Consider the following 72,089-nt stretch of genomic DNA (forward strand, 5'->3'; position numbering starts at 1 on the left):
AAAAAGTAGTTACATTTTCTTTAGCAGAAAAAAGTTGTCCATCCTTCTTTGGACACCAGCAAAAAAAACTGAGGCATGCTGGGAGTAGGATAGGTTATATCAGGCTGGTCACAGTTGTTTTGTGTACCAGTGTCCAAATCCCCATGTATGACCCAATTATCTTTGAACCCTGTGTCCCTCAATGAACAAGAAAGAAACAATATTATACTATAACTGCAGTTTCAATTTGAACTGATCTGCTTGTCCTTGCAGCCTCTGGGAAATACAAATATATAAGGTATCTTTCCTAAAGATTAGCTTCCTTTCCATCTTCAAGACCATGGCATTGTGTTCTGGTGTACTCTGAAAAAGTTGCTTATAAATAGGGGCTCGTATTCATGGCCAGGAGGTCTCTGGTGTCCAAATTGTACCCCCTCGTGGTTACCAGTGGCAGCATGGTCACAGCAAATGACAGATTAATGCCTTCTCACGGGAAAAAAAGATAACCCAACATATTTGCAGGGGAAGACTATTTGGCAAGTAAAATATATAAACCATAGCAAATTTGCATTTACACTTTATTTTTGTTAATGAATGGTCTAAATCAGCGGTCCCCAACTTTTTTTTGCACCAGGGTCCAGTTTAGTTAATTTTTCCAGGGGACTGGGGGAGGTACGGGAGTGGGTGGACAGGATGTTCTCAGAGTTGGTCCTCAGCTCCCCTTCAAACCACAACCCCTCTTTATGGCTCAGTGCCCCTTTACAGCACAGTTCCCGCTTTAAAGCAGTCCCAATCATGGCCCCCTTTTACATAGTGCACCTTTACAGTCAGTCCCCTTTACATCCCAGTGCCCCTTTACATTCATTTAACTGGTGCTGCGATGTGAAGGGGCAGGCACTGTAAAGGGGCACTGTTATATAAAGGAGGCTGCACTGTAAATGGGCACTGCAATGATGCCCCACTCCTTTCTCCAATCACAGTGCTCCCTTTCACTCTCAGCCTCCCTTGCACAATCCTATCTTTGACAGGGCAGAGGCAGGATTCAGCCTGTGTGTGCTCTATCACCCCGCCAAAGATGTCATCCTATTAGCAGGGCAGGGGCGGGAGGAGCTGCTGATCTGGCCGGAGGGTGGGAGCTGCCCAAATTATAATATTAACAAGGGGGTGATTACCCACTTGTTAATATGAGAAGACTACCGCTCTATGTACAGATCTCCAGCTCCTTCCCCCACCTGCCCTAATAGGATGACATTGTCGGTGGGGTGGGAGACCTGGGTAAAGAGACACAGGCATGGCCACACAGTGGGCAGTGAGCGATGACCTTGGTCTGTGATAGTCCTGTCTGGACTGTGTTCAACACTCACCTCCTGCTTTGCAGCCGGTCATCAACAAGCTATGGACCGTTGCCGGTCCGCAGACCGGGGGGTTGGGGACCCCTAGCCTAAATAATGTTTTAATGCCTGACTGGAGTATAGCTTTTTAGGTTAAATGTTTGCTATTTATATAATAAGACTAAAAAAAACTGAATTGACACATTCAAAAGAAAGTACCTAAGAGGCTGTACAAATCAAAAGAAAATGTTTTATTTACATTATTTTCCATTTATATAACAGTAAAGTTGATTGTAGGAAAATTGTATTTAATAACATCGTGCAAAACTGACACAGTACTAGATCACCCATGCAGGCAGTCAAACGTCTACTTTTACATTGCTGACCACTGTAGACCACAGACCCGTGGCTTATCGCTAGGTTATAGTACAAAGCCGCACTTGCTATAATTTTTAGAGTTGCTTATCTTCACCCATGTATGTCAACTGTCTCCTTCAAAAGGACACTATTGTCGTGTTTTAATATTAGTAGTATTATTAATGTTTTGTTTGCGTGTATTTTTTTGCTCGTTCAACGTTACCAATGTATCTTGTGCTATAACTCCCCACAGAAAAAGTGAGGACTTTGTACTGTGCTTTAAGTGGGGTTTTCTCTCCCTCTACCTTGATGAGGAGACCTGTTGGCCTTACACTGGAATCTCACCTCCTTGAATGACTGTGGAAGTATCAATAATATAAAGACGGCCACAGAAAGGCCGATCTCAGCTAGGCACAACCTTCACAAGTATCCTGTTTCATATTATATCCTTTATCACACTTTTGTTCTTTTAGCAGACCCAGAAGGAAACCAGTAGCAGTGCCACCTCAAATTTTCCAGTATGGTGATGTATATGGTCAAAGCCACAGATCTTTTGTCTTACTGATACACTTGTTCTATAAATTGATTGGCGTTCCTGTTACATTTAGCAATGCCTTGACTGTACATATATTCTTTAGTCAAAGTTTAACATTAAACCTTTAGGTGCATAAAGGAAGCATAATCTACCTGCTGAGTAGGTCACTTTTAATTTTTTTGTTGGAGTGAACCAGTTCTCCCCACTTACTTTTGGATGTAATGGTTTCACATCAGCCCAAAAGTGACATTTAGAGACACCGGAAATAACAACCTGGGAGGAAGGATTTTCAGCTATCACATGTTAATATAATGAATATATACTAGTTTTGTATTAAAATAGCCATGAAATATAAGAAAGCAGATAAATGCTACCAAAATAGGAAATGCTGTCATCTTCCTTATGTTGGTGGTAGGCAAGTTCTGTGATGTATGATGAGAGATTACACGATTCTGGTGAATTATTTGTGCTACATTTCTTCCTATTCACTTTTTTTTATATATGTTCTATAGAAATGGCTCATGGAACAAGATGTATTTTCATATACTTTTCATTACACAAGAATAATGTTTACTCTTTAGTGTTCAAAAAAAGATGCAGCAGTGATTTAACATTATTATGCAAACCTTCAAAGTCCCAAGGAGTAATGCAGGGAGTTAAACAACTGTATATTCCACTATGCATAGAGAGAGTTTAGCAATGTACAAGAATAAATTATTTAAAAGGTACAGAAAGGAAACAGGAAAGAGCTTTGATTATACAGACTGATAGCCTGTACGGCTTTTTCTTCTTCCAATAAGGTAAGAGATAAAGACCAGGATTATGAGAAAGACAAGCACAGTCCCAACCGCAATTGGAATGAGAAAGCTCAAATCAGAGTCAGCAAAGCATTCTTCAGCTGTTGAGAAAAAGAGGAGTACAGAGTGAGAGCCAAACTATGCATCAAGCGGTCATTAAAAATAGTGGTAAAGGGAAAGCATTTCTAATAAGCACACATTTTAAATCATTATTGCAGTGTTTACCTTAGAGACATTTTGATAACTCATCGGTTTGCTACTTTTTTTTTTGTTCTATTAAAATATAAAGATTTGTAGATTAGCTACTGAAGGGAGCAGTCACTCCCTGGGGAGCTACATTACAGCAATAGGCCCCATCCCTTTTCACCCACTTGTATAGATTCTGTCTATTCAGAACCTTGCCTGGGCTGACCGTTTACTCACAATAGTAAATAATCAATCAGTGCTGCATGAGCTGTCAGGGTAGTGGATGTTTTCTATCAGTCGGTGTTCCGTCAATATATCCAATTCATCAAAATCTCCAATTACGTCACTTCCGGTTACTGTAAACCATCACCAATTGGAGATTTTGATTAAGAATTGTATACACACTGGGGTACACAAACAGTTTGGTGTTTTGACAGAACAGCGGCAAAAGAGGGAAGAGTTGTCACCGCCTTGGAGGTGGCCATGTTGCTCGTTAGTATCTAAGCAGACTAACAATGTCCGCTCATAATATTGTGTACACGCTTCCCGGTGTTATGCAAAAAAAATGGCAAATAATCTAAATCTCCAATTAGTGATGCTTTACAGTGCCTTAAAAAAAGTATTCATAACACTTAAAATTTCCACATTGTCATGTTACAAACAAAAACTTAAATGTATTTTGTTGGGATTTTATGTGATGGACCAACACAAAATGGCCCATAATTGTGACGTGGAAGGAAAATAACAAATGGTTTTCAACATTGTTTACAAATAAATATCTGAAAAGTGTGGCGTGCATTTGTATTCAGACCCCTTCACTCTGGTCCCTTTAACTTAAATCTAGTGGAATCAATTGCCTTCAGAAGTCTCCAAATTGATAAATAAGGTGTGTGTAATTTTAAACGCAGTATAAAGTTGTGGAGAAGTTTAAAGCAGGGTTAGGTTATAAAAAAAAAATCCCAAGCCTTGAACATCTCACAGAGTACTGTTCAATCCGTCATCTGAAAATAGAAAGGAGTATGGCACAACTGCAAACCTACCAAGACACGGCCGTCCACCTAAACTGGCAGGCCGGGCAAGGAGAGCATTAATAGAAGTAGTCAAGAGGCCCATGGTAACTCTGGAGGAACTGCAGAGATCCACAGCTCAGGTGGAAGAATCTGTCCACAGGACAACTATTAGTCATGCACTGCACAAATATGGCCTTTAAGGAAGTGTGGCAAGAAGAAAGCCATTTTTGAAAGAAAGCCATAAGAAGTCTCGTTTACAGTTTTTCGAGAAGCCATGTGGGGGACACAGCAAACATGTGGAAGAAGGTGCTCTGGTCAGCTGAGACCAACGAACACTGCACATCACCCTGAACACACCATCCCCACTGTGAAACATGGTGGTGGCAGCATCATGTTGTGGCGATGCTTTTCTTCAGTAGGGACAGGGAAGCTGGTCAGAGTTGATGGGAAGATGGATTGAGCCAAATACAGTGAAAACCTGTTAAGAGTCTGCTAAAGGCTGGGGAGGAGGTTTACCTTCCAGCAGGACGACGATCCTAAACATACAGCCAGAGCTACAATGCAATGGTTTAGATAAAAGCATATTTATGTTAACCCAAAGTCCAGATCTAAATTCAATTGATAATCTGTGGCAAGACTTGAAAATTGCTGTTCACAGATGCTCTCTATCCAATCTGATAGAGCTTGAGCTATTTTTATGAAGAATGGGCAAAAATTTTACTCTCTCGATGTGCAAAGCTGGTAGAGGCATCCCCAAAAACACTTGCAGCTGTAATTGCAGTGAAAGGTGTTTCTACAAAGTATTGACTCGGGGGTGCTGAATACAAATGCACGTCACACTTTTAACATATTTATTTGTAAAAAAGTTGAAAACCTTTTATTATTTTCCTTCCACTTCACACTTACGTGCCACTTTGTGTTGGTCTATCACAATATATCCCAATAAAATACATTTACGGTTTTGGTTGTAACATGACAAGATATGTGGAAAATTTCAAGGGGTATGAATACTTTTTCAAGGCACCGTATCTCCAATTAATGATGGTTTACAATAACCAGAAGCAATGTATTGGAGATCTTGATGAATTGGCTATTTTTACAGAACACCGGCAGATAGGTCACACAGCCTAGTGCTGGCAGGGCCGTGTGAGCTTTCTGCCAGTGTGACATATACTAGCAATCAGCAGATAGTTCACAGCCCCGCAGTGCTGACTTCCCATTCATAATAGTAAACAATCTGCCAGCACTGTTGGACTGTGTGATCTATCTGGTAGTTAATATCTACTATGCTGGCATATAGCTCACACAGCCCCACAACACTGAATGATCTTTTATTTTTGTGAATTGAACAGTCAGCACTTGTGGTATGAATGAAGCTGACCCCGTCCCCTACTGTGCTCAATGACAGCGCTGGTCTCCAACATGTGCCTGCTTCCAGGAATGAGCTGTCAATCAGCCCTCATAAAGCATTTGTCTGGTTCCTGGCAGTGTGGTTAAAAAGTGGTGAAAAGTGGTGAAAGAGGAAGGGAGGAGTTGTCCAATTACACTTCTTAGCAGCCACAGGACAGATTGGAATAGCACCAAGCACTACTTGCACTTGATACATCTTTAACTGAGTTAAGATACCATACACACAGGGATTGCATTGTCCTTTATACTCAGTAGACTCACATTGTTGAAATATTATGTGCATTAGCGTGTTGGAGTGCCATTCATTTTGGAGCTCTGACGCACAAGTGTTGAAGTGTACCACAAAGCATTATGGTACAGTGCACTGCATCAGAAGGAATGCAGCCTGTTCAATCCTGTGTTTTGGCGGCAGGTTCAAAATTGCTTCAATGCAACACTCATTAATTCGTAATGCAATGCACAAGAATGGTCAAGTTTAAATGCGCCCTTAAAGTATATAAAACGTTTATAAAATGCATTCACTCTTCACACTGTTCAAAGCATGCTACTAGTGAAAACAAATAAAGAAAATGCCACTGCCAGTAGACATCTGTCCAAACAAGTATAAAAAAATCCATAAACCACAAAATGTATCAGTACATTCTGTACTACCAGATGTGCCCAGGCTGTAGGGAGAGGAGGACTGGGTGCAATCCTTAGCAGGTACTATAGTGGTCATGTACAAAGAGTAAATAAAAGGTTTAAAGGGATCCTGCGAGGATAGAAATAGGGGAGCTGCCACTGACTGGTTTGGAAAGGTTCTCAAACTGTCATGCCGATTCTGGCATCAATGTGGCTCACTGACCTAGACAGGTCTGCAGTACAGGAGTTCAGATTTTATTGGCTGCATTCTTGTTCCAGGCCTTTGACCCACTAGGTATAAAAGCTTGTTAGGAATCTTTTTTTTTTTTTAAACAAGAGAATTGTTAGGAATCTTTAGGTGGGAGCACCATGCACAGGAGATGGGAGGGGAGGAGGTCAGATTGTGCATGCACATTCAACCAACCATTCTGTAAAAGCTATATAGTTTTAGTATATTAATCTCAATGAAGAACAAATGAGTGAAAATTGAGGGATATGTACCTCTTTCCGTTGTGCTGTTTTTTTTCATGGCACTAGCTGAAGTGCACTATTACTAAAAATAGCAAAAACACTTCTATGATCTAGACTTCAACACACAGACAGATTTTGACATGTTTAGTGGAAATATAAATAGCCGAGTACAGGTTGCAGTGGTTGGGAGTGGGCACTGGACAAGGATATTTAACAGCTCAGCTCTTTTTAAAGGTCCTGGAACAAGAACAGACTCCTCCACAATGACTGATCTTTGGCAAGTGGAATTTGGCCCTGGTGGAAAGAAGAAAATTCTGGACGTCTCCTGTAAACAGATCCACTTTCATACAATTATTAAAAGCTGGCCTGCTGCACATAAATAAGAATATATTTTTTGTATTCTCAGATTCACAAAGCACACTTGCAGGGAGACTTCGCTGCCCCAGAACCACTATGTAGACTGTAACCTCATTTATCTTAGACAAGTATGTGACTATAGCACAGCCACCACGACAAAATGTAAATGCTGAAACCCACAATGACTATTGATTCAACACACCTGGTGGACTGTTCGCATGGTCATGTTCAATGCAGGGCTATATGGACCCTGCATTGGACTTGATGTTGTGAAAGAACCTGCAATCAGCAGGGCAGAGGAGGTGGCTGGGACTGGTCTTACAGCATGGAGATGGCGGAAGCAGAGCATTGGGTAAGCAATAGTGTTTTTGCACCCTCTCAAACAGAAATGAGAATTTAACCCTTCGCAGTGCAGGGACAAAACTACTGTAAGACAGCACTTTCCTCCGAGTTCAGCTTTATTGGAAACCAGTCACTTAACCACTTTAGTCCTACAGCAGTTTTAAAAGAGGATTAGGAACAGGTGCGTTTTAAAAGCATTTCCAGCGGCTATACCAGCCATTGTACATTTGTAAAGCAAACAGTTGACTTTCACATGGAAGTGATACAAGCGGCAATGAAACTGCCCGATCAATTCCACAACCGCTACATCATGCCGCCCCCACCACGTCTACCTGGCTCTGCTGTCCCACCCACTGCCCCAATGCAATCATAGGAGGATGTTGTTGGGAGCTCTATGAACATCCGTTTGTAAATCAGTTCTCCTGTGAATGGACCAGGAAGCAACGTGTACGACATCACCTCCTGGTTCGGCACTGTTATTCACCAGGTTGGCTTCTTAGGGAAGTAGCAAAATCTGTATTCTACCAGCTGCAGGGAAGTACAAAGGAGACATCCAGGGTCTAATAGATGCCAGTCTCCATAAAGAGAAGCAGTCAACTACATGCCATCACATTGGGGGATATTGGTCCCCTATGTGATAGCAATACAGTTAAAAAAAAAAAAAAGTAAAAAATATAATTATACATCACACACAATTGCGATTTAAAAAGTAAAAACAGTGGATTGATAACGTAAATAAAAGTTTGCATTATCCATATTCTCTGAAAAATGGCCAAGAAATCATAAATTCTGCCAGGGTATGTACACTTCTGAGCACAAAATAATTTATATATATATATATTATATATATATATATATATATATATATATATATATATATATTTATTTTTTTTTACTACACCACACACCCCTCTCCATATCTCCATCCGCACACACACACACACCTGCAAATATGCACATGGGGTGCCTACGTACAAAAACAGCAATTGACTGACACACACCAGAGGTCCCGAGTAACCTTTTGGGGCTTTACAAGCATCACCTATGGAAAATATAGCATACTGAACCTTGCTACTGTTTCACAGGTGCATGCAATTTTAAGCCTCGATATGTTGGGTATATATTTACTCAACTTTTAGATTTTACCTAAAACACAAAAAAGTTTCCCATTTTTTTTGTATGTCCCGTAAAATTTAGTGCATTTTTTTACTGAAATGTTGTGTTTACTAAACCATTCCATTAATATACTACAGACAAAAAATTGGAACACACACACACACACACACACACTATTTTATTCTCTAGGGTGCTTGTTTTCAGAAAAATATATATTCGGGTGTCATTAAAATCAAAATGTTCACAATTTGTACAATATGTGCAACAGTTTGCATGAAATGTGTTCATTTTAGGAGAAGGTTATAAAAAATGTAAACACTCATATGAAAGATAAGGCACTTTATTGGTACATTATGGAAGCAAAAAAAGAATCAAGTACATAGGCTTACACTCCTATAGAAAATATACACTGAATACTGTGAAATGCATTTAAAGTGTGTATTGAACATTTTTAAGATAACTGTTGATTTGTTCACTGGTCAGTAATATTAAAACAGTGTACAGAATTCTGTACAGTTGGCAGTTTTGCTCAATCTTAATAATTAGCAAAATACTTTTAGCTCTATTCCAAACCAAAATCTTTAAAAATGTTCATATCCAGCTGAACGGCGCTTCCTGTGGCCAATGAAATAAGCCACCATCACTAGGATTATCAGGACTCCCAATGCAGCTCCCACGACTATCGGTACAGTGAAGTTCTGGTCTGCAAAGCAATCTTCAGCTACGTGGGAAATAGAAAAAAAAAAAAAAAAAAGAAAACAAAAAAGACACAAAAGCAAAATAAAATGGCAAAAAAATAAAAAGAAAGAAAAAAAAACTTTGTAATGAAATTAAAAAATGAACAATAAAAAAAGGTTTAAAATACTTAAAAAATTGGAGAACAAAAAAAAAGGGGGGGGGGGGGGGAGGTTTGTAAACAAGACCAACTTACTTAAAACTTTAGGCTAGCTTACCAGGCTCATGCTGAATGTCAACTTCCAACTCACAGAAACTGGCCCTGGGAGAGTGATGCAATGTCCAATGGCCCCCTCACACCAATCTTCCTATACAGCTCATGTGTAAAACACAAGGCTTATTGGCTGAATACGGTCCACCAGGCCATTTCATGTGGCCCTTGCACATTTCCTGTAGCACCCCCCTGATGTCTGCCCCCACCTTGTCTCAGCAGTCAGCAGCAAAAGAGGACAGAACTCCTCCTTCAGATCCCGTGTTCTCTATGCAGCGGTGGCGAGACTCCTCTCTGCCCCCCTCATCTCAGCAGTGAATAGAACAAAACTCCACCTACAGATCATGTGCCCTATGCAGCCGCAGCACCCTCATCTGCCTCCCCAGTCTTAGCATTCAGCATACTCCAGCCCCTGAACAGCCTTCTTCCAATCTCCACCCCCAGCAGCAACACAAGGTAAGAGGTGCACTGTGGGAAAGAAAGAAAAAAAAAGGGGGGGGGGGTCTCTTGACATCTGATGTAAGACGGGGGGGGGGGGGGGGGGCTTTGTAGGGAAGTGCTTTGGACATCTGCTCATAATTATGAAATTGCTAGAATTCTTTGCCAGTTGAAAACGAGGGTCACATCACTGCAGAATCAGGTAGTCAGAGCAGTCTCCAATAAAGTTTTATGGACGATACCAGCAGTGTGTGATAATTTTCAGATTTGCATCATCTGCTATAGGCGTGTGAGTGGGCTCTATGCCAGTCTGCACCTGCCCTTCACAGTTTAAGTCTTAATTTATTACAAAATTCTGTAATAATCAAAAGGCAGAGGCAATTATGATAAAAAAAAAAGAAAAAAAAAGAAGAGGGTAGAGAGTAGATATTAGTATGTTACAACCAAAAAAACATCAACGTATTTTAGTGGGATTTTATGTGATAGACCAATACAAAGTGGAACAGAATTGTGAAGTGGAAGGAAAATGATAAATGGTTTTCAAACATTTTTTACAAATACATATCTGAAAAGTGTGGCATGCATTTGTATTCAGCCCCCTTTACTTCGATACTAAACTAAACTCAAGTGGAAACAATTGCCTTCAGAAGTCACTTAATTAGCAAATAGAGTCCACCTGTAATTTAATCTCAGTATAAATACAGCTGTTCTGTGAAGCCCTTAGGAGGTTGGTTAGAGAACCTTAGCTAACAAACGGCATCATGAAGGCCAAGGAACACCACAGGGATAAAGTTGTGGAGACGTTTAAAGCAGGGTTAGGTTAGAAAAAAAAATTAAAAATAATAATCCCAAGCTTTGAACATCTCACGGAGCACGGTTTAATCCATCATCTGAAAATGGAAAAAGTATGGCAAAACTGCAATCCTACCAAGACATGGCCGTCCACCTAAACTGGACAAGCTAGGCAAGAACATTAATCAGAGAAGCAGACAAGAGGAGCGGCAGAGATCCACAGCTCAGGTGGGAGAATCTGTCCACAGGACAACTATTAGTCATGCACTCCACAAATCTGGCCTTTTTGGAAGAGTGGCAAGAAGGCCATATGAAGTCCTGTGTGCAGTTTGCAAGAAGCCATGTGGGGGACACAGCAAAAATGTGGAAGAAGGTGCTGTGGTCAGATAAAACCAAAATTGAACTTTTTGACCTAAAAGAAAAAAACGCTATGTGTGGCGGAAAACTAACACTGCATATCACCCTAAACCATGGTGGTGGCATCATATTGTGGGGATGCTTCTCTTAAGCAGGGACAGGAAAGCTGGTCAGAGTTGATGGGAAGATGGATGGAGACAAATACAAGGCAATCCTAGAAGAAAACCTGTTGGAGTCTGCAAAAGACTTGTCCTGGAAGGTGAACCTCCGCTTCAGTCTCAACAACCCTAAACATACAGTCAGAACTACAATGGAATGGATTAGATCAAAGCATATGAATGCGTTAGAATGGCTCTGTTAGGCCCCATGCACACGAGACGCTGGTAAACTCAAGTTCAGAGGCATTTGGGCATTTTTTTCAACTGCCCCTGAACACATTTAATGTTATCCTATGTGTCCATGCACACATTCAAATTTTTTTGCGTTTTAAAGCAGTTGGGTTTAGGCTCGTTTTTTCAGAAGCAAAATTTTGGGTTCAGGACGCAAAAGTTTTCGCGTTTCAGATGCAAATCGCGGCACCGGCGTTTTGCCGCGATTTTGTTTATAGGCGTTTTTAAAGGTGACCTATTTTTTTACATTAGAAATCTCGAAAATGATGGCAAATGATGAAAAACCATAAAAAAAATGTAATTGCTTGCATTGCATTGTGGACAATCCACAACTTGTGGCAGGTGACGTGGCCAGTGGACAATCCACAACTTGTGGCAGGTGACATGGCCAGGTGACGTAGCAAGTGGACAATCCACAACTTGTGGTAGGTGACGTGGCCAGGTGATGTGGCAGGTGATGTGGCCAGGTCACGTGGCAAGTGGACAATCCACAACTTGTGGCAGGTGAAATGGCCAGTTGACGTGGCAGGTGATGTGGCAAGTGGACAATCCACAACTTGTGGCAGGTGACGTGTCAGGTGATGTGGCAAGTGACGTGCCAGGTGATGTGGCAGGTGACGTGGCAAGTGGACAATCCACAACTTGTGGCAGGTGACATGGCCAGGTGATTTGGCAAGTGGACAATTCACAACTTGTGGTAGGTGACGTGGCCAGTTGACGTGGCATGTGACGTGGCCAGTTGACGTGGCAGGTGACTTGGCCAGTGGACAATCCACAACTTGTGGCCGGTGATGTGGCCAGGTGACGTGGCAGGCGACGTGGCAAGTGGACAATCCACAACTTGTGGCAGGTGATGTGGCCAGGTGATTTGGCAAGTGGATAATCCATTGTGGCAGGTGACGTGGCAAGTGGACAATCCACAACTTGTGGCAGGTGTCGTGGTCAGGTGACGTGGCCAGTGGACAATCCACAACTTGTGGCAGGTAACGTGGCCAGGTGATTTGGCAAGTGCATAATACACTTGTGGCAGGTGACGTGGCAAGTGGACAATCCACAACTTGTGGCAGGTAACGTGGCCAGTGGACAATCTACAACTTGTGGCAGGTGGCGTGGCAGATGACGTGGCAAGTTGACAATCCACAACTTGTGGCAGGTGACGTGGCCAGGTGATTTGGCAAGTGGATAATCCATTGTGGCAGGTGACGTGGCAAGTGGACAATCCACAACTTGTGGCAGGTAACGTGGCCAGTGGACAATCTACAACTTGTGGCAGGTGGCGTGGCAGATGACGTGGCAAGTTGACAATCCACAACTTGTGGCAGGTGACGTGGCCAGGTGATTTGGCAAGTGGATAATCCATTGTGGCAGGTGACGTGGCAAGTGGACAATCCACAACTTGTGGCAGGTGTCGTGGCAAGTGGACAATCCACAACTTGTGGCAGGTGTCGTGGTCAGGTGACATGGCCAGTGGACAATCCACAACTTGTGGCAGGTAACGTGGCCAGGTGATTTGGCAAGTGCATAATACACTTGTGGCAGGTGACGTGGCAAGTGGACAATCCACAACTTGTGGCAGGTAACGTGGCCAGTGGACAATCTACAACTTGTGGCAGGTGGCGTGGCAGATGACGTGGCAAGTGGACAATTCACAACTTGAGGCAGGTGACGTGGCAAGTGACATGCTAAATACACGTACACTGCTGCTCTCTCAGCTGCTCTGGTCTCACAAAATGGCTGAAATGGTTAAATAATACTGTTTTTTGAGCTTAGGGAGGGTCTTATGATGTTTCACCAAACGTTTATAAACGCAGTAAAATGCAGCGAAATTCGCTGCAAAAACGGGTGTATTAAACACCAGTTTTTGCGTTTGAAAACTTGTGTTTAGATGAGTTTGCATTTGCGTCTCGTGTGCATGGGGCCTTAAAGTCCAGACCTGAATCCAATTGAGAATCTGTGGCAAGACTTGAAAATGACAGTTCAGACGCTCTCCATCCAACTGACAGAGCTTGCGCTATTTTGCAAAGAAAAATGGGCAAAAAGGTCACTCTCTAGATGTGAAAAGCTGGTAGAGACATCCCCCAAAAGAGGACTAGGAGCTGTAATTGCAGTGAAAGGTGATTCTACAAAAGTACCGACTCGGGGGATGAATACAAATGCACGCCACACTTTTCAGATTTGTAAAGAAAAAATTAACCATTTATCATTTTCCTCCTACTTCACAATTATGTGTCACTTTGTGTTGGTCTGTCACATAAAAACCCAATAAAATAAATTGTAACATACATTTTTTTTAAATGATCACGTGTATGCAAAGAAGGAGTAGGGCACACCAACCTTGCATATTACCCACGTGGTGCCTTTTGATATATATATATATATATATATATAAAAAAAAAAAAAAAAAAGAATATACTTAAACAAGAAGGTCATAAAAACATTTCAAAGTCCACAATGGACACCAAGCGACCAGGTCACTGGAACAGTGTTTAGCACGCTGGAGAACCTTCTAGATAGCCGACGTGTTTCAAGGGGAGATACCCTCTTCCTCAGAGCCCAAAAATATTTATGACCTACTTGTTTTGAGTATATTTCCTCTCTTTTTATATCAAACACCACTTGCGCAATGCGCAAGGTTGGTGCATACTTTTCGGGGTTTTTTTCTACAGGGTTTTCAGTGGGGGTCCCCTGACCATTAGAGGGCAGCAAGGTCAGGCGATATCTACCACCGTCACATCACGTGCGAGCGCAGGAGATTGTTTGTTATTTAACTTCAAATCGATGTTGAGGGTTGGCAGAGAGTGAGCAAGCATTGACATTTTAACTGATCAAACAACCCATTACCTGAAGGCATCTAGGTGCACGCACTATACACCGGTCATCAGCTTGCTTTTTGTTTGGTTACAGTTAATTTAAACAAAATCTTGTTGGCACACTTACCTCTCCTCAGAAATCTCAGTGATAAAGAGTAAACTTTCTACCTCCAAGAGACCAATACCAGTCTAGGTGACAACACCATTTATAAGAAAATAAACTTATGATGGATCCTAAAGTGCACATGTTCTTTAGTAAAGAATACTACTGCAAAGAAAATTGGACTAGTACTGTACTTTCAAAAGTACATTTATTCATATCATCTGATAAAAGAAAAAAAAAAAAAAAAAGTATCCACCTGCTCCTCTCATTCAAGCTTCAATTAGAAGCTTATTTCAGTTCCTCAGGAGCGTAGCAATAGTCAGGTTAGCTTCTAATGGGGTGAAATTCTTAGTGAGTGAGTGAGAAACTTATATAGCTCAACACATGCAAACTGAATCGCCTCTGGGCGCTTGGTATCCATTCCCTGAGCCCTCAGAAGAGATGGGTCTTGATCTTTCTCCTGAAGGCCAGGTGGTTTACCTCCAATCGGATGCTGGTTGGTAGAGCGTTCCATAGTCTGGGTCCTTGGACTGCAAATCTTCGTTCTCCTTTGGACTTGTATCTGGCTTTGGGTATCTGGAGTAGATTTTGGTTGGTGGATCGCCGATAATAACAGAAGATACATTTTTCCTGGTATTGGATGATATGAATAAATGTATTCAGGACTTCTGAAAGTTGAGTGGCCATCTTCCTGCTTTTTGGGCTACTATTGTTAGTGGAGCATGGACCACTTTGGAGGCCGCCTCCTTCGGTTGGAGCAGAAGTGTGAGCCTTGTAGGGACAGGGATGATTTTCAATCACTGTACCCAATTGTTTTATAAGCTTTCTATAGTAAATTAGAATTGTTTAATGTCACCAGGCACCAAAAAAAAAAAAAAAAAAAACACGCACATGAAGGCAGGTGGTTATATTCTCTTCCATTAATGGAAGCACCTGCCATGTCTGAGGGTTCCAACAGACAAACATAGCAGTGGCAGTGAAAGGATTGGTGGATGGGTGAGGGCCTGTTTTATAAGAAACCTGTCACTTTGTCCATTCAGATTATCCTCTTAGGCCTCGTACACACGGCCGAGGAACTCGACGTGCCAAACACATGGAGTTCCTCGGCGAGTTCAGCCCTGAAGCCGCCGAGGAGCTCGGCGGGCCGAGAGCTCCCATAGAACAACGAGAAAATAGAGAACATGTTCTCTATTTTCTCGACGAGTTCCTCGGCGGCTCCATCGGGCCGAAAGTGTACACACGACAGAGTTCCTCGGCAGAATCCGGCTCTGACCGAGTTTCTCGCCAAATTCTGCCGAGAAACTCTGTCGTGTGTACGAGGCCTTAAAGTAATCTTTAGTCCTTTGCTTTACTTTTTTACTGTAATTAGAGATTGTGGGGTTTGAGGACCTCTGGAATTTGCAAAAAGTACTGCTGTATTTAAATGAAGGGAAGGTTTCTTGCACATCTAGAAGATAGATAGTCCCCCTATGCTGGATATGGAGGAAGGCTCAGCGGGAAGTTATAGGCCTCTACTTTGGGTATGCAGTAACTAATTGACCAGTGCTGTGAAGAGAGGCCATGGTCTGATAACCTTTATATTGAGCCGACTTTTCACTCCATGTTTTCAAACACAAAAATCATTCCCAAAGGAAGACAATCATTTTGGGACAAGCCCAATCTATAGTTTTAAGGCTTCATGTACACTAGCAGCTCCAAAATGTGAGTTTAGGAGCTTTTGACTTTTTTTCCCCAAAGCTTTGCCAATTACACTTGGAAGTGTAGTCGCTGTAGATCAGACGGACAAGCAAGGAAAATAACAGCATTTTAGCTTGCACATGATTGGATAATAAAATCAGCAGAGCTTCCCATCATTTCAGATCTACCCCTTAGATTTACCGTGACTGCCAAGTGTAGTTTGCACTTGTAGTTCAAAGTGGATTTGCCTTTAGTAAATACCCCCATAGGCTTTAAGCAGCATTTAGGAGCAGTCGCTGTTAGGCAAGGTTCAACCTTCCTCTCCTGAACATGGAATAATTAAGTTCAGAATACGAACGTTTTGACGCAAGTATAAATTGCTGAACAAAACAAGCAACACCTGGTTATATAACAAACCTGGGTCATACTTAAGTATATCCATGCTTTGCACAATTTAACTACAACATACATAGAATGCATGAAGGTAAAAATCCTTAGATCTTTACGACCACGTTAAGGGTTTAGACATTCAAATTGTTTGCCCAAGATTGTTAAAAATAATTTTTTTAGCAAATCTAAACAGTAATTTACAGTATATGATACTAAACCTATGTCCAGTGACAGAGTGTAGGCACTAACCAAGTGATTTATATAACCTTTTAACACCATATACTATATAGCTAATTGTGCTTTGCTGACATTCGCCAACTATTATACTATGGACTGGGTGATTTGAGTTTGCATAGCTTCACTAAAAACTAAATGAAAATTCACCTTGCAAAACCAACATGCTTATTTCTGTTAGTAATCAACCTTAAAGTGTCATGCCACGTACATACGACCGTTTTTAATGACGGGGAAAATGCAATTTTTTTTAAATGGACATTAAAAACCAGTGTGTGTAGGCTCAAGAGCATTTTTCTCAACGTGAAAAATTACCATTAAAAATTTTGAACCAGCTCTAATTTTTCGCTGCGTTTTTCACTTTGTGAAAAACGGTCGTGTGTAGGCTGTAACGACGTGAAAAAAACCCCGCACATGCTCAGAAGCAAGTTATGAGACAGGAGCACTCGTTCTGGTAAAACTAGCATTTGTAATGGAGATAGCACATTCGTCACGCTGTAACAGACTGAAAAGCTTGAAGACTGAAATGCGTGAATCGTCTCTTAAACTTTTACTAACACGAAATCAGCCCAAAGGGTGGTGGCATCTGAATGGAACTTCCCCTTTATAGTGCCGTCGTACGTTACCGTGCTTTGCTCAAGCATTTTTTTTTTAATTATCACGTGTATGCAGGGCTTTTTTTCTCTCAGACAATAGGTGCAGGAACTCCCTCCTTCTGAGTCACCTCTTATGTCCACCCCCTACCCACCTCCAAGCACCATTCATTAGTTTCACCCCCTACCTACCTCTGAGCACCATTCTTTGGTTCCACCCACCTCCAAGCACCATTCCTTTTCTCTACCCCCTACCAACCTCCGAGCACTATTCCTTGGTTCCACTCTCTACCTATTCTACCCCCCCTACCCACCTCTGAGCACTATTCCTTGGTTCCAACCCCTACCAGCCTCCGAGCACCATTCATTGGTTTCAACCCCTACCCACCTCTGAGCACCATTCCTTGGCTGCACTCCTTACCCACCTCCTAGCACCGTTTCTTGGTTCCACCCCCTACCCCACCTCCAAGCACTATTACATACATTCAGAGCTGGAGGTGCCGGAACTGCGTTCCCCGCGTTCCTGCTGAAAAAAAAGCCCTGCGTGTATGCAAGGCAGGCTTGACAAAAATTGCGGCCAAAAAAACGTTGTTTTCTCTAGGACATTAAAAATGATCGTGTGTACGCGGCTTCACAGACCTTTCCTCCCAAGTAGAAAATCCACAAAGATCCCATGCTAATGGTATAAAACTAAAAAAAGGTAAATGATATTTCCAGCTATATGTATAATTTACAGAGCCACTGTTACCTAGTGCACAAAAGAATAAAATAAAAATTAAAGTAATGTCCACTCTACATTAAAACTGAATTCTTGTTTGTGACCTTTATCCAGTCAATACTGCAGGCAAACTGCTACAACAGTCAGTCCACAGAGATATAATAAAGCAATAGTCAGCATTATAACCTTAAGACTTCCAGTACTTGACATCAGATTAATCATCACGGACAAGTAATGCTGCAGCTGTTCAAGAAGCTTTTAAGGTGGATTACTTTTATACACTGCTCATTAAATAGCTACCAAGTAATGTAGACAAACTTGAGCATTAAGTGGAACAAACTGCAAAGGGTTATGGCAATAGCAAATATAAAAACCATGACAAGTGTTTCCACTCAATTTTATTGAAGTTTGGTTAGAATTGTATTCATAAATTGAATTACTTTAATCAGACCAAAAACAGAAAAACATACAAAAATTCTAGATAGAGAGAAAAAAAAATTAGATGTCGAATACCATTGCAGAACACAAAAATCAAGGGCTTTTTATTTTTTGGTGTTAGCAACTTCAAGTAATCAAATATTGCTAAAATATTCAAGATGCAATAATGGTGGTGGTGGCAGGATAATTGCAAATTTATAAAACGCAAGTTATAACCTTTCACATCAAAACAAAAAAGGATTTCAAGCAAATGTTAATTGACCGGCTTCACAGTGTCTGACAATCCGTCCACCCTCCAGTACGAATTCAGGATGGGCAGATTTTCTAACCTGTGACATAGATTTGACCCTCGGTAGAAGTTAGCCAGTGGCCATTTGCCCGTCTTTGTAGGTTTAAAAAGAATTAATAGACTACTTTAACAATTAGGCTGGTGAAAACCCACAAGGACTTTCCACGGTTGCCATCACACCGGTCATTCTCAGAAGGAGAGGGAAGGGAGTAGTATACCAAGGGAGAATGACAAAGGAGTGAAGAGAAGGGATGGCCATAAATCACCAGTGAGGCCTTTTCGTTTGAGGCATGCACAGGTATACCATTTCAAGTTTACTTTAGGTGCACATCTGGGAGACAACTCTATAAAAACAAAAAGATTTAGAACATCCTTCCTTTTTCTATTAGCTGTTATTATAACCTTTGTTATATAAAAATGCACCTTTCCTTTACCACCCTTCTGTATGCTCCACCTTGATAATCATTGCCATTCAGCAAACTCTCCTCCTGTTTGTTTGGATTTTAAGCCCAAACGACCAGTTACAGAAAACAGGATCGGAAGAAGACCCATCAACTGTACCCTGACAACAGTTTCGAGGGGCTGAAATATCAAGAGACAACTCAACAGTCAGCAAGTTTTACAGCTGTGCGGTCATCAAGCTTTATTATTTATATAGCTTATGCTGTTAACACATGGGTCTTTAGTTAGCCTTAAAAATTAAAATGGCAAATTAAAGGCTTTTTAAAAAATATTTTTAAGATTGTTTGTAGTGTGTTAATAAATCTCCCCAAATTATGATGGCTTTCAAGTGAAGGACTCTACCATGTGTTCTTTCTCCACATCTACAGATTTGGTTTAAGAGAACACACAATCAATAGAAATCTACACATCAGTACAATCCGGGTCAATATTGAAATATTACAATACAAGGTATTGTACACAGCTTGTAAGAGAAGAGACTTCTGTAATAGCATGCTGCAGGTACTGTAAACATTAGCAGCCAATCCAAAATGTCATGCAGCAAGACTAATGGTTGGTTGCTATGGGCTACTGCACACCATTGGGCTTTATATCATTAAATAAAGGAAAATAATGCACAGATCCTTAAGAAAACCACAATCATAAGCTAATAACACTAGAGAAATTAGAAGCCTGGAAACTGCCAGACTGCTATGAAAGTATTGCCTTAAAGGGTAACAAACGATGGGACCAAGAAATCATAGCTACCTTTATTATGTGTTCAATACATGCTATTTTTCTGCCCTGAAACTCACAGTCTAAGGGAAATATTTAAAAGCGTTAATTTGGGAGTGTAATGGTCTTCTGTCCTGTGAACAGTGCATTTCGCAGACACATAACACAAGGCTAACATGACCAGGGCACAAACACTGGCTGGGGCAAGCAGGGCTCTGCCTACTGCGAGCCACGGCAGTGTACTTCTGTCTCCTAGGCAGCTGTTTTTACAGTCGCATTATTCAGCGCAACAAAACAGCAGGAGAAGATAATGCAGTGCTTAAATACAACTGAAAATCTTTGAGTGATTTCAGTGCTGGAGCAGATATTTTTTTTAATATAGCTCAACATGTGGAATGGTAGAGAAGTAGATGCAAGACTGAACAACATGGTCTGAAATACATTGATGCACTAGAAAATTCCCTTCTCTTTGCAGATTTAGCAGCATTATAAGTCGTTAAATAGTGAGTACGTGCAGGAAAAAAATAAACCTGCAGCTTCCCAGCTGTTGAGGAATACCAAAGCAGAGTCATGTTCACAAGGCCCAGCACACAGAGAGACTTGTAGCTCCATACTAGTAGTTGGGGTTCTACAAGGGGGTCCAGGCTGCCAAGGTAAATTAGAGGAAGATGCATGTATGTAGATTATAGTTCAGAACTTGCACCTACTTCAAAAAAGAGAAAAGTGCAAATCAGGCCTGAGGAGGGGGCAATTAAATTGTTTGATATCCGGCATAGGTTTTTCTTCTGCCAATTAGGTAAGCAATCACAATAATGACAATTAAGCCTGAAAGTGCAGCACCAACTATGATTGGAATTAAAATGGAGTCGTCGTCGAGGTGACATTCAGAAGCTGTAGATGGGGAAAAAAAAATAAAAAAATGGGTGAAAACGAAAAAAAAATTAAAAAATATAAAATAAAAAGTATGACACTATGGAGTTGATTTACGAAAGGCAAATCCACTCTGCACTACTAGTGCACTTGTAAGTGCAGTCATTGTGGATCACTGTACATCTAAGGGGAAGCTTTGCTGATTTTTATCATCCAATCATGTGCAAGCAAAAAATGCTGTTTTTTATTTTCCTTGCATGTCCCCCTCCGATCTACAGCGACTGCACTTGTAGTGCAAAGTGGATTTTCCTTTCATAAATAACCCCCCTATGTAAAAATGTAAGCCAGGCCTATGACACACAATAACAAAATCATATACACTAGTGTATTCCAAACCAGTTTTAAAGAAAAAAAAAAAAAAAGTGGCTTTTATAGCTCTCTGCCATAGCCGAATGCCAGACAGACAGACAGACAGACATTCTGAAGAGGCAAAGCTCTGGCATTTTCTGGTAGTAAAAGCGCTTGTCAGTTCGCTTGTCTCACACATTCCTACTGGGCAAAGAGGCAGCTTAAAGTATTCGGATAATAGGAATTTGGGGGGGGGGGGGGAGCAGGGAGTGGGCAAGTTTCTGGACAATAGGAGCACAAGCACCACATTTTTTGTATTTATAAGCGACAGTCTCTTGGTGCCTTTATCAATGTATTTGAGGTCTCCTAACAGTCGCAGGTGAAATTGATGCCTTTAAATAAAAATTAAAAAAAAACACACCATGCTCCTACCCTGAAAGTTGGGAAGTGACCGGTACGTGCTCGATTACTCAGTAAAGCTTACAAAAAAGGTCATTCCAATGTTCTTCTGGCCAGATGAAAAAGGGAAAACCATTATAGGATTTAAGGCTCCGTTGGGGGATAATACAAAAATGGTTTTCTACACCTAAACACAATGTAAGCAAACCCTTAACATCAGAGACTTGTAAGTATAAGAAGGTGTGATTTCTGATGAGACCAAGACATCTTATTTTCTCAGTTTATACTGAAATGTGTCAGTCATAAAAAAACTTCACTAGGTGTCTTAATACCAAAAGTAAATGACTACTGCTTTTCTTTTCGTGGATATGATCAATTTAAATATTTGCAATACTGCTAAAAAAGACGGAAGTAACAAGAAATGCTACTTTGATTCTAGAACTTTAAAAAAAAAAAAAAAAGTAATGTTTTTTATTGTGGGGATTTTATGTGATGGACCAACACAACCCGGCACATAATTGTGAAGTGGAATGAAAATAATAAAATGGTTTACATTTTTTTTTTTTACAAATATGTGAAACGTGTGGCGTGCATTTGTATTCAGCCCCCCCTGAGAAAATACTTTGTAGAACCACCTTTTACTGCAATTATAGATGCAAGTCTTTTTTGGGATGTCTCTACCAGCTTTACACATTTAGAGAGGACAATTTTTGCCCATTATTCTTTGAAAGATAGCTCAGGCTCTGTCAGATTGGATGGAGAGCATCCGAAAAGCAATTTTCAAGTCTTGCCACAGATTCTCAATTGGAAATTGTCAACTGACTGGGCCATTCTAATGCAGGAATATGCTTTGATATAAACCATCGGTCTTCAACCTATGGCCCTCCAGTTGTTCAGAAACTACAATTCCTATCAGGCCTAGTCATGTCTGTAAACGTCAGAGTTTTACAATGCCTCATGGGATGTGTAGTTCTGCAACAGTTGGAGGACCGTAGTTTGAGGATCCCCGATCTAAACCATTCCATTGTAGCTCTGGCTGTAGGTTTAGGGTCGTTGTCCTGCTGGAAGGTGAACCTCCGCCCAGTCTCAAGTCTTTTGCATACCAACAGTTTTTTTTCTAAAATTGCCCTGTATTTGGCTCCATCCATCTTCCCATCAACTGACCAGCTTTCCTGTCCCTGCTGAAGAAAAGAATGCCCACAACATGGACAGCACCACTAGGTTTCACAGTGGGGATGGTGTGTTCATGATGATGTGCAGTGTTAGTTTTCCGCCACACATAGCGTTTTGCTTTTAGGCCAAAAAGTTACATTTTGGTCTCATCTGACCACAGCACCTTCTTTCACATGTTTGCCGTGTTCCCCACATAGTTTCTAGCAAACTGCAAATGGGACTTCTTATGGCTTTCTTCTTGCCACTCTTCCATAAAGACCAGATTTGTAGAGTGCACGACCAGAGTTACCATGGGCCTTTTGGCTGCTTCTCCAATTAATACCCTCTTTGGCCAGCCCATCAGTTTAGGTGGATGGCAATGTCTTGGTAGGATTGCAGTTGTGCCCTACTCCTTCCATTTCCAGATGATGGACTGAACAGTGCCCCGTGACATTTTCAAAGCTTGGGATTTTATTTTGATTTTTTTTTTATAACTTAACCTCACTTTAAAGCGGAGGACCGGTAAAAAAAAAAAAAAAAAAAAAAAAAAAAAACAACACAATTGAAAGTCAGCAGCTGCTAACACTGTAGCTGCTGACTTTAAATAAGGACACTTACCTGTCCTAGTCACCAAGCGATGTCAGCCCCCGCCGAGGCCGATCCTCGCAGCTCCAGGCGCCGCCATCCACAGTAAGGGAAACAGGCAGTGAAGCCCTGCGGCTTCACTGCCCGTTTCCTACTGCGCATGTGCGAGCAGCATGGCGCTTTGTGAATGGGCCGGCTGCTTTCTGGGATACACAGTTCCCAGAATGCAGCGCGCCCCATTCACAAGAAGAAACCGAGTGGAGGAGGAAGAGAATCCACCGCGGAAGTGTGTCTCTGTCTCTCTGTCTCTCTGTCTCTCTGTCTCTCTGTCTCTCTGTCTCTCTGTCTCAGAGGAGAGATGTCAGGAGGTATGTTAAGACCCCTGATATCTCACCACCCCCCCCCACCAGGGAAGGAAGCATTGCAAAAAAAAATGACTGAAACATGTGCCACTGTCACATGAGATTTAAAAAAAAAGTATCGGTAATTGGTATCGGCGAGTACTTGATATAAAGTATCGGTACTTGTACTCGGTCCTAAAAAAGTGGTATCGGGACAACCCTACTCAGGTATTTGTAAATGATTTTGAAAAACATTTATAATTTTCCTTCGACTTCACAATTATGTGCCCCTTGTGTTGGTCTATTACATAAAATACATTTACTTTTTTGGTTGTTGCTTGACAAAATATGAATACTTTTCCAAGGCACTGTATTCCAGTTGGCTTACTTTTTTCAAAGTCCTAGTCTGCTGATGCACAACCTATCCTGTAGATTAATGCCTAGGCTTCCTTTTATCAGCAGTTGGTGATAATTTTCTTCAGCGATTATAAGGAGTGTGGTTTCTAGAAAGATTACTTTAACGTGCTGCAGCAAGTAAATCATTTATAGCTCAGTGCACTAAAATAATCTAAACATCATGCGGGGTAAGATTATGTAAAATGAAGGTTTGTCCTTAAAGAGGAAGTAAACCCTCTGCAAAAAAAAAAAAAACACCCTGTAAGACAAAGGCATAATGAGCTAGTATGCATAGCACTTGATACCAAACATGTCATGCTTCAAAATTGTGCCTGCTCGTGGAATGGCAACAAACTTTTACCCTTAAAACTCCCTATAGGCTTTTTTAAAAATTTCTACAGGTTACCAATTTTGAGTTAGAGGAGGTCTAGGGCTAGAATCGTTGCTCCCGCTCCAACAATCGTGCCGATACCTCACATGTGTGGTTTGAACACCGTTTTCATATGCGGGTGTTAATCGCATTCGCTTTTGATCGCACAAAAAAAAAAAAATTAAGTCTCCATTAAGAGCCATTAGGCGGACGCGACGTCAAACGTCGCTTCCGCCCTCCCATGCCATGAAGCTGAGCGGGGGCCATCTCCCCCTCAATTGGCAGTTGGGCATCAACTGGAGAAGGACGCAATTGTCTCAGCTTTTACCAGCAGGTCCAGTAAGCGGCGAAGACGACCGGAGTGTGACGGGAGGGGGGTGGGCACCTCTCCCACCGCCGATAAAATCCGCCGGACACCACAAAGAAAAAACGCATGGCGTTCCTGAAAAAAGCAGGGTTATGGAAGCTAGCTGTTGCCATAACCTCGGTATTTTGTGTCAAACTACTGACGTATGGGTACATTGTTTTGCGTGAAGTGGTTAACCACTTGCCAGCGCAGGACGATGCAAGCCGGCACAATGGCACGGCTGCGCAAATAGGCGTACCTATACGTCCCCTTTAAATTGCGGGCTAGTGAGCGCGCGTGCCCCGTGAACTCTATGTCCGCCGGTGGCCCCCGATCGTGACATGGAGAGACAGAACGGGGAGATGCTCAAATATCAACAAAAGAAAGCTCTATCTGCAAAAAAAAAAAAAAAAAAAGAAGGACGTTGACAATCTTGTTTGGGAACATCACATGACCGCGCAATTGTCAGTTAAAGCGGCGCAGTGCCGTATCGCAAAAAGTGCTCTGGTCAGGAAGGGGGTAAATCCTTCCAGGGCTGAAGTGGTTAAAGGAGCACACACTAAAGCTGTGCCATCTTGTGGACAAGAGAAGAACTGCACATCCCAAACAAAAACCATATATAGCCAAAAACAAGACCGAAAACAAATTATTTTCTTTAGTATAGTGGGTGGGGGGGGGGGGGGAGGCCCTGTCAGATTCCAATTTCTATGCGTGTTAGTTACAGGGTCTCTTTCACTTCCTGCCTGGCCATACATGGTCAGCGGGACATGCAATGAGAGGAAAGCTCTTGAACAGAGATATTATTAACAAGGACTTTTTATTCATAACTATTTGGGTAACTCTGCCACCTTCAGGTCAAGGTACACTGATCCTCACCCAGGCATAACCTCTCCTAGCCAAGCCTCAATTTTGTAGCAAGTGAAGGAGGGACAGACAAGAGGGAAGGGATCTCCATGTCCTTCGATATACTTCAAGAAAGTATTTTTGTTTACCTGTAAATCCTAATTTCTTAATCGTGCATCACAAAACACAGAAGACTTCAATACTCATTATTTGGGATGATCCAAAGCACTGTAAAAGTGGGGTGGGCAACACACTGACAAACCTAAACACCCAAAAACAGAACAGGGGAGAACCATACTACAAAGCCACCTACAAGACCTTCCACCAAAATCTGAAGTCCACAGGATGCACAAACTTCTACCTGGTGGAGCCTTGCAAACGGATCGAAGCTCGATTCTGAATCACCCCGAAGGCACCGATACTCCTGGCCTTAGCATTGAGCTGATGAAGCCACCTAGAAATAGTGGATTGACAAGCAGCCTTACCCACCACTCCTAAACCCCCTCAAATAAGCTGCTTGCAGGACTTTTTTTTACGTCCTGCCAGGGCAGTTCCTAAGTGTGAAAGCCCGAGGGCACCACACTGGGATTGCAGAGAAGGCATTTTTCAGGCGCTATTTTTAGTACTAAAGCGCCTGAAAAAGGCTGAAAGGGGTCTAATAGACGAGGCCAAGCTAAATAGAGTTACGCATGGGGAGGATGGTGATTGAGGGGGATTTCTGCCTTTTTAGCAGCATAGCTCAAGTAGTCATGAATATGAAGTCTTCCATGTCCTGTGATGTACAAGAAAATCTGACAAGAATTCTAATTATTCCAGAACTTATGGCTTGACAAACTTTAAAAAGAGAACAAAATAAAAATGGACAAACTACAAAAGTACTAACACAATATAGTAATTGTTAAACCTCAAAAACATAGGTAGGATTTTGTGTAATGCCTAGTACACACGTACGGGTTTCCCGGCTGGCTTTTTACCGCCGGGAAAACCGAGAACCTGCTCGGTTACATTTTCCCCCTACACACGGCCAGGTTTCCTGACAGGAAAATTGCCATGAGAGCTTTGATCGGGAAACCCGGCCGTGTGTATGCTCCACTGCAGTCTTTTCCCATAGGAAAACTGCCGGCTTAAAAAAAAAAAAAAATCACCCCCCCCCCCCCCCCTAAAGTACTGACACATGCTAGGAAAAAAAAAAAAAAAAAAAAAAAAGAATCTTTGAACTCCCCATAAATATATATATATATATATATATATATATATATATCCATCCAGGACTGCAGAAAGCAGTGGCTGTCCTAATGGAGACAAAAGTCAGAAACGACTTATGGCAGCAAGAATGTCCTGTATCTCAACACTACTTTGTCCCTATGCAAAACCGGAAAAGGTTCCATTCAGGATAAAGCCGCCAGTTCAGACAGACACTCGCCTCAGAGCCGATGGTTGAAAATACCACCATCTTGTGAGAGTAGAGAGAAAAATGTTTTAACAGCGGTTTCTGAAGCACAGAGAGAACCAGTTCTGCTGAGAGTCTGAGCCAGCCCCTCCCCTGTGAGGCTAGAGGCGCAGCGAGCAGAGAGTTGGTGACTGACAGTACACCGCTCTCTACTCAGAGCAGAGAGGAGAACTGAGCGATCAGCAGTATTTGATTGCTCCGTTCTCACTGCAGAGTCAACGGGGAAAGATGCAGCATAGGATCGATGCTGCATCCACCTAGGCAAATAAAAAACACCTTTTTATAATAAGTCCATACTTCCTGCAAAACCTTTCATACTGGTAACTGGTGGAAAACAGGGAATTTTAAAAAAGGCACACAGCAAACCGTATTTGGGGTAGCTCCCAAAGCTCTTCCTAACCATTTTACTCAAAGGGAGCGTTAGTGGTAAAGCGGTGGAAAAATGACAGGGTAAGCTCGAAGGCGATGCCAACAGCTCTAGACATGGAAAGTACCGTATTTATCGGCGTATACCGTGCACTATTTTGCCCTGAAAATCAGGGCAAAATCGTGGGTGCGTGATATACGCCGATACCCGCCATGAGTTTGAATACTGCGCCCGCATATAGCGAGCGCAGTAGACTCGTGAATCTTCGGCCAGTCTCGGCGCCTCTCGTACTGACGTCCTGAGCGTACAGGACGTTAGTGCGAGAGGCGCCCGAGCCTGCCCGAAGATTCACGAGTGTACTGCGCTCACTATATGCGGGCGCAGTATTCAAAGTCGTGGCGTGAAACGAGCGGGAGGACGCCGCCGAAGACGGACGCCCGACCCGCCGAAGACGGACGCCCGACCCGCCGAAGAGGACACCCGAAGCCGCAGAAGGAAGCCGGACCCGACGAGGCCGCAGATGGACGCCGCGCAAGCCATCAAAACTAAGTACAAAAAAACAAAAAATCTTTGGGTGCGCGGTATACGCCAGAGCGCGTTATACCGCGATAAATACGGTACCCTCTAGCTAAATTTATACCAGAACAGAGTCTAAAAAACACCCTGCGTGAAGTCAGTACTCGGGTCTCTTCCAGGTCCGGACATGGCACACTAAAAGTCAGGCTAAGGACAGCTGCGCCAGATACCTGCAATCGAAGCGGCAAGCTGAAGCAAAAAAAAAAAAAGGGAGGACTTTGTTCAAGAAAATAAAAATCTTGAATAGTAAGAAAGAATGCTGGTAAAAATAGTTTAGTCTTCCACATAGCAGAGCTGTTCATCCTCCTAAGATACTAGCAAAAAAACGGAGGTAGGACGTTTATGCCAGGCTTGCCTACAGTTTGGCTTCACGTCCAATCCTCCTGTAGGTTACACTACTTGAAGCGAAAACATTTCTGTCCCTAAATGGATAAGAATTGAAAGCAGTCTTTGATGGTGTTAGAACTTTAGAAATGTCTTCAACTCTACAGCCACAGACATCATTGCCCCAAAGTAGAAAAATATATACTTTCCAGACTCCTCCGGGGGGAAGGGGAGTGCAAAGTAAACAAGTGAGAAGAACCTTAACCGGTTCTCTATAAATGCAGCATAAAAGTGTGAAAAACACTTGTTCAGACTAGTGTCACATTAGAATAAAAATAAAAAAGAAGCCACAGTATGCACACATTCTTACCTGTGCCAAATGTCCCATTCTTCAGATTGAAAGGCTGGACTCTCACGTCAAACGTATTAATGTAGAGGTCTTCCGAGACGGTGATAAGCTGCTCCTTGCGACACAGGTAAGAGTTACCCAATGATGCTTCCCATAAACTCAGATTCAAATTGGTTTTAGAAGAAAAGTCTAAAAAAGCAAAACATTACAAATAAATACACATGGATTTTTTTTGGAGTACAGCTGCTTAATGAGGCACGACCAATAAATCAGGTAAAGTGAGGAAACGTGGTCACTGTATGAAAAAATAGAAAACCATTTTGTGAATTATCTGACTTTTTTTTTTTTTTTTTTTATTAATTTTTACCAGTAACTGCAAGCACTGAATTCAAATTTAAGCCCAGCTGAACCCCATTACTTGATGCAGTAAAAGCTGCATATACAGCAATTGCCTCTTCTACTTTAAAGCGGAATTTTAGCAATTGTTTCATCTTTCCATCTATGAAATTTTCTGCCCTTTGCCGTTTTAACTTTGGATAGTGAAACTTGTTTTTTCCTGCCAGTAAATGCCTTACACGGACCACTTGTTGGTAAAAAAAAAAAAAAAAAAAAAAAGGGTTACGACTTCACGCACAGATCTCACTCTCATGAGAGTTTGCCAGAAAGGGAGGGGACAAGTCATAAGAGGGCCAATGAGAGCTGCAGTCATGCCTTGTGTAAATCAAGGAAGTGAACAGGAAGCACCTTCAGCTGCTTACAGTTAAAGTGTTTGCAGCCAGACTCCGTGTGGGAGAATTTCTGCAGCATATTTGGCAAGTACAGAATCACAGTATATATAATATGCAAAGTGGTTGGAGGGAATCTTCGGAATGGCAAAGATTCTTTTATTACAAATTATGCGAGCAGACTGCAGTTCCTTTTTAACTAAAAACCCTGTAATGACCGCACCAAGAGAGTCTCACACAAGAAGCAGCCCATCTGTCCAATACATTACATAGGGAGCAAAAGTAATGTCCATTAGAGTAGTGCTCATTAGGTGTGTCGAACCACAGAAGACCCATGGGTGCAAGAGCCCCGGTCTGGTCAGACATATGCACCCTGACTATCACAATAATAAAATTAGGAGGGTTCAAATGGAATTTCATTATAAATTACTTATGTAATAAAGCCATTTGTGGGAAAGAGTATAAATGGCAAGCGATTATAGCGTGGTGATTACACCAATCACACATTTAGCTTGCACTTCTGATTTGGGAGATCTGATCTTCTTACACGTTTCTGCCATGCCTTTCAAACAGGCAAAACGAGTGAGCAATTATGAAAATAAAAATAAATGGCTAGTAAAGACTGGCAATACTAGCTATAATTCTCATGCAAACAAAGTTTACAGGTTGGCGGGGAAAATTATCTAGTGGCTTGATATCTTTCAAACATGACACTGTTAAGATATCCTTCTGCTGTATCCCCCCCCCCCCCCCATTTACAAAAATTTAAATAAAATCCAAATAAGGATTGGAAACCCTTTAAAGTGAAATATGGCAATAATATAAAGAACATACAAGTTGCATTGGTATGCATCAGCTGTATGGACTCCGTTACGCAACCGAGTTTGACAGGTGCACAAGGACGGGTGCACGGACCCGAGGCAGAGCCTACTAAACTCTGCATGTTTCTCATGGCCAAGCTCCTGTGTGAATGAGCCCCAATTCTTTCACTGCCACATCAGGGGTGTTAAAAAGGGAAGAATCTGGACTCAGAAGTGCAGGATTTGGCCACCTATACAGGCCGATCCTTCCCTGCTCTTTACAAGTGATGCTCAAATCAGGCCAAGCAATGGTTCTAGAGAATCAGGCTAAAGATTATATATTTGTATTTAGCTGGTTAATATCAAGAAAAAAAAAAAAAAAAAAAAAAAAGGACAGATACAACCAATTACAAAATCCTGTATAAAAAGTAAAGCTTTGTACCTGAACCATTGAACAGGGTCACGTTAACTTCTTGAAGGTGGAAGTTCTTTTCTTTCTAGATTTGGAATAATAAAACAATCAGTATCGCACAGCAAAGGTTTAAAGCGGAGTTCCGGCCACAATTTCACTTTTTAAATATAAATACCCCTGTAATACACAAGCTTAATGTATTCTAGTAAAGTTAGTCTGTAAACTAAGGTCCGTTTTGTTAGGTTGTTACAGCATTTAGACACTTTATAAAATAGAAATTGACTGTGGCCATCTTAAGTGTGGGCATCATGAAGCCAGACTGTATGACTTCCTGGATTTCAGCCTTGCAGATCTCGCACATGCTCAGTGCTGCACAAGCAGTGTCAGATCAGGTTTCAGCACCTGTACTGTCCAAGTCACATGATTCTTTGAGACTGGGGAGTGCACAGACTCCTGCAAAGTTACACCCACTACATTCCCAGGAGTCTGTGCGGTGTAGGTTAGGAAGCATTAAGCACCTAGGTGCAGCAAGTGGGAAGATTAACTATTCTGCCTAGCAACAACACTTTGAAGGCATCTAAAAAAAAAAAAAATGACATTTTTTTAAAACTACTGATGTAATGTTATATTTATGGGTGGAACTCCACTTTAAGTCCAACTGAAGCTTCCAGTTAAATTATGTAAATAAGGGGTGCTAAAAAAAAAAAAAAAAAAAAAAAAGTCCCTAAATTTGTTTTTGTTCATCATCGCCAGTTACAGTGATTGACCACCCCCCCCCCCCCCCCCCACTACTGCACTCTCCACAAAACATCATACAACCAATATATGGGGTCTTGTGATAGTAACTAGAACCTTTTATTCTGCTGGAAGCGTTATGCTCAAATGCATTTTTAAGAGAGCATAGTGGTAGTTAAATATAACCTCATTAAAAACTAGAGAGAAAATGTATATTTTAAAAATATTTGAAAGTAGTAAAAATCATCTAAAAACGAGTACACAAAAAAAAAAAAAAAAACAAGACAAAAAAAAGACGCGCAAACACTTACGATGAAAAAGAGAAATTCTACAACTGTGGTGCCGTTAGTCAGTCTCAATAGAGCAGTCTCATTTCCGCAGGTTCCGGAACTGTTGGTGTTGATAGGATCAATGTTAAGTGCAGTCCAAACATTCTAAAATAGAAAAAGATCCACCGTTAATAAATGAACATGCAAGAGACAGAGCAGATCTACTCCACATACCTCTTCAAATGCAAAAATTCTGATTGCGCAACTGTGCAAAAAGTGGCATGGCTAGAGATACCCCCAGATTTCAGCAGGCATCCTCTGCCTATTATTGTCCAAAACTAGTTTAGCAGACTGACAGTCTGTTGTGCATGTGCACATGCATTGGAGAGGGACATTGACTGGCGCAGACAGAACCTGGAAGAGCTGGACATGGCAACTAATCATAGCCTCAGCTTGTACTGTTAACGTTTGAAAAGAAAAGAAAGAAGCCGATTGGTTACCATGCACAACTGCTCCAGTATTGATAAACTCCTCTTGTAATATTCAAAATCAAAGGCACACATGGCCATTTCCTCCAACAAATGTGGAGCAGATTGAGATTTTGATGCCTGAACAGTGTGCGTTATAAATGTTCAAATCAAAGGCCAAGTCCACCTTTTGCAAAATTCAACACATCACCATTTTCAGAAAAAAAAAAAAAAAAAAAAATTTGAATTTACCATTTATTTTTTTCGCACGGCAAAGCATTGCATCAATGATCTCTGAATCTCGGGTGCAATGCACAGGCTCCTCCAGCTACACATCCATACCAAGGTACGGTTACTAAGCTGGAGGAAGTGTCAAACTATAAATGGGGCAACACTGCATTTGTGTTCCACCGATAAGTTGCCCCTCTCCTGCGGTGGCAGATGGGACTTTAGTTTCTTCACATATTTCTAGGAATTGATGCAGTTGTGCAAAACTTTTTCTAAATTGTAGAACGGTAGGCAGCTTGGCACCATGTTACACCCAAAATATTGGTGTAATGGTCTTAAAAAAAAAAAAAAAAAAAAAAAAAAAAGTAAACTTAGCCTTTACTGCCCAGTCCACCACACACACACACCAATCCTGGGACTGTGTTTTGGAAACAACACGGAGTCTGGCTGGTTGATCGAGCAGGTGGGTCATGACTAGGGTTCTGGGCCCCAGACTCCCAAGGAGTCCAGACGTGCAAGGGAGAAGCATGCATGTCTGCATGCTATAGTCAGTGGGCCCAAAGCTGTGGACTGAGCAGCACGGAAGCTGAGAGGAGGTACAGTGATTGTACGGGAACTTTGGTACATGACCAAGAGGGCTGAAGCATTAGCCTAAGCGGCAGTATTGCTTAAGAGAGCCAGGTGGCTTGGAATTTTTGGTTTATTACTTTACTGCTGTAGCAACTTGAAACCCCCTGCGTGGGAATTCTCGTTGGACGTTTTTTCCTTTAATAAAAGTGGGCCAACAAGCCCTTAAAAAGCACAACTGGCATGGACTCTGCTCACTGGTATGCGCTACACAGAATATCTCTTTTCTTTTTTTTTTTAAAGCCAGCATTTAAATTTACCTTTCCTTCAACCAGCAGTGAAGCATTGAGCTGCAGACCCATGGAAGCCAGCAAACATGTCTCTGTACCATTTAAAACAGTATAGTTGCCAACAGAGGGTTTGTCTACAGGTTTGGTGGTTGGCTGTGGGGTCGTTGTTGTGCTTGGTATAGTTGTACTGTGCGTAGTTGGCGATTGTGTTGTAGAAGGTAGGTCAGCACTGCAAGTAAAATCTGAAAATAAAAAAAACACAATATAAAAAGATGCTGAATTACTCTGCATTCTCCGCTCATCCTATAGGATGCAATATAACAATATTATTATTCCACAAGATTTATATAGCGCCAACAGTTTGCGCAGCACTTTACAACAGAACATACAAGCACAAAAATATAGCAAACACCACTAAGCTTTTTGCACATTCAAAAAGGTACCAATAGTTTCCAAATAGCTTCCAGTAATCTACCTCTAATGTGTGTTCTTACACATTTCCTACACCAAGTAATACAAATAAGTTGTGACAATTCCCTTAAATCCACCTCTGTGCTCCAGCCACGTGCCAGAACTTCGCGAGGTACACTCACTATCCAATAATGACCCATTTCTTAGAAAGGTTAAAAATCTAGTAGACCCCCTTTAGGAACGCTCTCAGCAGAGAAAAAGACTAGAATGAGAAACAAAAGATGGTGGGATATAAAATATGCAGTTCACCTTCCAAGACTACAGCCGCAATATAAAAAAAAAAAAAAAACATAACTTTTCAAATTATAGCTTATAGGAGTAGAGCTGTGAAACCCACTGACTCTGTTTTATAAAATGCAGTTAGGTCTCAGTTCTGATTAAAGCAGGAGTAGAGGTACACTGAATGGAAATGTTGGTGCTGAAAACTAAAAATGGTTAAAAAAAAAAAGTGTGTGTGTGTGTGTGTGTATATATATATATTTTTTTTTTTACTTTTTAATCATAAAGGAGAGTGAAAATGTGTTTGAAAAAGTCAACTGTGTTTACTCTTTTTAAATCATAAATAGCAATGAATTTGAATTTACTGTCAGCCATTATTGGCACCTTTAGCGCAAGAAAAAAAAAATATGTATCAATTCTATGCATGTCTTCACAATAGTCTGTTGCGCTTCTGTTGTGTTAAAAATCCTGCATTTTAGGCCAGTTAAAATAACCCTGCACAAAAAAAAAAAAAAAAAAAAACACACCACGCACATCCCCATTAAAAACGCAGCAAGCATGCATCAATAACGCACCCATGTTGCATTTTAGATGCGTTTGAGTCACATGACCTATGAAAAACACACCATGCGTTTTCCGCGCCATTATGGACAATGCAGAAAACACTTTTTGGGCAATGTTTCAGCGGTCAAAATTTCGGTGCACCTCTTATCAGGAGAAAGTCACATTCTGGCCAGTTTGTCATTTTTTTCCCCCCTAGTTGTGAATGTTGTACAACAGGTACAGTTGGGGAATTTTTTTTATTAAATGCAGTTTAGCTTTAAAGAAACTAAATGCATCATTTAAAAAAAAAAAAAAAAAAAAAAAAAAAAAAAAAGTAGTGAATATATTGCGCTAAACTCTAAAGAAAAATTATTATTTTAGGCAGCCAACACAACAAAGGATAATTGTATAGGGAATCGAAAATATAGGCGCCACATTATATTTTCTAAATGCATCATTGTCAATATAAATTTAACATAACACTCATGCATTTATCAGTGTTAAATTCCAGTACTACACTGGAAGAAGGGTGAATATGAATTCATTCCTGCAAACATTCAGTATGTTTTAAAAAGGGTTATGGAGTTGTGAATCCAAATTCATTTTCAAATTAAAGAAAAAAAAAAAAAAAAAGAAGGGGGGACTGAAGACAGAATTAGGAGTTCTCTAGTAAAATATACCAAAAATATTTGCTCACCTTTGCCTATAGCGGAATCATCTATATAGGCCTTCAGTGTGACATTCCAATATACCTGAACAACATGCGGCGTCGTCACAGTGTCATCATGTAAACATTTATATGATGAATTCAGAGGGACGGGAACAAAGAAACTTGTGTTTGTAGTAGATATCACCAGACCTGAGAAGAAATGCAAAAAAGTAAACAAGAATTACATTCCGGACAATGATGGGCAGAATACAATTTGAGAAATTTAGAACCAAAAAACGACATGCAGTTGTGCTCATAAGTTTACATACCCTGGCAGCATTTATGATTTCTTGGCCATTTTTCAGAGAATATGATAACACAAAAACATAATATTTATCATCAATCAACTGTGTTTACACTTTAATATCATAATGGCAACAGAAACTACCCAAATGACTCTGATCAAAACTTTGCATACCCTGGTGATTGTGGCCTGATGACATGCACAGAAGTTGCAAAAGGGGTTTGAATGCCTATTAAATCGTAACCATCCTCACCTGTGATCAGTTTACTTGTAGTGTGTGTGTGTGTGTGTGTGTGTGTGTGTGTGTGTGAGGTCAATGAGTCTCTGGACTCCTGACAGACCCTTGCATCTTTCATCCAGTGCTGCACTGACGTTTCTGGATTCTGAGTCATGGCAAAATAATTGTCAAAGGCACTGCGGGAAGAGGTTGAACTGTATAAAACAGGAAAGGGATATAAAAAGATATCCAAGGAATTGAGAATGCCAATCAGCAGTGTTCAAACTCTAAACAAGAAGTGGAAAATGAGGGGTTCTGTTGAAAGTCTAGGGTTGTCCCGATACCACTTTTTTAGGACCGAGTACAAGTACCGATACTTTTTTTCAAGTAGTCGCCGATACCGAATACCGATACATTTTTTAAATGTGTCCCCAAATGCAGCCATGTCCCCCCCATATGCAGCCATGTCCCTCTAGCCATGTCCCTCACATATGCAGCCATGTCCCTCACATATGCAGCCATGTCCCTCTAGCCATGTCCCTCACATATGCAGCCATGTCCCTCACATATGCAGCCATGTCCCTCTAGCCATGTCCCTCACATATGCAGCAATGTCCCTCTAGCCATGTCCCTCACATATGCAGCAATGTCCCTCTAGCCATGTCCCTCACATATGCAGCAATGTCCCTCTAGCCATGTCCCTCACATATGCAGCCATGTCCCTCTAGCCATGTCCCTCACATATGCAGCCATGTCCCTCACATATGCAGCAATGTCCCTCACATATGCAGCAATGTCCCTCTAGCCATGTCCCTCACATATGCAGCAATGTCCCTCTAGCCATGTCCCTCACATATGCAGCCATGTCCCTCTAGCCATGTCCCTCACATATGCAGCCATGTCCCTCACATATGCAGCAATGTCCCTCTAGCCACGTCCCTCACATATGCAGCAATGTCCCTCTAGCCATGTCCCTCGATGCGGCGGCGCGATGCGGCGGGGGGGGGGGGGGGGGAAGTATTCTATTTAGGTATCGGGGGTATTTGCGCGAGTACGAGTACTCCCGCAAATACTCGGTATCGGTCCCGATACCGATACTGGTATCGGTATCTGGACAACCCTAGTTGAAACCAAACCACGGTCAGGTAGACCAACTCAGATTTCAGCCACAACTGCCAGGAAAATTGTTTGTGATGCAAAGAAAAACCCACAAATAACTTCAGGTGAAATACAGGACTCTCTGAAAACATGTGGTGTGGCTGTTTCAAGATGCAAAATAAGGAGGCACTTGAAGAAAGATGGGCTGCGTGGTTGAGTCTCCAGAAGAAAGTCATTACTATGCAATTGCACAAAGTATCTCGCTTACAATACGCCAAACAGCACAGAGATAAGCCTCAAACCTTCTGGCACAAAGTCATTTGGAGTGATGAGACCAACATTTAGCTTTTGGCCACAACCATAAACACTACATTTGGAGAAGAGTCAACAAGGCCTATGATGAAAGGTACGGAGGTCAATCACTGATATTTTGGGGATGTGTGGGCACAGGAAATTTGGTCAAAATTGATGGCAAGATGAATGCAGTATGTTATCAAAAAATACTGGAGGAACATTTGCATTCATCGGCCAGGAAGCTGCGCATGGGACGTACTTGGACATTCCAACATGACAATGATCCAAAACACAAAGGCCAAGCTGACCTGTCATTGGCTACAGCAGAATAAAGTGAAGGTTCTGGAGTGGCTATTTCAGTCTCCTGACCTCAATATCATTGAGCCACTCTGGAGAGATCTCAAACGTGCAGTTCATGCAAAACAGCCCAAAAATGTACAGGAACTGGGAGGCTTTTTGCCAAGAGGAATGGGCAGCTTTACCATCTGAGAAGATAAAGAGCCTCATCCACAAATACCACAAAATACTTCCAGCTGTCATTGATGTTAAAAGGGGCAATACACGGTATTAAGAACTTTTGATCAGGTTCATTTGGGTAGTTTCTGTTGTCATTGCGATTAAAAAGAGTAAATACAGTTGATTGGTAACAAATGGCTTCAGCCAAACACCAACCATGAGTGAAAGAAAATTTGTGTTATTTGTGTTGAGTATAACTGTATGAGATTGCAAGGATCTGCAAAGCAGAAGCAGAGATTATTGGCCGCCATGCAATTTAAAGCTCCACATCTCATTGGGATTTTTCTTTTATTTTATTTTTGCAAACTGCTCACTATGGTTTTATGACTTATGCCTCTGTTCAGTGTCGCAGCTCCTTTGAGTGAGTGTGTATGTATAATATATATATATATATATATATATATATATATACACATACATACATACATACACACACACACACACACACACACACACACAATAGGAAGATACAAAATACTGAAATTATTCCAGGTGTCCACTGATTAATGTATTTTTAAGGTAACGCAGTTTGTCTTTATGCCGTTAGCTGGTAATCCTCTGCACAATAAAACTTGTAGGCTCTATAGTCATAGCACAGGGTGGGGCAGACACCTGTATTCAAGGAATATTCAGGCTGCCACTATTGACTATCCCTTCCAAAAATGCAGATTGTCTGGCCATCGTCATGACCAATAAAACACTGTCACCCAGTGGAGGTCTGCAGGAAATGAAATCTTTTGCTTTGTTGTGAGCAGCCAAAAAAAAAAAAAAAAAAACACACAAACACACAAAAGCAGTTCCTCGCTGGCACTGGCATCATCTTCTGAGTGCTGGTCTTTGGGACCCCTCATTAGCTGGTGCAGGATGAAGTCACGCCTGCACATGTGCAGGAGGCCGTCATACCAGTCAGTTTGCAGCATCGGAGAAAACGGAGGAGCAGGCAGGAGCATTTGCATGTCTCTTCTGCAATAAAAGCCTGTCTTCTCACCGTTTGTTAAAGCAGAACTCCAGTTCCACTTAAAGTGGAAAAAAACAATTTTCTATCTGTTCTGGTCCAGGCACGTGACCAGCTTACAACCGTATTTGGGGTGCAACGTGGTGCAAATGAGACCCTCCCACCACCCATGCAGGGGTTCTTCTGCCCACGCAGCCGTTGTCACTTTTAAAAAATTGGCATGGCTATGTAGGGCTCCGATCGTGCAATTCATTTACACAGTACTGCCAGTATTCAGTACACTTGTGGTCCATTCACACTCCCTCCTCCTCAATATGGACAGAGCTGGAGAAAGTCTGCAGGAGCCTGGTATTGCTCCTGTAATCCACTACAATACTTTGCAGGCTCCTATCTATACTTTAAGTATAGATGCTTGCTATAGCCAATCTTCCCTTTTGAAAATCATTGTTTTGGTTCAGATCTAGTCACCGATACAGAGTAAGTATACGGATTAGGGACTTTCCTTTATTTTTCTGATGTGCGTAATCGTTTAAGAAGATTTTGATGACAAAACACATCCAGGCAGGTAGCATTAACAGCAGGTCATCAGCAATAGCAGCTTATGCATTTCCCGCTTTAATCACTTGCCTACTGGGCACTTTTACCACCTTGCTGCACAGGCCACATTTTTTATCTTTCAGCGCTGCTGCACTTTGAACGACAAGAGTGCGGTCATGCAGCACTGTACTGAAGTTAGTATCTCCCCCCCACACAAATACCACTGTTTTTTTTTTCTAACACACACACACACACACACACACACACACACACACTTTTTTTATTTTATTTTTTTATAAAAACAAAAATGTGTATATGAAAAGATAAAAAACAAACAAATGCTAAAAATGTTTGCGTCTGTAAAAGGATGGATGTCCTTTCTGCTTGGCAAACCACCTGGTTAACACAGGACTTACCTTTCTCCTTTGCATCTGGAAACAACACAGAGTCACTAGCGTTGTATGTGAAGCTGAGGACACTGCCTCTGTACTCATTGTCATTTTTTGTGAAGTTCAGACTCCACAAGTTTCCATTGCCAAAGTGGACATTCAGTAACGGGGCCACATCACTTTGTCCACAGCTGCTGCCTTCGGTGTTGACCTCGTCAGGTGCTGCAAAAGATACATTTTTCTGCAAAAAGACAAAATGAACACAATTGTTGGAAAGAATACATACCTTTGCCAATACTACAGAGTGAGGGAGCATTATTTGCTGTGTCCTCAGAGAGAATCCATCACTTTGTATGCGATTCCCAGGATACAATGTATTCCTTTCCAATAAAATTACATATTGCAAAACTTCCTTAAACAAAATCTCTCTAAAACCAAGCTGGTAATATTCCCCCCTCCCTCCATGACCTTTCCCGCCAAAAATCAATATTGCAACCATCAATCCCTTCCCTTGTGCCAGGGTACTAGGTATAATCCTAGACTCTAACCTGTCCTTTCAGCCCCAAATCCAATCAATGTTAAAAGATTGACGACTTCACCTCCATAACATCTCTTAAATACGCCCCTTAACACACAAAACCACCAAGCTACTCATTCACTCCCTTGTTATTTCTCACCTTGACTATTGCAACGCCCTTCACATTGGCCTACCTCTCCATAGGCTATCCCCTCTTCAGTCTATCATGAATGCTGCTGGCATATTTATACACCTTACCAACTGCTCAGGGTCTGCCACCCTTCTCCACCAATGCCTACACTAGCAATTCAAAAATACTAACCACAACATACAAAGCCAAACAACTCTGCACCTAGCTACAGCACCAATCTGTCTCCCAATATCACCCAAACAGTTATCTACGCTCCTCTCGAGCTCCCTTGTCTTCTACTCCCATGCTCGTCTCCAGGAGCCTCTACCATCCTCTGGAACTCTCTACCTCAACCTGTCTGGCCATCTCCTACTCTAGCTGCCTTTAAGCAATCTCCAAAAACTCATCTCTTCAGGGAAGCCTATCACACCTCCAACTAATGTTTTACCCCTTTCATCAGCTCATTCCCCACAATTACAACCTTTTGTACCACCTGCCCTACCCTATTAGATTGTAAGCTCTTCTGAGCAGAGCCCTCTTAAATTTTATTGTATTGCAACTGTATTGTCTCCCTTTTATATTGTAAAGTGCTGCATAAACTGTTGGTGCTATAAAAATTCAATTATTATTGAGACACATAATGCTAACAAGCAAAGAAAAAAACAAATCGTTATATATATATATATATTTGGGGGTTCCGATTAATTTTCTAGCAAAAAAAAAAATTGTGATTTTTACATGGAGAGAAGTGCCAAAATAGGCCTGGTGGACAAGTGGTTAATAGCCGTTTAGGGGGAGGAGGTCAGCACATGTCTGACCATTGGATTACAGACATGCGGTGTTCTCAAGTAGAATAAAAAAAAGAAGAAAACTGACCACACTGGGACCAGTGCACTTCCATGCCTAGCTTGGTCGGTTTGAAACAACAAATCGGGGGGTCTGGCAGGATCACCAAATTTTCACACAAAGGAAGAAAAAGTACATGGTACGGCCAATCCAGAGAATCATTGAATTCTTACCAATTTATACAAGGCTTTCTATGATTGGCTGAAGTGGAGAGGCATGCAGATGTTACAATTTCCACCTCGGCCATGTATTCGAAAAAAAAAAAAAAAATACAAGCAGACAGAAATCGGGAGCAGATGTCCATAGTAACCAACCAGCTTTTAGCCTCAGCTTGCTCATTTAGAGCCGGTTCACACAGGGGCGGCACGACTTTGGGGGCGACTCAGCCAGGCGACATCTAAGGCGACTTGCAAAATGACTTCTGTATAGAAGTCAATGCAGGTCGCCCCAAGTCGCCCCCAAAGTAGTACAAGAACCTTTTTCTAAGTCGGAGCGACTTGCGTCCCTATTAGAACGGTTCTATTCACTAGAATGGGACGCGACTTGTCAGGCGGCTGCGTCGCCCGACGAGTCGCCCCAGTGTGAACCGGGTCTCAAGGATTGAAAATTAAAGCTAAAAAAGTAAAATTGATAACCATGCACAGCTGCTCCATATTTTGGCTGCTCCCGTCTTCTCATCACGGCATGTAGCTGTTGCTACTTCAGTATAATGTAGTGCAGGGGTGTCAAACTCAATTTGGATTGTGGGCCGCATCAGAATTCTAATTGCCCTCAAAAGGGCCGACTATATCTGTAAGATTAGATTTACGTTTTTATGGATAACAAAGCAAATGTAAAAATTTGGTGCCATGTTTGAAATTATTAACAGAGAACCTTTTTTTTTTTTTTCCCCACTTCAGACTCCACCGACCACGAGACTTGCTCACAATCAAATTGCTTATTATGTCTCTATTTAGGCTTCGCATCATTTGTGGGTAATTTATTTTTAGGTAAAATTATTTTTAATAAATAATAATACAAAAAAAATTATATATATATATATATATATATATATATATATATATATATATATATATATATATATATATATATATATAAATAAATAAGAACAAGTATGTATTTTGTTTGCTTTTACAGAGCTTTAAACTTTTCTTCCTTAATTGTTGTATCCCTTCTACCCGTTCCCTTCCCACCCCCCTCCCACCGGGACTCCAGTTACCTTTCTATCTTATCTGGTCAATCTTATTTTCTATCTTATTACTTTCTTGTATTGTAAGAGAGAACCTTCTAACCTTCAGACATCAACCGAATATATTCCAAAGACTTTTTAAAACGTATACTTACAAATGTGCCATTAGAGGTCTCGTACTCCACTGTGAAATTAATTCTCAAGTTGGCATATATACAGGTTGTATTGGAGGAGTCTTTTATTTCCACTTCAAAAGCATTTGTTTCCAGAAGTCCTGGTAAAAAAAGAAGTAAGGTTGTTAGTGATATACAATCACCAGATTAGTCATAGGACATGAAGTAAACAAATACCTAGATGAGTGCTATAAACCGCATCATTAGAGCGAAGTACAGGCCAAGAAAAGACCTACTACACATTGCTGCACCAGTCATAGCTGTAACCAGAAACCCTACGGGAAACCATTTATATTACCAACCCATCATGTATATTCCTACTTAACCGATGGCCGACCGCCCACCGCAGTTTTACTGCGGCAGGTTGGTTCGGCTGCACAAAATCACGTGTAATGCCGCTTTGTGGCCACTAGGGGTGCGCACTCGCCAGGCCCCCGCGATTTTAGCTTTAGCTATGACCAAGTACTAGACCTCTGTGCGAAACGCGTCAGCTATATATATCCCACTGCTTGCTGTGTTTTGTAGTGCTTTTATCCTTTTGCACCAATAAAGGCTACCCTTTGAGGTTAATTTTGGTGTGCGGCTGTCCATGTACCATTTCTCCTGATTTTTGCTTTGTGCATTGCCAGCACCCACGGCTTCTGAGAAGGACATTGATTGCTTATTGCACTCACCTGGAGCGGCGCCCTTTCTCTCCCCACGGGCCCCCACGATTGCTCGTGACAGAGCGAGAACCGGGAACTGTGTGTGTAAACACACACACACAGCTCCCGGGTCTTTCAGGGGGGATAAATGACTGCTACAATGTATGAACGGCGATCTCATTTCCCATAGTTAGTCCCATCCCCCCTTCAGTTAGAACACTTTAGGGAACATAATTAACCCCTTGATCACCCCTTCCCTGCCAGTGACATTTTTACAGTAATCAATGCATTCTTATAGCACTGATCGCTGTAAAAATGCCAATGGTCCCAAAAATGTCCGACAATAGAAATTGCAGATCTCCGCCATTACTAGTAAAAAGAAATATAAAACTATCCCATATTTTGTAGACGCTATAACTTTTGCGCAAACCATTTAATAAAACGCTTATTGCAATTTTTTTTACCAAAAATATGTAGAATACGTATCGGCCTAAACTGAGGAATATATATATATATAATTAAGTTTGTCAATACCACCTTTTCATTGAGCAGTTGAGAGGCGAAAAGGTGATGTGCCAGCTTACAAATGGGTTGATTTACTAAAACTGAAAAATCTGAGACAGCTGTGCATGGCAGCCAATCAGCTTCTAACTTCAGTTTGTTCAAATAAGCTTTGACAACAAACTGGAAGACGATTGGTTTCTATGCAGAGCTGCATAAGATTTTGCACTCCAGTTTTACTAAATAAACCTCAAAGAGTCAATGTTAACCTGTGATCGATTTCCTTTTACCCAATGCACACAAGAACATCATTTTGGTCACAAATGTATTGGCCATGACTGGTTTTACCAAAAGCAGAATCATTAGGTTAAAAGAAGAGAGGGCCCTTGAAAAGGAGGGGCCAGGAGCGCCGCTGAGGGACCCCAGAAGGAGGATCGGGGCCACTGTGCAAAACCAACTGCACAGCAGAGGCAAGTATGACAAAAAATTTTTTTTTTAAACCCTGGACCTTTACAACCCCTTTAATGGCTGTGTGTTGATTTTGAGGGGACAGCAAATGTACACCGTTACACAAGCTGTACACTCACTACTTGTAGCAAAGTGTCATTTCTTTAGTGCTGTCACATGAAAAGATAACACAATTTACAAAAATGGGAGGAGAGTCTACCCCGACATAGTTGGGGTAGGCAGTAAACTTTGGTGGGGGTGGGCCAGCCATGCCCCGTCTTCTGACGGAGGTCCCTGTCTCAATGCCAGAGTCTTGGCCTTATTCTTCAAGGGAGAGGGATTTCAGCTGATGCGCCGTTACCGGTGTGTCACGCGCATTCGCAGGAGTGACATCATCACGGCACCGGCCAATCACAGCCCCAGAGCCCGCAATACCCGGAAATAACTCAGACATGTCATCGGGCAGATCAGTGTGCCGGGACTTCGATCTAAGGTGAATATTTTATATTGAGTTAGTATGCTATGCATTATGTCTTGCAGTCATTTTTGAAAGCTGACTTTTTTTGGGGGGATATTTACACTGTAAAAATAAAATTGAGGCTGCTGCATTTGGAGAAATGCTTACTTATATTGAGTCCAAACGGTAAGTGGCAAAGATCCTTCTGTAAAAAAACGATAAAAAAAAAAAAAAAACACTTTCTATATGTAAGGCCACTTTCACACAGGGGCGTCAGGCGGCAAAGAGACGATATTTTTGCGGAGGTTTTCGGCCGCTAGCGGGGCACTTTTAACCCCCACTAGTGGCCAAAAAAAAGGGTTAAAAAAACATCTGCAAAGTGGCGCTGCAGCATCGCTTTGCCGGAGGTTCAGCCACGCTGCCTATTCATTTCAATGAGCAGGAGCGTTGTATACACTGATCCTAAGATGCTGCTTGCAGGAGTTTTTTTTCTTTTTCTTTTTTTTTTAAATGTCCTACCAGCGCATCGCCTCAGTGGGAAAGCCCTTTTCACACTAAGTATGCAGGGGAGCCGTTTTTCAGGCGCTATTTTTAGCCCAAAAGTGCCCCATTTTCAAAGGGGTCTAAGGGATGCCAAGCAAGCGACCCACTGTGTGTAAACTGTACTTCAACCGAATGCTTGCGGAATAAAAGTACGTTTTACTGAACCAAGCAGTTTGGAATTCAGCAATAAAAATTAAAGGAAGGACAGACAAGAGTATTGGGTCATATCAACATGAAGGGGACATGAGACTTTTTGAAATATAATAAACAAAAATTAAACTCACTAGTACCAATATTGTCATGCCATCATTGTGTACCTTGGACGTGCCATGTTCACTTTGACCTCTAAAGTTTATGGATTTATGGAACCATTTATCTTTAGAGATAAACTTAAGCCACGTGTTTCTCTGGTGAAGAATGTAGGTTGCACAATAGCTTCTAAATCCAAAATGTCTTCGGAAGCCTTAATACTTCCTTTAAAGCAACCACACGCATCATACACCATCATAAACTGGCTACAATGTTTCTCAACTGGATTGCCAAAGTATGCACAGCACTATAGTTTAGCTTCCCATAAACAGTATTCCAAAGGCCACTATAGTATATTTATTTCATTTGTCAATGGCTGAAGTCTGCAGTAACTGAACAGATTATCTTTCATTATAGAGCTACTGATACACGGCCTGCTGTACAGATCTCCCTCTCAGTGTTCAGCTTAGCCTTGGAAACTGCATTATGTTACCTTATAGCCCGTTACAATGAAATACGATCTGCAGCAACTCCCCCCTGAATGCATGACCTTTTATAAACCTTGACTTTATATAGTACAAGCCCAATTACAATAAAATTGGGTTGCTGTGTAAAATAAAATCAAAAAGAGAAATGCAATGATTTGCAAATCTCAAACCCATATTTTATGCACAATAGAAAGCATATTAAATGTTTAAAAATTAGAAAATGCATCATTTAAAAAAAATTAAGGCAATTTTGAAATGAATGGCAGCAACAGGTCTCAAAAAAGTAGTTGTTTACCAAAGCGTGTAGCACCTCCTCCTCTTAACACTGTAAGGGCTAGTTTACACTTGCTTCAGAACAAGGCTTCGGACAGGCTTTGTTAAAGCTCTCTGAATGCCAGTCAAAGCCCGTCACTAAATAAAATGGTTAGCTTACAGTCCTGTTTACACCTTACACCTCTGCTTTGCTTCAAAAATTATACCTCATGTTGCTTTAGTGGTGCTTTGAATGGGCCTTCAAAGCCTCCATAGAAGTCAATGACAAAGCTCACTTGAAGCACCACCGAAGCATCAAAAACACATCAAAAAAGCTTTATGAAGTGGTAAGCGCTTTAATGTGGGTTTTAGCCAAGGCAAGTGTAAATGAGCCCTTAATGTCTGGGAAATGAGGCAACCAGTTGCTGAGGTTTCGGGAGCGGAATTTTGCCTCATACTTGTCTAATATAGGACCAACTGCTGAAGAGTCCTGGGTCTTCATTGCCGTATTTTGTCTCAAGATGCAAATATTTTCAATTGGTGAAAAAGTTTTGGACTGCAGGCAGGCCAGGTAAGCACCTGGTCCCTTCAGTGTCTGCGAGTGCTGACCAGTGTGTTCGTGGGGGGGGGGGCCCCGTCTGTCAGTACAGCCACCTCCCTGCTGAGCTATTGTATTCTAATCCACTGGGTTTACCACACACACACACACACCTATGTCAGTGTGTACCAGGCTTTAGATGCATTTTTTATACCCAGTCAAGATCGTATCTTGAAAAATAAAAAAGCAACATGAAGCATTCTACAGCAGTCATGATGTTATTGAGCAACATCAGATCTGCTGTACCCACAGGAATAATCTGCAGTCACATGATATCAAATCATATGAACTCACCGCCCTCCATTAGCTTGTCTACTACTAGGTCTCAACATTTTCAGTTTTCTCTGAAACCTTGCACGAGAAACCTTCTGCAATATTTAAATTTTTGGTAAACTCATTCATTGAATCCAAGCAGAGATAACATGCACTGCATTGATGCATTCACACAATTTCATTGTATCCATGAGATAAAACAAAGTTCAGGAATATTCCTTTATCCCATTGTTTTGCAAATCTATGTAAACTACAAACTGTATGATTTATTTGGTTCTGATCATACTGTTTTTACTAACCTGACAGCTTGTTATTCTTCATTTTGTTTTCAAATATTAAAAGATTCTAACAACCAGTAAGAATAAGTCCTTACATTTAAAGAGCACCATGGGATAGAGTAGCAAGTCAGAAGCCTTTTCTTAAAGTTGAGGTTCACCCTCCAAAAAAATTCTGACATCACACAGAGTCGAGCCATCCTACCGACAGAATGCCAGTGTTTTTTTTTTTTTTTTTTTTTTTTAAGCACATACCTCGTTATCACGATTTTCACCTCACGGCAATCCCGCGGGAGTGGGCGTTCCCAAGCACTGCCTGTGATTGACAGGCTTCCGAACGGCGCATACTGCGCGTCACAGGTTGCCGAAAAAACCCGAACGTCGGTGCGGCTCTATACGGCGCCTGCGCACCGCCGTTCGGGTTCTGTCGGCAACCTGTGACGCGCAGTATGCGCCGTTCGGAAGTCTGTCAATCACAGGCAGTGCTTGGGAACGCCCACTCCCGCGGGATTGCCGTGAGGTGAAAATCGTGATAACGAAGTATGTGCTGAGAAAAAAAAAAAAAACACCGGCATTCTGTCGGTAGGATGGCTCGACTCCATGTGATGTCAGAAATTTTTTTAAAGGGTGAACCTCAACTTTAAGAAAAACATTCAATGCCCGCTACATTTTGCAAAAACACATTTGAAGTCTCCCGAAAGCATGTGGAAAAAGGCGTTATGGTCTGAGCTCACAATGAGCTCCTCTGACTCCCCCAGGGCTGGATTTTTGAGACGCTGCATGGCAGTGCGGTAATTTTTGCTGGCTCCCTCAAACTCTCACTGTTCTTCAGTGTTGGGGGTCTTCTGGTCTCTGTCTTCGGCTGATTACCTTCAGCTGCTTGCCACCCTAATACCAATTTCCTGCCTTGATGCCTGCTCCCCAGCCACCCTAAATCGAATGCTTTTACTAGCATAGAGTTTTACCTACTTTTGTTCCCCCTTGTTTGCTACAGTGGACCTTAGGTTCCCCTAGGACTCCTCCTCACAGCCTCAGATACCCTACGGTTCTTTCCGTCTGTAATAACAATTCTGTATCTTAAATGAGGCTGTTAGTCCTAGCTTTGTTTTATATATAGAAAACTGTATGTTTTTATGTATAATAAATTAATTTTTTACTATATCGACTCATGTTATCAGTACCGAGAAAGTCCATTGATACACAATTTTACTGGGTAATAGTTTGTGTGAGTCTGCGGTACTAGCAGCCGCTACCCCTCTATTCCTGGTCCCCCTCTTTTTCTTAGTTGTTGTACAGTTTATAGGTCAAAAAATAAAAAATAAAAAGTTCTGAATTTATCTTTGGCTAATTTTTTGACATCACAGAAACCGGACATTTTAACAGAGACTTTTTATATCCACTGTATGCATTTGAAAGTCTACGTATGCCAAGTACGTCCTGATCTCGGAGTGAATAACTGACCTTGCGAATACCAAAATGTTGGAATTTGTTGAGTGATCGGAGGTCCTAGAACAAGATGAATACTCTCTCTCTTTGGACTTTGGTATTGTGAAAAGGTTTGAATAGAACCCTTTGAACCGGTCTTGGAGGTACTGGAATAATTATTCCCTGGCTGACCGGAACTCCTCCCTGGAACAAGAGATGGTTCAGGGCATTCTGGAAATTTGAGCGACCTTGGGCAGATTTTCTTTTCATCCTGTTGCACAGCAAGGCAATGCTAAACAGGAGAGGTTCTAAGAATTATATTGCAGCTCCATTTCTAAATCTCGCTGTGAAATAGTACTTGGACAGAATAAAACCAGAGGAAGACCTCAGCAAGTTTAGGAAATGAATAGTCATACAAACAGATTACTCGGAAGCCAGTTCTTCTATCACTCATCAGTATCGTCATTTCACATTCATAACAGTTCATATTGTGTAAGCTGACATTAGGGCAAATCTTACCCCAGAATTAGGACGGGAAAACCTTGCACATAAACAATGAAATCTATGAAACGTGCTTAACAAAATAACTTCACTCCGTGACTTGTGATCCCTTCACCGGGTGTAATGCAAGCTCACCTTCTTAGACCCGGAAAAGGGTCAAACACACTTGGCACACAGTGTAATTCTCCTTTAAACATGGCTCCACAACGGTCACCAGCAGCTCCAAAACGACACAGAAAACAAGAGTGCTTTCTAGGGTTCTCCTGATACCACTTTTTTAGGACCGAGTACAAGTACCCATACTTTTTTTCGTGTACTCGCCGATACCGAATACCGATACTTTTTTTAAATGCAGCCACGTGTCCCTAAATTCAGCCATGTGTCCCTAAATGCAGCCATGTGTCCCTAAATGCAGCCATGTGTCCCTAAATGCAGCCATGTGTCCCTAATGCAGCCTTGTGTCCCTAATGCAGCCTTGTGTCCCCTAAGACAAAGCCAAGTCAACCCCCCCCCCCCCTCCCAACATCTAGTTACTATGTGCTGGGGGAACACAACAGCTGTCATTTGCATTTCAATAGCTGTGCGTTACCCCGCCGTCATGTATAGCCCCTCCCCCTTGCCCAGAAACTTTGATACAGGTCACCCGTCGTATCAAAGTGCCTTGGAAAGGGGGAGGGGCTATACATGACGGCGCGGCGAGGAAACACACAGCTATTCAAATGCAAATGACAGCTGTTGTGTTCCCCCAGCGCATAGTTTAGATGTCGTTTAGATGTCGGCAGCGGCGGGGGGAGGGGGGGGGATTGACTTTGATTGGTCTTAGGCAGCAGCTCTCCTCTCCCCCATACGAGGACTGCTCTGCTCCACCCCCTCTCCACCCACACTCCACCCGCACGCCGCTGGACGAAACACACGGATGAGCACAAGTGCCACTCGGTAATGCTAGAGAGACTGGTGCCGGTCTAAAGGCACAACACCATGTGAGTGTATTTTATATGTTCTATATTAATAAAGCGGTTCTTTGAGCATATTACACTAGGTCGAGCCCCTTTTTTTTTAAGACAATAAGGCAACACCCCCTGCATGAAAAAAGGAAAACAGTGAGTGGGCTGCAAAGAGGAAACATCTAGCATTTCTACATCTGGGAAATAGCATGTTGGCTGATGAGAGGAGAAATTTTACAGGCGATTGATATATTTGGGTCTGGTGAGTGTGCATTTTGGAAGTTGGTGGCAGTGGCACAACCTGGTGGAAGATTCACTACTTATTCATTTACTTTAAAGGAGCATTTCTGAGTTTTTGGAGTATTGGACTTTTGCACATTGAATTTATATATACTTTTTTGACACACTCAGGCACTGGTGGATTTATTAATTCAAATTTTAAATTGGAGATTTAATATGCTGTTGGTTTATTCATTATTTACATGTATACCATGGTTAGTGATAAACTGCAGTTTCGCCAGTGCGAAAGAGTTCAGGTAGGAGGAGATTTTCACTGCAGTCTGTATACACAGAATAAAATGGCGATCGTTGCAATACTTTCTGTCACGCCGTATTTGCGCAGCGGTCTTACAAGCGCACTTTTTTGGGAAAACATTACACTTTTTTTAATTAAAAAAATAAGACAACAGTAAAGTTATCCCCATTTTTTTAATATTATGAAAGATAATGTTACGCCGAGTAAATTGATACCCAACATGTCACGCTTCAAAATTACGTCCGCTCGTGGAATGGCAACAAACTTTTACCCTTTAAAATCTCCATAGGCGTTGTTTAAAAAATTCTACAGGTTGCATGTTTTGAGTTACAGAGTAGGTCTAGGGCTAGAATTATTGCTCTAGCAATCGCGGCGATACCTCACATGTGTGGTTTGAACACCGTTTACATATGCGGGCACTGCTCACGTATGTGTTCGCTTCTGCGCGCAAGCGCGTCGGGACGGGGCGCGTTTTCTGGCTCCTAACTTTTTTAGCTGGCTCCTAGATTCCAAGCAAATTTGTCAACCCCTGGTGTTCGCACTTTTATGTCAATATTACATTGTATATTCCTGTATGTTGTGGTCGTTTAGGTGGCCATTTAATAGTTTTTTTAATTATCTATGCTTCCCGCTAAAACCACTGCTTGTGGAAGAGAATTCCACATCCTTACCACTCTTAGAGTAAAGAACCCTCTACACAGTTTAGGTTAAACATTTTTTCTTCTAGCTTTACTGAACGGTTGCGGGTCTTTAAATTTCCTTTCGCTGAAAAGTTTTATCCCTATTGTGGGGTCACCAGTATGGCATTTATACATTGAAATCATATCCCCTCTCAAGTGTCTCTTCTCCAGAGAGAATAAGTTCAGTGCTTGTAACCTTTCCTTATAACCAAGGTCCTTCAGACCCTTTATAAACTTTGTTGCCCTTCCATCGACGCTCTCCAGTTCCAGCACATCCTTCCCAAAGACTGGTACCCAGAACTGAACAGCATACTCCAGGTGCGGTCGGACCAGAGTCTTGTAGAGTGGGAGAATTATCATTTTATCGCCAAGTTAATCCCCTTTTTAGTGCATGCCAATAATCTATTGGCTTTTCTTGCAGCAGCAGCATTGCATGCCATTGATGGGCCTATCACCTACTAGGACACCTAGGTCCCCCCAGAGGTTCTCCCCCTTTTATACATTACACCTCATTTTCCATGTAGTTGCCCAGCCCATTAATAGGTTTAGGTCCTCTTGCAAGGTTTCTACATCCTGTGGAGAAGCGATTGCCCTGCTTAGCTTAGAATTGTCTGCAAATACTGATATTGAGCCATTTATCCCATTCTTCAGATCATTTATGAATAAATTAAATAGGATTGGTCCAAGAACCAAACCCTGGGGGACCCCACTTTCTACACCGGACCATTCCGATACTCCCCATTTATCACTACCCTCTGAACTCACCGCTGTAGCCAGTTTTCAATCCAAGTGCTCACCCTTTGGACCATGCCGCCAGACCTTACTTTGTACAGTAAACGTTTATGGGGAACTTAATTAAATACCTTTGCAAAATACAGATACACCACGTCTATGGGCCTTCCTTTATCTAGATGGCAGCTCACCTACTCATAGAAGGTTAATAGATTGGTTTGGTAAGAACAATTGTCAAAATGGCCAATTACTGGCAACTAGGGCTGCAACGATTATTTTCATAAATCGATTAGTTAACCGATTATTGTTTCGATTAATCGGATAATAGCCTTATTAATTCTTTTTTAGCATTTTTTGGGGGCCAATTTGTTGTTGGGCAGATTACAAAACACAAATTGCCGCAAAAACACATTACATGCTTTTCTGCAGCTTCTCCATTGAAGTATATTGAAAAAAAAAAAAAAAAGCCCCGTTTTGCGTTAAAAACTCCTTGCCCTTTCCAAATACGCAGCAGCTGGAAAAAAAAAATCATGGATGTGAACGTGTCCCATAGGAAAACATGTAAATTAACTGTAGTGTGTTTCTGCAAAGAGCACCAAAAAACAGAGAAGTGACCCAGGCCTGAGATGTTTAGTAACATAATGGGGTTAAAAAAAAAATAAGTACAAAAAGAGCAAATAATCGCTACTGTAAGGGGCTCATTTTTTTACTGTGGGACAGTGAAAGTAATATTTACAGTAGCCATTTGCTTTTTTGTACTATAAAGGGCCAATTTTAGTTTTAACCCTATGTTACTGGCCGATTAACCAATTATGAAAATTGTAATCGATTAATTTCATAATCGATTCGTTGTTTCGGCCCTACTGCCAACGATACCGGTTTCATTGCTAAAATCTTGTATATAGTCCCTCATCATTCCCTCCAAAAGCTTGCATACTATTAATGTTAGGCTAACTGGTCTGTAGTTCCCAGTGATACATCTTAGTCCTTTTCTAATGATGGGCGCTACATTAGCTTTTTTCCAATCAGCTGGTACCATACCAGTCAGTAGACTGTGTAAAAATTAAGATAAAATGGTCTGGCAATTACCTGACTTAGGCTCGGTTCACACCATCGCTGCATCTGTCGCACAGCAGGGGTCCGGTGCGTGCTGGTTCGCCATTTCAGGTCAGATTTTTGGGCTGAAATCGGACCTAAAACAAACCAAAAAAGGCACGCGTTTTTTCCTGCACACCGCACCCGCTGCGGAGATATGTGAACCCGGCTCCATAGAGAGCCAGTCACATTCTCCTGCTATGCGAATTGGATGCGATAAAACGCGCATTCAATTCGCATAGGTGTGAACCGAGCCTGAGTGCGTTAGCTGGCCTTCCCAAGACATACAATGCAAGAAGGGAAGGATCTGTGCATACAGAGGGGATTAACCCCTTAAGTTCCACAGCGAGTATAACAAGCATTCTGCCTGTAGAAGCAGCTCAATGTTATCCTGCACATGTCCCATGCACATTAGAATGATTACAGGCATATTTTAAGCTCAAGGTTTAAAGGCAGAGAAAGAAAAACCCTTCTGGTTTACGTTTCTGGAGCTTACCGGCAGAAAATTAATTAAAATAATAAAAAAAAACTCTCCTAAACTTTGTACAAAAAAAAAGTGTTTTTCTTTTACTGCCAAGAAAAGTTTTTTTTTTGTTTTGTTTTTTTAAGCCCACTGTGCATGGAGCCAAAAGCATCTTAAATCAAATGCACTCTTTCAGATAATCCGTATAATAAAAAAAATAAAAAAAAGCCTTTGCTAGCAAAAATTAATGATTAAATGGCTTTTGCCTTTCTTGGATTCTCAGAATTCCTTCTTTGCAGAACATTAAAAGTGAACTGGTCATGAATAATACTGGCACTGCCAACTAGCGGTGTGTATTGAAAACCTTTACTAGCGTCTTTGTTTGAAAATTGTAAACATGTTATAGTTGCCTGCTCTGTGCAGCGGTTTTGCACAGAGCAGCCCTAATCTGCCTCTTTTTAGGGTCATCGCTAATGCTCCTGGCTCCTCCTTCCTGCCCCCAGAGCAAGCAGATTTCAGACATAGAGCCAGCCATATCTCTCCCTCTCTCCCTCTCCAATCAAAAAGGGAGAGTCCCTAGACTTCCTGGGTCTCGTGCAACATCGCTGGATCGAGAGGGAGCTCTGGTAAGTATTGGGGGGGGGGGGGGTTGCTGCACACACAAGGTTTATCATCTTCATGCACTAAGATTAAAAAAAAACGTCTGGACTTTAGAACCACTTTAAGCTTACGAAGCCTGCTACTTGCTTGACAGTCAGCACTTCAATATGATCTTGACTTGGGAAGTCGGAATGATACGCTGCCCTGACTGATGGCAGTGACGTCAGCAGAGAGCGGACTTCAGACTGCTCTCCGCTGAAAATGGGTCACAGGAGTGCAAAACGATTTGCACCCCTGTGACCATGAGGAGAAGCCCTGCCTAAAAAGCTCAGGCTGGACTTCTCCTTTAAGTTTCCTACTTTAAAAGCGGAGTTCCAGTCTCCCCCCCCCCCCCAAAATAAAGTTGAAAATCAGCAGTTACAAATACTGTAGCTGATGACTTTTAATATAAGGATACCTGTCCAGGGATTCAGCAAGGTCCTCACCTGAGCCATTTCTTCAATCGGCTTCAGGTTTAAGTGCCGGTATCTTAACTAAGGGAATACCTGCAGTGAAGCAGTTCACACCAGATGCAGTTCCGTGCGCTTTTTTCCTGCACTAAAAATGCATGCACAGTGCTTTCCATGTATTCCAATGGCTCTAGCTCACGCCAATACAGTCAGTTTCTGCATCGATCAGTGCAGTTCCAGTACAGTTCTGTGTAGAAAAAAAAAAAAAATGCAGCACACTACTTTTTTTTCTGCAGCAGAAACCGACTGCACTGGTGTGAACTAGAGCCATTGGAATACACGGAAAACACTGCGCATGCATATAGTGCAGAAACAAGAGCGCATGGAACTGCATCTGGTGTGAACTAGCATTAACGATTAATCGTGCAGCTCTAATGTACTGTATAAGGCTGGCAAGCGGGTAAATTAATGACGGGGGTCACTTGTATATAAAAACATAGGGCCAGATTCACATAGGTTAGCGGATCTTTAGATCCGCGTAACCTATGTGGTTTAAGATCCGCCGCCGCAAGTTTTTGAGGCAAGTGGGTAATTCACAAAACACTTACCCCAAAACTTGCGGCGGCGTATCGTAAATCCCCCGGCGGAATTCGAATTCCGCGGCTAGGGGGGGGGGGGTGTACTATTCAAATCAGGCGCGTCCCCGCGCCGATCAAATAGCGCATGCGCCGTCCGGAAATGTTGCCGGCGTGCATTGTTCCCAATGACGTCGCTAGGACGTCATTGGTTTCGGCGTGAGCGTAACTTGCGTCCAGCGGGTTTGTGAATCGACGTACGCAAACAACGTAAAATTTCAAAATGCGACGCGGGAACGACAGCCATACTTAACATTGGCTGCGCTTCATAGAAGCAGGGGTAACTATACGCCGGAAAACCCTTATGTAAACGGCGTAAAGTGACTGCGTCGGGCCTGCGTACGTTCGTGAATTGGCGTATCTCGCCGATTTACATATTCTCAACGTAAATCAGCGAGAAAGCCCCCAGCGGCCATTTTAAAATTGCAGTTAAGATCCGACGGTGTAACACAGTTACACCTGACGGATCTTAGGCATATCTATGCGCAACTGATTCTATGAATCAGTCGCATAGATACGACCGACGCTACTCTGAGATACGATGGTGTATCAGGAGATACACCGTCATATCTCTATGTGAATCTGGCCCAATACCTGCTAAAAGAAGCGTGAACAGCACCACTTCATTGCTCTCCAGCTACTGCAAGCCTTCCATTGGTTTAGATGAATCGAATACCTGTTTTTCCACACAACACGCAGTGGCTCTTTTCAGTGTTCTATAGAGACATACAAGCCAAAGTGTGCAGCAGAAACAACGTGAAATACTTGCAGCAAAAAGCCCAGATGGGAGGAAGGGATGGTGGTTAGGGGGGCATGCTGGAAAGTTATTTATATTCACGCTTCTTTTAGCACAGGGGTAGGCAAGCTTTGAGAGGTGGAGATCTACCTGAAAAACATGAAAGATCACCAGGGATCAGAGCCCTTATTTTACCACCAGCATGGTCGGCTAGTTCTGGGAGGGCGTACATCGACTTCCTCCCGAACTTGTGCTTCCCGCGCACCCCCTGGTGCCCACACCTGGAAGTCTGATCGCCGGGTCCTCTGGACCCTGCGCATCATAGATTGGGGTAATGGGCTACCACATGATCGCTCTGTCCAACGACGGAGAAGTCACTTGTCAACAAACCGGTGGGTGTCCGGTCCAGCGCTCTCCGCGCCTCACCCCGATCGATACAGCATGTGAGGAGGAGGCGGCAGTGCGACTGGGCTGGATCAGGAGTGCCCACAGTGCTGACCTGTGCCACTACAGTGTAATAGGTAGCCAGGAACTTAGATGTGTAATTTATGCTCCCTGCATGTTGGGCCTCTGTATGTGGCCAGGCTGTGAGAAAGTCTCACATGTGGTATAGGAGGAATAGCAGAATGGATTTTGGGTGTAATTTTTGCTATAAGTATGAATGTATAAGAAATATCTTAGAAATGGACAACTACCGTATTTATCGGCGTATATCGCGCACTGTTTTGCCCTGAAAATCAGGGCAAAATCGTGGGTGCACAATATACGCCGATACCCGCGCCGTGTTTGAATGCCTGCGGCGACATATACCGAGCGCAGTACACTCGGGTACATTCGGCCAGGCTCGGCTTCACTCGTAGTCACGCTCTGACGTTTACGCGTGAGAAGCTGAGCCTAGCCGAATATACCCGAGTGTACTGCGCTCGGTATATGTCGGCGCAGGCATTCAAACTGAGCGCGGGAATTCGACATGAAGACAGCGCGGGAGAAGCCGGGAGGACACCACCGAGGCGGCAGCCGGACCGGATGAGGCCACCGGCAATAACACCAAAACTGTAAGTAGTAAAATGTTTTTTTACAGGATTTTAGGGTCAAAATTAGGGGTGCGTGCTATACGCCGGAGCGCGCAATACCCCGATAAATACGGTAAGTGAAACTTCGAAAAATAAGCCACTGTAACAATATAAACTTACACTACCTTAGGCCCCCTTGCACAGAGATTATATATATATATATATATATATATATACACACACACATATACATACATACACACACACACACACACAGACACGTGTCCATATACGGACTCCGCTATGCTCAGCGGGGATCGCTCCATCGATCCCCGCTAAGCAGGCAGATGACAGGTCTGTCTACGCACACGGTGCAGGGACCGACCTATCAGAGCGCTGCTCTCCTCTATGTGGAATTGGATGAAGACGCACCGTAGAGTTCCTTTTCATCTGATCCGCCAGGCGGATGGAAAATAGGGTTTCCATCCGTCACACTTTGGCGGGTCGATCCATAGACCTGTACAGAGCGCCCGTTCAGGTCCGCCTAAAAAACTGACAGGTGGACTGACATGTGTGAAAGGGGCCTTAAGCCTTAGTTCACACTGGATTCCGAACTGCATCAAAATCGCAACCCGTTAATGTGAACTGATTGAGTGTTACATTAACGACACCCTGCAATCGGTTTGCAAACACAATGTGATAAGCAGAATCAGATGGCATGGGAGTGGGCACTCATGCCATTTGATTCTGTTGTGGACACAAAAAAAAAGGGAGCGGGTTCCTGCACGAGTTTGGTGTGCATGCTGTGCAACTTGAGCCATACAAATCCATGGGTCAAATGACACCCCAGGGACACTGCATGTAACGTGATGCGATTCCTGTGTGAACTACATGCAGTGTCCCTCACCAGTATGAGCCCGGGCTCATGGTGGACAGTTTCAATAGTTTAGTTATTTATTATGTTTTTTATTTATAATATTTTTATTTTTTAAGAGGCTTGTTGGAGGCCATTGGTGAAATATCTGGGCTCTAAACTTACGTCTCACTTTTGAGACAGAGATAAGGACAAAGATTCCCCAGTCTGTCTCTGCAGCCTCAGCTGCACTGGACAGTGAATGAATGGGAAGTGCTCTGTGCTGAGCGGCTTCCATTCACAAACTGAAGCGTAATAAGCAGCTTACTATGCTTCAGTCATGAATGAGCCCAGTGAGTGACAAGTACTGATCACCCACTGTGTTGATTCAGAAAAGGAAGGGGCTGGTAAATTGCATATTTACCCGCCTCTTTCTAGCTCCCCATCCTAAAATGTTCCCGTGCAGCAGCATGTAAAATGGTCCAAAAGGGGAATTTATCATTTAAGTAAATGTTAACCATCTGCCATTATTATGTTCTTAAAACACTAAAGTGTAACTAAATGTTTAACTTTTTTTCATTTCAGATTGAACACCTGTTCTATATTTCTGTTTATATGTCTGTCTCCCCATTATGATGACCATACAATCGGATTTTACATTCTCCTTTAGATCCACCATTGACTATGTAGCACAAGGGCCTTGTCGGTTTGGCAAGTCTAAAGGAGGTCGTATGATTAGATTGTATAGTGTATGGTCTGCTTAAGCAATGTGGATTGAGCTTCAGACAGCAAACAAGGCCGAATAGAAGGCAAACCTTCCAATGGGGACACTACAGGATTCCCTCACCTTGCAGGGATTTCCTCTCACTTCCGGTGTTGGCTTTGGGACAGGAAGTGAATGGAAATCTCTCCAACGAGAGGTCTGTGAAAGGTTAGAAGCCTCTGAAATGGAAAGAAAAGTTGTAGCTTTAGTTCTACTTGAAGAGGTCCGGCACCCTCCACCTTCCAGCAATACAATGTGATGACAGCATGTTGTGTAATGGCCTGCTCATGTGACAATGACAAGGCTGCCCATTGTTTTCTAATGCGATGGTCTCCCCTGGTATCACACAAGTCCTGGCACAGGGCCCTCTCCTCCATCTGTCATCCCTGTGTGCCCCCCGGCCGGACTACACCCACCTCTCCCACTTACCGAGGCCCAGCAGGCACAGCGTCACATAACACAGATAGCGATCCATGGTCTCCGTACAGCTCGTCTATTCTGATCACACCGACTGCAACACACTCCGCACCGTCACATGACAGCCCCGGCCCCGCCCACCGCTCTGACCTCACCTTCATTTTTTGGGTTCACGGAGCTCGATGGTGAGCGGGAGGGCGATATAATATATTACATTCTATTCTTCTCTAGTCACACACACACTCTTACCTACAGCGTGGGTGACACTAACGTAACCCTACACTGTGTGTATCTGATAATATCAGATAGTATCATTGTTCAGAATGATGCCTTATCGGTGAATGTAGGAGGTGTATGGCAAACAGAAAGCTTTTGTAACAGTAACTGCTGAGTCAAATGTGACTGGCAGGAGAGGTCATTGTGTTACACAACAGCTTACTACCAGAGCCGCTCATCCAATCCACGGCCACGCTGCCTCTGGCCACTCCTCCCCTTCACACTTCCTCTGGCTGCTCATCCACTGCCTGACTTCCTCTGGGTACTCACCCCCTTCACACTTCCTCTGGCCACTCATCCAATCCACTGTCACACTTCCTCTGGCCACTCATCCTATCCGCTGTCACACTTCCTCTGGCCACTCATCCTATCCGCTGTCACACTTCCTCTGGCCACTCATCCAATCCGCTGTCACACTTCCTCTGGCCACTCATCCTATCCGCTGTCACACTTCCTCTGGCTACTCATTCACTGTCTGACTTCCTCTGGGTACTCACCCCCCTTCACACTTCCTCTGGCCACTCATCCAATCCACTGTCACACTTCCTCTAGGCACTCATCCAATCCACTGTCACACTTCCTCTGGCCACTCATCCAATCCACTGTCACACTTCCTCTAGGCACTCATCCACTGTCAAACTTCCTCTGGGCACTCACCCCCTTCACACTTCCTCTGGCCACTCATCCACTGTCTGACTTCCTCTGGGTACTCACCCCCTTCACACTTCTTCTGGCCACTCATCCAATCCGCTGTCACACTTCCTCTGGCCACTCATCCAATCCACTGTCACACTTCCTCTAGGCACTCATCCAATCCACTGTCACACTTCCTCTGGCCACTCATCCAATCCACTGTCACACTTCCTCTGGGTACTCACTCACCCCCTTCACACTTCTTCTGGCCACTCATCCACTGTCTGACTTCCTCTGGGTACTCACTCACCCCCTTTACACTTCTTCTGGCCACTCATCCAATCCGCTGTCACACTTCCTCTGGGCACTCATCCACTGTCACACTTCATCTGGCCACTCATCCAATCCGCTGTCACACTTCCTCTGGGCACTCATCCACTGTCACACTTCATCTGGCTACTCATCCAATCCACTGTCACACTTCCTCTGGCCACTCATCCAATCCACTGTCACACTTCCTCTGGCCACTCATCCAATCCGCTGTCACACTTCCTCTGGCCACTCATTCACTGTCAAACTTCCTCTGGCCACTCCTCCCCTTCACACTTCCTGTGGCCACTCATCCACTGTCACACTTCCTCTGGCCACTCACCCCCTTCACACTTCGTCTGGGCACTGGTCCACTGTCACACTACCTCTGGGCACTTACCCCCTTCACACTTCCTCTGGCCGCTCACCCCCTTCACACTTCGTCTGGGCACTGGTCCACTGTCACACTACCTCTGGGCACTCCTCTTTCTTATAGAGTTTATTTCATAACTGGGGAATCCTTAATATTTAAAGCCAAAACTTCCCTCCCTAGCGGTATGATTATTTCAGAATTTAGGTGCTGAAAGCGGTACCATTATTTTGCAAGGAAATTTGGCGTTTTATATTGTAGGCCTGTAATTCTTAGGAATAACTCGCCTAACCACTTAAGGACCGACACCTGTAAATATACGTCGGCAGAATGGCACGGCTGGGCAGATGGACGTACCAGCACGTCCTGTACATCTACCCAGCCTGGGGTCGCGGGCGCAGCTCCGGGGCCGCGGGACCCGTGGACCCGATCGCCGATGGGGTCCCGCGATCGGTCCCCGGAACTGAAGAACGGGGAGAGCCGTGTGTAAACACGGCTTCCCCGTGCTTCACTGTGGCGACTGCATCGATCGTGTCATCCCCTTTATAGGGAGACACAATCGATGATGTCACTCCTACAGCCACACCCCCCTACAGTTGTAAACACACACTAGGTGAACCCTAACTCCTACAGCGCCCCCTGTGGTTAACTCCCAAACTGCAACTGTCATTTTCACAATAAAGAATGCATTTTAAATGCATTGCTTGCTGTGAAAATGACAATGGTCCCAAAAATGTGTCAAAATTGTGTGAAGTGTCCGCCATAATGTCGCAGTCACAAAAAAAAACGCTGATCGCCGCCATTAGTAGTATAAAAAAAAAAAAAATAATAAAAATGCAATAAAACTATCCCCTATATTGTAAACGCTATGAATTTTGCGCAAACCAACCGATAAACGCTTATTGCGATTTTTTTTTACAAAAATATGTAGAAGAATACGTATCGGCCTAAACTGAGGAACATTTTTTTTTTATATATTTTTGGGGGAGATTTATTATAGCAAAAAGTAAAAAATATTGCATTTTTTTCAAAATTGTCGCTCTATTTTTGTTTATAGCGCAAAAAATAAAAACCGCAGAGGTGATCAAATACCACCAAAAGAAAGCTCTATCTGTGGGGAAAAAAGAACGCCAATTTTGTTTGGGAGCCATGTTGCACGACCGCACAATTGTCAGTTAAAGCAACGCAGTCCCGAATCGCAAAAAGGGGCCTGGTGCTTTACCTGCATTTTGGTCCGGGGCTTAAGTGGTTAAATCTGACCAAAAAAGAGTCTAGTAGGCATCCCAGGTATGAATTAAAAAAAAAAAAAAATGATAAATTATAATATAATAAATAATTATAAATAATTATAACAAATAATAATATAATTATAATAAAAATTATTCAATAATGTAATCAACTCAAAATCACTGAAATTTGCTCAGTTGCAGAATTGTCGCTGTCATTACTTTTATTTTTTTTATGACGAATTTCCCCACAAATCGCTATCGTACAATTCTGCAAGTGATTATAATTTATTATCGCTGTTTTCTAGCTGCTCTAAAACCATTTTTGACATAAAAAGACACTTTTGGTTGCTATGGACAATCTACAGTTTGCAGTCAGAAAGAACAGTTTTTATTATACAAAAGTACATGTAGGACACTGGGCAGACCACTAGGGACAAGGGGTGTGTGTATTTTTTTTACATACAGTACTGTATGTATACTGTATGTAAGGTGTTTGTTTACCTTTTTGAATTTGGCGCCGTTCTCCGCCCCCGTGCGTCGTAGCGTCGCAGGGAACGGAGATCGGTGGCACACAGAGGCACTGTGTGAATCGAGCGAGGTCCCGCTCGCTCACACAGCACGGTGGCATCGCTGGATCCAGGGACAAGGTAAGTAAACACTGCCTGTGGATTCAGCGAGGCGAGCCCGAGTCTGACTCGTGGTTACCGATCGCAGCACAGAAAGGTAACCCCGAGTCAGACTCGGGAATACCGCCAGGGGGGTTAAACTCTTGTCTATTTTTTATTTCTTTTTTTGCCATCTGTGTTTTACTTGAGACTTTCCCCCTGCTTCCTGTCTTGCACACTCAAAAGGAAGTGGATATACACTGATCTGCCATAACATTATGTCCACCCACAAAGCCAAATTTTACCCATAACAATTTGATTTTAAAAATCACGTTCTTTAGCTAGGAACATACATTCTATGCATTAAGGTGAAAAACCTTCTGTCATGCTGCAGCCCCCCAGTGACCCCGTTTTACTCACCTGAACCTGGTCTTTTTCTGCCCAGGGACAAGCACACCAGCTCTAGCTGGTGTCTCCTGTCCTGATTGGATAGATTGATAGCAGCGCAGCCATTGGCTCCCGCTGCTGTCAATCAAATCCAATAACCCGGGGGGTAGACGCAGAAGCAGGACTCTGGAGCGCACTTGCACGGGTGTCCCAAAGGAGGTTGCTTCTAAGATGGGGCACTCGAGAAGAGGAGGAGCCACCAGCACTGCTGAGGGACCCCAGAAGCAGGGCCACTCTGTGAAAAATCAACTGCACAGTGGAGGCAAGTATGACATGTTTGTTATTTAAAACACAAAAAAACAAAAACAAAGAACAAGGGTTTAGTATAAGGTGACCAGATTTTTAAAATGAAATCCGGGGACATATTTTTTGTTTACTAGTAATGGCAGCAATCAGCACTCTCTGCCCGTCGCCGCCCGCCTCACAGCCTCTCAAGTCTTAGGCTGCATTCACACCTCGGCGTACTAAATTGCGGCGTTTTGTCCCGCGAATTGCGGCGACAAATAGCGGCGTTTTGTACCGCGATTCGCGGCGACGAAACGCCGCGATTGTGAATGCAGCCTCACCCCCTCTATGGAGATGGTTCACATCTCCATGCCGAACGCTGAAAGACGCCTGAAAAAAAGGTCCGGGACTTTTTTTCAGGCGACAGGCGGCAGGCGTTCGGCATGGAGATGTGAACCATCTCCATAGAGGGCAATGTTACATCATCCCTCTGGCGTGTCGGGGCGGCAGCAGGCTTCACACTACAGGCGACAAAACGCCTAGGTGTGAATGGGCTCTTACTCTTCGGGCCCAGGCTACTCCTGGGTGGGGAGCGGAGGAAGATCACTCTGCCAGGACAAGGCAGGTGGCTGGCCAGGATTTGAGGCAGAAGAACATGCGAGTGAAGCTCAATGGGCATGCGCCCAAAACTGAAGAAATATTCCCTCCGCTCCGACCAGCACATGATCATCAGAAAGGGGCACAGATAATGGGAAAATACAACCCCCTATGCTAGTAGGCACGGCGGAGCGGGGGTGTGTAATTTTTTTATTTTTATTTTAATTCTGCACTGACTGTCTTTGAAATTGCCCCTGCCCCCTATTAAATCCAATCTGGGGACAAAACCAGGGACAGACTTGGTCTGGGGACAGTGTCCTCTATCAGGGGACTGTCCCATGAAACTGGGGATGTCTGGTCACCCTAGTTTAGTAACCCTTTAATAATGATACTATCCAGACTCTCTCAGAGACTGTGGACATGATATAAGACAAGAGATGGTCAGAGGTTGCGGACATGATACAAGAGATGGTTAGAGGCTGCGGGCATAGTACAAGAGATGGTCAGAGGTTACAGACATGATACAGGAGATTTCAGAGGCTGTGGGCATGGTAAAGGAGATGATTAGAGACTAAGAACACGATACTAAAGATCATAAGAGAATGTAGACATGATACAGGAGATGGCCAGACTGCAGACATGATACAAGAGATTAATGCAGCCTCACTGTGCCCATCAATGCAGCTATCATAAATATGATACTCATCATGTGACCTGGACGCTTCCTGATGATGTCATCACGACGAAACTTACGTCGAGGCGCTTCCCGGTCGCTCTACTACCTTCAGCCACTTCTGGTTTCGGAACTCTGTGGTGGTGGAACGCACGCCAATCCATGCGAGTGAGATCAAGTGCGGCGAACGCTCCACAACATATATGGTTTTAAACACGCCTGTTACCTTCAGTGCCAAGGCATAGGCACTTTCAAAAGTAAGCGGCCACTTGGCCTGTGTTTTTTACAATTTTTTATATTAAATATGGAACGCTATGGTTTGCCTTCTTTCGTTTCTTTTCTGAAAATCAATCCGATGGAGTCCTTTTCTGGCTTGTCCCTGTAGGTACCAGCACAGACCTCAAAAAACAAACTGTACCAAAGCCCTACCTGACCTTCCTTTTTAAATAAAGAGGTCATGGTGGTTTGGTAAATAGGCACTTACCCTTATTTTCCACTGGGTGTCGCTAGCTCCTTATTGTCGCAGTGGTGATGGTGTTAGAACATCAAGGAATCATGTTCATTGCATGGACTTTACGGCTGGCTAATTATTGCTGCATACTGGATTTTGATTAAGCACTTTTGTTTTTCATTTTGTAACTTCATTACTGGTTCTTATCAGTATTGAGCACATGCACTTTATAGTAGGTGGTTTATTTATATTGCTTTCAAAATGGTACATTATATCATTGAATTACTGTTATCTAATTCATCACAGGTTCTATGATCATTGCACACTTGCACTTTATCTTATTAGCGCCCCCTTTTCACCATACACCCCCCACAATGCAGCCTCACTGTACCCATCAATGCAGCCTCACTGTGGCAATCAATGCAGCCTCACTGTGGCCATCATTACAGCCCCACTGTGCCCATCAATGCCTCACTGTGCCCATCAATGCAGCCTCACCGTGCCCATCATTGCAGCTTCATATTGTCTGACCGTCCATGCAACCTCATCAGTCAGTGTTTGGGCATCCCCCGCTGTATCAGGGAGCTGAGTGTGAAATGTTCAGCTGCGCTGTGACAAAGGTCCCGCCCTCCTCGTGTGATAGACAGAACACTGTGTCTATCACATGAGATGGTCTAGGATGAGGGTGTGACCTTTGTCACAGCGCAGCTGAACATTTCACACTGAGCTCCATGACACAGCGGGATGTAAATAGGAGGAGGAGGGAGGGGACAGCAGCCACAGCAGCCACAGCAGCCACAGCTAAACTTAAAGTGGCCCCGGGGCAGGCAGCCTACCAGGAAATGTCCCAGTGGTCCGGCCCTGTAGGCAGACCACTGTTCTACCTCTCCTCAGACGATGAGTGGTCCCGGCCAGTATCGCATCCGCCGGACCTGCTGGTTGATCCAACCGGGTAAGTGATTTCATGCAGGAGGGCCACAGTATATCTGTGTGGGGTGGTCCAGAATTGGGTAAAGTGCCCCCATCCCCACTTATAAGGGTGAACGTATACGTAGGTCACACCCACATAGATATGTGAGGTATTGCCGGGGACAGAGTGAGAGCAATAATTCTAGCACTAGACCTCATCTGTAACTCTAAACAGTTAACCTGTAGAAATGTTTAAAGCATCGCCTATGGAAATTTGTAGTTTGGTTTGATTCCACGAGCGTGCGCAATTTTAAAGCATGACATGTTGGGTATCTTTTTTTTGCTTTTTTTTTACTCTTTAAAGTGTTTATTCTCTAGAGTCTCTGCTAAAATAAATATATATATATATATATATATATATATATATATATATATATATATATATATATATATATATATATTACATACACACACACACAGTATCTCATAAAAGTGAGTACACCCCTCACATTTTTGTAAATCATTTATTGTATTTTTTCATGTGACAACACTGAAGAATTCCCCAGTGCCAGCAGCACTTATGCAGCCCCAGACCATGACACTCCCACAACCATGCTTGATTGTAGGCAAGACACACTTGTCTTTGTACTCCTCACCTGGTTTCCGGCACACACGCTTGACACCATCTGAACCAAATAAGTTTATCTTGGTCTCACCAGACCACAGGACATGGTTCCAGTAATCCATTTCCTTAGTCTGCTTGTCTTCAGCAAACCGTTTGCAAGCTTCCTTATGCATAATCTTTAAAAGAGGCTTCCTTCTGGAACAACAGCCATACAGACCAATTTGATGCAGTGTGCGGCGTATGGTATGAGCACTGACAGGCTGACCCCCCCCCCCCCCCGCCCCTTCAACCTCTGCAGCAATGCTGGTAGCACTCATACATCTATTTCCAAAAAAAGACAACATCTGAATATTACACACAGCACATGCACTCAACTTCTTTGGTCAACCATGGCGAGGCCTGTTCTGAGTGGACTCTATCCTGTTAAACCGCTGTATGGTCTTGGCCACCGTGCTGCAGCTCAGTTTCAGGGTCTTCTTATAGCCTATGCCATCTTTATGTAGAGCAACAATTCTTTTTTTTTTTTTCAGATCCTAATGCCGCGCACACATGATGGGAAATTTCGACAAGAAAAACGTGGATTTTTTTCTGACGGAATGTTGGCTCAAACTTGTGTTGCATACACACGGTCACACAAATCTTGTCGGAAATTCCGACCGTAAAGAACGCTGTGACATACAAGACGTACGAAGAGGCGAGATCAATGAAGTTCAATAGGCAGTTCGGCTCTTCTGCTTGATTCTGAGCATGCATGTTTTTTGCGCATCGCAATTGCATACAGACGAGCGGATTTTCCGATAGGAACTTTTCCGTCAGGAAAAATAGAGAACCTGCTCTCAATCTTTTGTTGGTGGAAATTCTGACAGCAAAAGTCCAATGGAGCATACACACGGTCAGAATTTCCGACCAAAAACTCACATCGGCCTTTCCTTTTTGGAATTTCCGATCGTGTGTACGCGGCATTAGAGAGTTCTTTGCCATGAGGTGCCATGTTGAACTTCCAGTGAACAGTATGAGAGAGTAAGGCCCTGTACACACGATCGGACAAAACCGATGAAAACGGACTGAAGTTCAGTTTCATCCATCCAAACCGTTATCCTTCGGTCGAAAAATGTAGAACTTGCTTTAAAAATTGAACCGATGGACGCCTAACCGATCGGTCAAAACTGACGGTTAGTACGCAAAAGCATTGGTTCAAAACCTGCGCATGCTCAGTATCAAGTCGACGCATGTTTGGAAGCATTGAACTTCATTTTTCTCAGCACGTTGTCGTGTTTTATGTCACCGCCTTGGACTCGATTGTTTTTTAAACTGATGGTGTGTAGGCACATCAGACAGCTTCATCGGTTAACCTTCGGACCGTTCTCATCGGATGGACCGACCGTGTGTACGCGACCTAAGAGCGATAACACCAAACTTAACACACCTGCTCCCCATTCATACCTGAGACCTTGTAACACTAACAAGTCACATAACACTAGGGAGGGAAATGGCTAATTGGGTCCAATTTGGACATTTTCACTTATGGGTTTACTCACTTTTGTTGCCAGCGGTTTAGACATTAATGGCTGTGTGTTGAGTTATTTTGAGGGGAAAGCAAATTTACACTGTTAAAGAAGCTGTATAGCCACGACTTTACATTGTAGCAAAGGGATCTTGGGGCCCTCTACTCATTTATGTGGAAATAGAGGGGGGATGAAGTATTTAGGGATATTTCTGTCCAATACAGTAAGATATCTATATGAAGATAATTATATTCCCTTATTAAATTAAATAAAAATAGAACTAAAAGGATATAGGGTAGATAATGTTTATCCTTCCCAGCCAAGATACTCTATCAGGATGATGATACTACCTAAAGCTTTGTATATCTTTCAAACACTGCCGATAAAAATCCCAGAAATATATTTTAAAATCCTGGGGAATACTGTATAATAAGGAGGTTCATATGAAAGGAAAAATAATCCTGTATAGCAGTTGAGATTTTGACTAAATCTAGATAGGAGGGGGGACTATATCTACCAGATTTTAAAACATATTATGATGCAGCCATATTTAAGAGGATAACGGACTGGTTTCAGGAGGAGCGACGGAAAAAAAATGGGTAGAAGTAGAAGAAAGTTTAAAGGGTCACTAAAGGAATTTTTTTTTTAGCTAAATAGCTTCCTTTACCTTACTGCAGTACTGGTTTCATGTCCTCATTGTTCGTTTTTGCTTTGAAGTAGCTGTAATTCTGCTGTGATCTCCACACTTCCTGGTTGACTGTTTCCTTATAACCATCGTACTGGGAGCTTTCTCACGGTGGTCTAAGCTGTCATTACTGTGTGTCTAAAACTCCTCAGAACCAACCAGATTCATTTTAAAAACAAAACACTGCCCTGGATTTGTTTGTTTTTGTTCTGTGAGTCTTCCCGACTCACCTCTCACCCGGAACTTCATGTATGTACTTTTAAAACCGAAAGTGAACTAGAGGCACATTATATGATAGATTAAATTCAATTTTTAATCATTTTTTAAATGGAATCAGTTAACTTTTATGTCTCTATACCCAATAAACAGTCATTTCAGCAAAAAAAATGTTTTTCCTTTAGTGACCCTTTAAGTAAAAAAGATCTGGGAAAGAGAATATGGGTCCCAAAGCAATATAGAGGTCTATCACAAGAGATACCATCAATAACAAAAGAGACTTTCAGAATATGGGACAGAGTATGTAAAATAAAAAAATGGCCCTATAATAGTCCACTGTTGCCCCTTACGGGTACAGACTACTTCCCGCCGGGTAAGGGGGGGGGGGGGGTTTGTATCTGGGGTGGGCAACTTTGGACACATTAAAATTGAAGTATCTAATGAAAGGTAATACTCTGTGTTAGAATTACAAGAAAATGATGGATTATTTTCAGGGGATAACTGGAGGTATAGACAAGTCCAACATTTTGTAAGCACCTTACCAAAACCCCTGTGGGCTATGAATGAATTGAATCAATGGGAAAAACACATAGTTTGAGGGGGAATAGGAAGACAGGGGATATCAAATATATATAAGATATTGACACTTATGAGAGAGCTGGAGACATTGAAAATATTAGAAAGTTGTGAACTAGGATTAAATCAAACCATACCTGAAGATAAGAAGAGAAAGGTATTAGATTTTGTCTATTCTACATCAATAGATGCAAAAGTAAAAGAGATGAACTTTAAGCTTCTTAATAAATTGTACTATGTTCCAACGAAACTCCATAGAATAAATAGCGAGGTATCACCCTTATGCTGGAGAGAGTGTGGGATGGAGGGAACTCATGCCCATATATCGTGGCACTGTCCCTTGATACAGGTATATTGGGGAGAGATATTGGGCTGGATAAAAAAGATAAGTGGAATAGAAGTGAGACAAGACCCTTGGTGTTGTCTGTTTCATAATACGGGGATGACAAGGAAAAAAATATAGAGAGTCTCTGGTTCCATACCTACTGAATGGATCTAAAGCATTAATACCAAGGAATTGGAAGGAAAAAAAAAGCACCATCGGTGGGAAAATGGTTGCGAGAGATAGAACTAGAGTAATGGAGGAGTTGTTGTCAATTCATAATGAATGCAGACCAAGATATGATAAGATATGGAGTGTATGGAGAGAATTCAGAGACTCTGTGGACTATATGTATGGGGTGGGGGACCAGGCAGGGGGAGAGTAGGTGGTTTCTTTCATCCCTCCTCTCTTTGTCTCCCTCACCTCTCCCCCCCCTTTTTTTTTCTTCACACAAGAAGGTAGATTTGTATGTTAGCACCATGAAACCTTTAAGGGATTATATGTCTCCCTTTTCTTCTCTCACAAAATATATTAATCACTAGAAAGTAGAGGGGCACGAGGGCATTATGAAATTTTGGGGTGATTGGGAAGGGAGGGAGAGCGGTGCTTTTTTGACCTCGTCCCCCCCCCCCCCCCTTCCTCTTGTTTTTTTTTGGACACAAGAAGGTAGATCTATATATTGGCACCATGAATCCTTAAGGGGCTTGTATTTTCTTTTCTCTCCTCTTCCTTCTCCCCCCCCCCCTATCTTGTGGGGGGAGGGGGGAAATTGTCCCTTTTTTTTGTGTCACATAGATCTATATAAATGGCACTAGGAATCCCTAAAGGGATAGGGGAATGAGGGAGTAGGGGGACCTAAATCCTTCCCCCCCCCCCTCTCTTCTTACGCAGGAAGTTAGATTTGCTCACTTTCTATTATGAATCCCTTATGGGACGATATTTTTTTATTTATTTTTTGTGTCACATATAAAGGGCACATGGGCACTAGGAATCCCTAAAGGGATAGGGGAAGGAGGGAGTAGGGGGACCAGAAGTAAACAAAGCTGCAATCGCGGCTGTCGGCATGTGATCTGTGATTTTCTTTTCACCGATTTTATGCTTGTAAGCCTGGAGGAGAGATGTGGGGTCTTGGCGTTGGTTCCTTTCTAGATATCGGAAGGGTTTCCACCCCCCTTGTTGTCTGTATGGGCCATTTCCTCCTCTGTGTGCAGGTGGCTTCCATCTTTGACCCCTGGGAAAAAAAATCCCCTCTCTGTCGGGTTCCTTCATAAGGGGTATATTGTGGGATATACCTTAATGAAGAAAAACTGTTAGATTGCCTTGGTATTCTAGAGGTGGCTTGCACATGGTTGTGTTGTTGTGTTCTGTTTTCATTACGTTCTTGTTGCCTAAAATTTCTACGGTTGGGGGTCCTTTCTTCTCTTCTCGGGATATGTGGATTGCTTCATTTTGTTTGACTTTTGGTATTCTGTCAAAAGTTGGTCTTACTGTTTGCCATGGTGGTTCTTCTCTTTCTTACCTGTGTGTCCAGCGGACTCAATGTCAGAGCAGACCAGCGCTTCTCAGAGCAATCCGCACACACGGTCAAGCGTATCGGGCGTGTGTGACAGGAGCTCCGTACAGTCAGTTAGTCTGTAGCACAGTGGGTGAGTAGGCGCTTCTTGAGTCTGCTCTCACCCAGGGACCAGATAGATTAGGCAGGTTCCATCAGCCCCCCGCTGAGACACCTACAATTACCCACTGCTTCAGCAGCCAGGACCACCAATTCTCTTCCTCCCCCTGGGCCTCCCCTCGGTACTCCGCAGACATCTCCTCCCGGGAGACTAAACAAGGTAAGCCTGTTTCTCTCTCAGGGCTATAGACCACCCCCCCCCCCCCCCCGGACACCGCTGGCAGCCGTCCTTCTAAGGACAAGCCGTGGCAGCAGCCTAATCTCTGCGGAGCAATGGACACCGCCAATTGAGGCATCACCCCCCACCTCAGCTTTCTGTCCCTTAACCGCCCGTAATCTCTACCTTGATCCCCGCGCCCCCCCCCCCCCGCAACCTCCTGGAAAGATTTGCGGCGGCCGCTTCTAGGAAAGACCGAGGCTTCACTCGCGGCCTAGTGGCACGCCGCATCTACTGCCAGCAATCCCTCCCCAAACGGATCTGAAAACTCCCCCCGGGCACCTAGGAGGATACCCATCCTCAGATACCTCCTGAGTTCACTATCCAGCTAGTGGTTCGTGGCGCCCGCTTCCACAGCCAGGAAAGTCTGCGGTTTCAGCCGCGGCCTAGTGTGGATTTCCCACGATCACACAGGCTAAACCCCCCCCCCTTCACAAAAAAAACCCCAGCCCCCACAGGTCTCTCCCCGCAGCGCCCACGTTTATAGATAGAACGGCTGGGGCACCGTTTTTCGGCTGGGGCACCGTTTTTCAGAAGGGGCCATCTTGGTACACCACTGTTGTTGTGGTACCCCCACCTCTTACCCCCGACCCAATCCATTACCCAATAACTACCAGTTGGGTACCGCCCGCCCATTTCTCCCTTCAAGGTCACCGCCACTACTTTTTTTCAGTATTTGATCCAGAGCCACATCTGATCGCCCCTAGGGGGTCAGGAAGGAATTTTTTCCCCTGCCACGGCTCATTGACATAGCCCGGACAGTGGTTTTTCGCCTTCCTCTGGATCAAACCGGGGAGGTAGGCTTCAGTGAATCGTCCCTCCCCTCACTTGCTGAATATACCCCCCCCCCCGCATCAGCAT

At 42.8% G+C, this 72,089-nt stretch overlaps 1 protein-coding gene across 3 annotated transcripts; it reads right to left on the reverse strand.

Moving 5' to 3' along the window:
- Positions 1-1,540: 1,540 nt before the first annotated feature.
- LAMP2 (lysosomal associated membrane protein 2) lies at positions 1,541-58,816 on the reverse strand. Of its 3 annotated transcripts, none has more exons than XM_040323944.1 (9): positions 58,699-58,816; positions 42,101-42,219; positions 39,291-39,504; positions 35,002-35,163; positions 33,102-33,313; positions 31,562-31,684; positions 30,546-30,600; positions 28,600-28,767; positions 1,541-3,100 (listed from the first exon to the last, which is right to left on the reverse strand). In XM_040323944.1, exons 1-9 carry the CDS (start codon positions 58,742-58,744, stop codon positions 2,958-2,960), a joined length of 1,242 nt encoding a protein of 413 aa, XP_040179878.1. In that variant the 5' UTR covers positions 58,745-58,816; the 3' UTR covers positions 1,541-2,957. The 3 variants fall into 3 exon arrangements, with proteins under 3 accessions (XP_040179878.1, XP_040179880.1, XP_040179879.1); XM_040323946.1 differs by lacking the exon at positions 1,541-3,100 and adding an exon at positions 8,837-9,233; XM_040323945.1 differs by lacking the exon at positions 1,541-3,100 and adding an exon at positions 18,339-20,753 and having other exon boundaries at positions 58,699-58,815.
- Positions 58,817-72,089: the final 13,273 nt, after the last annotated feature.

Source organism: Rana temporaria, chromosome 9 (genome assembly GCF_905171775.1).
Source record: "Rana temporaria chromosome 9, aRanTem1.1, whole genome shotgun sequence".
In the NCBI taxonomy this organism is placed as follows: Eukaryota; Metazoa; Chordata; class Amphibia; order Anura; family Ranidae; genus Rana; species Rana temporaria.

Bases quoted from the DNA above. Each gene is read 5' to 3' on its own strand.
- LAMP2 (XM_040323944.1), bottom strand. From the start codon at position 58,744: ATGGATCGCTATCTGTGTTATGTGACGCTGTGCCTGCTGGGCCTCG. The intron at 39,505-42,100 runs GTAAGTATACGT...GTCTTTTTGCAG, and splicing joins AGACCTCTAATGGCACATTT to AAAAATGTATCTTTTGCAGC. The intron at 28,768-30,545 runs GTACAAAGCTTT...TTGCTTTTTTAG, and splicing joins GACCCTGTTCAATGGTTCAG to ACTTTTCTTCTAAAACCAAT.